At 35.5% G+C, this 72089-nt stretch overlaps 2 protein-coding genes across 2 annotated transcripts; both read right to left on the reverse strand.

Moving 5' to 3' along the window:
- Window positions 1-47049: 47049 nt before the first annotated feature.
- Window positions 47050-49621, reverse strand: LOC140884773 (transcription factor MYB1-like). Its single transcript, XM_073291620.1, has 3 exons — window positions 49410-49621; window positions 49055-49184; window positions 47050-47626 (listed from the first exon to the last, which is right to left on the reverse strand). The coding sequence occupies exons 1-3, from the start codon at window positions 49531-49533 to the stop codon at window positions 47083-47085; spliced, it is 798 nt and encodes a 265-aa protein (XP_073147721.1). The 5' UTR covers window positions 49534-49621; the 3' UTR covers window positions 47050-47082.
- A 6009-nt stretch (window positions 49622-55630) lies between these two features.
- On the reverse strand, window positions 55631-57032 carry LOC140877146 (uncharacterized). Its single transcript, XM_073280673.1, has 2 exons — window positions 56871-57032; window positions 55631-56710 (listed from the first exon to the last, which is right to left on the reverse strand). The coding sequence occupies exons 1-2, from the start codon at window positions 57030-57032 to the stop codon at window positions 55631-55633; spliced, it is 1242 nt and encodes a 413-aa protein (XP_073136774.1).
- Window positions 57033-72089: the final 15057 nt, after the last annotated feature.

Below are 72089 nucleotides of genomic sequence, written 5' to 3' on the forward strand. Positions count from 1 at the left end.
GATTGAAAATAGGGTACTGAAACTATGCCATTTTGGACTATCTTTCTATTTTGGACTTTGGAGGTTGAAAATATTAATTTTGATGCCGTGGGGTTTTTTTCCGTGTGAAATATATCCTCGCATCTATTTTCAGATTGCGAAATGGTGGAGTTGTTACTCATTTTACTGAATTAATCAAGAGTTTGATCAACCGAGGATGAGAGAGATGCAATGCACCGATCGAGCCCATGTACGAATGCAAATGGTGCATTGATGGTGCACGTATGCATCGATCATCGCGAGGAGAAACAAGTCTTTAATTATGCAACTCGGAAATGGGATCAATGACGTGGCGGTTTATGATGTGGCACTATTTACAGTCTGCGTACACATGGCATGTAAGAACCCAAAATTTTAAGCGTAATTCGGTTTAGTTAGACTAACATCAGTTCGGTTTTGCAAGTTCAGTTTGGTAAGCAAGCTCAGTTCAGTTTGGCAATTCAGTTCCAGTTGACCAATTCAGTTCAGCTAGATCAATTCAGTTCCGCGATACTGATAAGTAGCTAGACTGAAATTTCAAAAGACCACCTGATTCAAAGTTGTAACTGACGCATTAACTCGAGACTGTGGCAATTAAGGACAATAAATGAGAGCTTGATAATAAGTGCATTTTGTGTGCATTATTTTGTGTTATTTTTATGTTTATTTTCTATGCATTCATATTGTTTTATAATTTTTATTCATTATTTATTGTATGTGTGTGCATTTCACTCTCTTGGTTGATTTTTGTAGAAATATTGAAGAAATCATGATTTTGAAGCAAGAGAAAAGACACAAGCATGAATTACGGAGCAGCTATGGTTAAAAATTTATTTTTAATGATAGAAGATCTAAATCCGATCTCCACCGTTTAAAATCAATTTCAAGATGTTTTAAAGCTGCTGTCCAAATTTCAGCTCGATCCGACAGCTAGAACCCAAGATATGATTTTTTCAAGAAAACTGTGCGTTGGCACATATGTATGCACGGACCCATGCACGGAGGTGGCACGGGATACGAACATGTCGCGAGGAAAAAAATAATTTGAGGCAAAGGGCACCCGGAGGTGGACACGGACCCTTATCCAGGGTCCGTGCATGTCGCAGAATCAAAAAAATAAGATTTTCGGAAATTAAAATTCTTAACTTTCGGGGCTTTGTTTCCCTTTTTCTTTTGATTATTAAACTTTTGTTTGAACTATATTTTCGTTTATTGATTAGTTTTTCTTCAACCAAGACGGCGAGATTGGGACGACCAGATTTTTGTTAAACTGTGGATTTTGATTTGGGATTTTTAGATCTTTCTTCAAATTATTGATTATTGGATTTAAATTATGTTTTGTGAATAACCTGATAAACTATTTACTTGATTGTTAATTGATTCCAAGTCGATAGAGGAGGAATTCATTTCGATCACTTCAATAATTGACATATGGTTAAACCGACTAGAAATAGTATTCGGTTTCAGTATGCGGTTTTAGATGAGAACTGAATTATCACAAATATTGAATGCATTCATGTTTGATTAGAATATGAAAATTAATCCGTCATAACTTGAATAGGTTTAACATGTTCTAGAAATATACTGTTGTTGTGAAAAATACTCTCAAACGTACGAGTGTCAAGTTTTAATATAGTGATAAAATCAGATATCGATCCCACAGGGAGTAAATTGACAATAATCAGTGCTTGTAATTAAAATAGTCCAAACTTTATCTAGAAAATCAAAATTTGAGAGATTTGCAGAAAAATAAAATAACAATGAAGTTTTTATAAGCACGCACACAACTTTCAGAAAACTCAATCAGAGAAAATTGGTCTAGAGGTATAGATTTTACCTGGTTTCAACAACGATCAATCCTAATCAATTTAGTTTCATGAATTACATTCAATTAATAGCCAAGAACACTTAAGTTTATTATTTCCCTCTCCCGACCAACAAATAATGTTTATCAACTACAATTAAATTCCAATATCCCTATTAAAAATTTATCGCGGTGATCTATCACAAAACAATGTTTTTTTTAAAAACTCTGTTAAAATTATACACTCTCCCGAGCTATATAAATAATTAACAGTATATTTTCCAATGGTCCTATTCAAAATATCCTCTCCCGAGTGCCAGATTTCAAATAAATATAACAAATCAATTATTGATCAGATAATTGAAAAGACAATCAATTCTAGAAAAAACAATTAATCTAGAAGAAACTCAATTCAATAAAATCAAAAATTCATGAAAGCGTCTACACCAGGTTCCATCCGACCTCTAGACTATAAAAATTAGTTCATAATAAAATTCTAAATAAAACAAAACATGTTCAGAAAATTCAACATATTCAGAATTAAATAAATAAAAGATAAAAGAAACAAATTCGTCGTTGCGATGCCGTGTCCGGACTATCGAACTCCGTCTTCGTTCTTCAAGTTAAACTCCAGATTCTTCCCAGAAATCTCACGATCACTTCTCAAATATTTCTCTGATATGCGTGTAAAAATCTGTGGCGGCTCTCCTTCTTGTCTGATAAGAGAATTCCTTTTATATCGTGCACAAAAGCCCATCAAAAAGCCCAAGTAAATTATTGCCCGAAATAATAAAAAAACGCTGAAATCTGCGACGCGCGGGCGCTTCACGTAGCCAGGCGGGCGCGTATGACTTTCTGCCTTCAGTCTTCAAATCTTTCGAAAAGATGCACGATAGCTCTTCAATCCCTCACTTTAGCGCTAAGTTAAGCGCTATCCTTAGACCCATTAAAGGAAGCCCATCACTGTTCCTTTTCTTTTCTCTGAACGTTCTTTTCTCTCTTTTCTCTTTATTTTCTTTTCCTTTAATTTTCTCTTCTTTTCTCTTATAAATTCTTATTTTTTTTTCTTCCCAAATAAATTCAATAATTCTCTGTAAGCACAAAAAAAACAAAACACCACATAAATCTGCTCGAAACAAATATTTAACAATTAAAATCATATATAAATTAAGTGTATAAAATACACTTATCAAATACCCCCAAACTTAGACTTTTGCTAGTCCCGAGCAAAACAAATAAGAACCACTAAATTCTAAAAAACTCATTCTATCAAACTCATAAGAATAGCCAAGAAATATTATGGAGCAATGGCCTCAGCAATAATTTCAAAGATTTTTCAAATCCAATCCCATCCAACCTACTAACACTTGAAAGTTTTAATCATAACCAAAATAACCGCATAAACTCACAATCTCCGCAACTCACGTTTCAAAACACCCTTATCCAAGTTCAATTCACACATTCATAGATCATGAGGACTTTTCAATGAAGCAAGGATCAAATTTAGGATATTAATCAAAAGCACTCACAAATAGTTAAATGCAACGAATAATAGTGTGTGCGTGTTTCGATCAAAATTCATAATCATTAAAAGTATCAATCAACAATTCATAGGCTAAATTCTTGCAACTCTTCTCCACTAGTATATTGGGCAACTGAGACTCGGTCAATAGGACTTAATTATCTTATAATGTAAGGCCTGGCTTATGGCTACAAATGAAGGACAAGAATTCAAAATAAGGAGTAATTCATATTTATGCTCTAATTTCAACTTCTTTCATTCACTTTCACCCTTTCTTTTTTTTTTTTCTTCATTTCATTGATTTTTTTCAACTTCTTTCATAATTTTTTTCTTTTCAGAACTTTTACAAATCTTTTTTCTACTACCTCTTTTCATATTTTCAATTCATACACCACACCATTCCATTTTTCACAATTAAAAACTAGGAGCATATAACATTTTAGCATTCAAATTACTCCCTTAAAGGTAGGAAATAGTGTTTAGGCTATTCAGGTAGTCAATGTAGGACCTTGAAATAATGACGAATGAGGGTTTATCACACGTTTACATGCATGCCATTCGATTTTCAATAAAGCTCAAATAAGGTACTAGGGATAACATATTAATAGGGTAGCTTGAAAGGCTCAAATGAATTCAAAAAAATTGCCTAAATCATACCTAATCACAGTTATGCCCGTATTTCGCCTCGAAAAGTGTTCGAACTAGTTCTAGACAAGTCTCGATCCACAATTAAATCATACAAACTTCAATCAGTGCAAATCATCAACTGTAAACGATGATTTTCACAACAAAATTCAGATTTTCTATACCTCAATGTACTCATATATGTGTAGGCTCAAATAGGCAACTAAGGATAAATTAATTCAATGAAAATCAGGCCCAAAAATTTCAAACAATGCCTCAATCATATCTATGTTTGTATGTTTCAAAATTCAGATTCAAGTATTAATCAGAGTATATAAGAGATTGTTCATTCAACTGGTTCCATTTTTTCAAAAATATTTGTTAGATAGGTAGACAATCATGGACTTCAGTTATAGCACAAAAATATTTTTTCATCAGCCAAACATCCATTTCTTTCTCGACTTCTTTTAAACTCAAAACTTCAACCAAAAAATAAACTCAAAAAAAATTTATCTATAAAGCACACATCAATCAACTAAACAACTTTCAACCTTATCAACAAAATCAAAAACTAATTCACCCACCCAAACTTAATGTAATCATTGCCCCCAATGATTAAAAATCAATAAAAAGAACAAGGGACTCATACCTTCGATACCGAGCATCAGGACTTGGTGTTATCAACTTCATCTCCATGTAAAATAATTTTGCAGCCGCAATGCCAAGGGTAAAATAGTTGAGAAGCACCACATGAACATCCAAATTATCCTGAGAAATAATACATGCACACCATAACACACAAAAGAAAAATCAAAGCAAGCAAGATCGCAAGCCAAATCATAGCAAGCCACTGGAAGTGCACTAGCGCATGTAAGGAACAACTAGTGATGATTGTGTGTGCATGTAGTAGCGCGTTAGCGCTAGGGCATGGGCATGGGCTATTGGGCATAAGCGCGGTTGGGTGGCGCGTTAGCTCTTGAAGTTGCGCTAATGGTGAGCGAGTTGGTGCATGGTTTTCCTAGCGCGATGGCGCTTTAGGTAGCGCTGGTTGTAAGTGCGATAGCGCTTAGTGAAGCGCGGTTGGTATGACTTCAGTGCGTAGAGTGTGCGCAGGCGCGCATGAGCCTCTGATATCAACTCCCAATCTTGAGCGGGCGCCCTCAAATCTTGGGCGAGCGCGCATAAGCCGCTGCCAGACTACCAAAATCCTGAAAAAAATTCAAAAATTTTAAAATATTAGTCCTCCAAAATTTCCACCAATGCATTTAAAAAACAAAAATTAACTGATTAACAAAATAAAATAAAAAAAATAAAAATAAAAAATAAAAAAATAAAAAAATAAAAAAAACAAAAATTTTGGGTTGCCTCCCAAAAAGCGCTTGGTTTATAGTCGTCAGCCCGACTTTCACCGGTGTTAAGTTTTCTCTTTCTCCTTTACGCGCCAAATAAATTCCATGAATTGCCTTTTAAATTTCGCTCTATTTTTCGTGAACTTATTCTTTGGTAATTTTGACGCTTTCTCCTTCAATGAATCAACCGCTAAATCAGCTCTTTGACAGTTCTGAAACTTCACGATCGGTTCAATTAAGCATAATTTCTCGATGGATGGATTAGATGTCTTCATGAATAAGTTGAAAATCACTCTCTCGTCTTCCACACCCATCGACAACGCACCTTTCTTCACCTCTATCTTGGCATCGGCAGTGGCCAAGAAAGGTGTCCCCAATATCAGGGGCATATTTGCATCCTCCTCCATATCTAACACAACAAAATCCGCAGGAAAAATAAATTTATCTACTTTTACCAGAACATCTTCAATGATTCCAAGCGGATATGTGATAGATCTATCAGCCAACTGCAACGCGATCATTGTGGGCTTCACCTCACCAAGTCCTAAGCTCCTGAACACAGACAAAGGCATTAGATTAATGCTAGCTCCTAAATCGCAAAGTGCATTATTAAAATAAGAAGAACCAATTGTGCAAGGAATAGTAAAACTCCCTGGATCCTTAAGCTTTTGTGGCATCTTCTTTTGTAGCACAACACTGCACTCTTCCATTAAATTCACCACATCGTTCTCTATCAGCCTCCTCTTTTTGGACATCATCTCCTTGATGAACTTCACATAATTCGGCATTTGCTCCAAAGTATCAGCAAAGGGGATGTTGATATGAATCTTCTTGAAAATCTCCAAGAATTTGGAGAACTGCTCATCCAACGCCTTCTTCTTGAACCTTTGTGGGTAGGGGAGTGGAGGCTTGTACATCGGTTTCGAGTCAGGTTCAGGCTCCTTCTCTTTCTCCTCGACTTTTTCCTCAAATTTATTCTCCGCAACAGTAGGGATTTGGACTCCAACTTCTTTGTCACTCCTCAACTCGATGGCCTTACACTGTTCTATGGGATTCACCTCAGTATTGCTTGGGAATTGGCCGCGGTTGTTGTCTTTTAGTGCGTTCGCCAACTGCCCAATGCTAGTCTCCATGGATTGCAATACAACACCCATATTGGCCATGTGCGTCTCCAAGCTGGCAAGGCGAGACTCAGTTCTCGCCATCCTCTTACCTGATTCCTGTACAAAAGTACTAACAACGTCCTCCAAAGACTGCTTACCCTCATCCTTGTTTCCATTGAACCCGGAGGATTCAACACATTTTTATTGTTAGCATACGAAAAATTTTCATGATTACGCAAGCTAGGATGATAAGTATTTGGGACAGGGTTACCTCGATATCCTTCATAACCTCTCTGATTTATGTATTGGGCTTGTTCATGATAGTGAGATTCATCCACTGCACCCGAAACACCTGCTGGTTCTGTAACACTCACTTTATTCAATGCAGCTACCTGTGTAGTCAGTGCAGATAATTGAGCAGTGATGGATGTGAGAGGATCCACTGCATACACTCCAGCTGGCTTCTTTACTCCCATACGCTTAGATGGCCATTGAAAACTATTGACCGTCATCTGCTCCAGCATATCATAGGCCTGTACATGGTCCTTAGCAAAAATGGTACCTCCAGCCACAGAATCCACATTCATCCTCGTAGGCGCATTCAGTCCGTTGTAAAACCACTCGATCTGTTTTCAATCCGCAAAATTGTGGTTAGGACAACGTCTAAGTAATTCTTTGTACCTTTCCCAGGCCTCGTATAGTTGTTCAGTGTCCATCTGTCGGAAAGTGCTGATCTCTATCTTCAACTGGGTGGACTTGGCAGGTGGAAAATATTTAGCACGAAATTTTTCTGCCATCCCCTCCCAAGTAGTGATGCTTCCAAACGGCAGAGATTGCAACCAACTCCTTGCTTGATCTCTGAGAGAAAAAGAAAACAAGCGTAAACGAATAATATCCTCAGATACACCATTAATTTTTACCGTATCGGTTATCTCCAAGAAAGTGCGTAGGTGTAGGTGAGGATCAGCAGTGGTGCTCCCATTAAATTGGTTCTGTTGAACCATATTGATCAAGGCCGGCTTCAGCTCAAAATTGTTTGCGTTGATAGTTCCACGAGCTATTCCAGAGTAGTGAGCCTGGATAACTGGCCTGAAGTGATCTCTAATTGGCACCAGGGGAGCTTGTTGTGCTTCTTGTTCAGCCATTCTTTCAATTTCTTCTCTTTTAGCTCTTCTTAAAGCACGTGCAGTTCGTTCGATCTCCGGATCAAAAAGTAGAGAATTTGCACTTTGTGGGGACCTCGGGTTGCTAATCTCAACTTAGGGAAATTAACGATTAATAACAATTAATCATATATTTAAAGAATACTCAAACCAAAAAAAAAAAAAAAATTTAAAAAACTTGGACCTCGCTCGATCGGTGAAATCCTACCGATCGAGAGAGATAAAAATTTCATTTCCTCGGGTCTGAGCATACTTTGGCCTCGCTCGATCGGTCAACATCTGCCGATCGAGCGGCCAAGAAAAATCATATTTTTTGTTTGTAAAAATATAGGCCTCGCTCGATCGGTCAATTCTTGCCGATCGAGCGGCCTCCAACTCCAGAAAACTCTGCCTACAAACTTTGTTGTCAAAACCAAGCACTATCACTTCTTGTCATCAAAATCAATACAAGGCATGGTTTAAAAGCTCCAAAACTTGCATCTACATATATACAAGATCTCAAACAACAAGTCAAGCAGATATATACAACATACGATTCTTTCGAAGATTAATAGAAAGCATAACTAACTCAAGTTTCATACAACACTTCAAAACCAACAAGTTCTAAAGTTCTTGACACTTATAGTTCACAAGACTTCATCTACAACCCGAGTCCTCACGTGCTAGACTCTCTCCCAGCTGTCAATGACGTCAATGACTAGCTCCTGTCCCATCTATTGTAATACACACATACAAAACAAGACAACAGCCGGATAAACTCCGGTGAGAAACGATTCTCAGTATAACCAACATATAGAAAGCGTTAAATACATCATATCGACTCTATTTAAACTCGACTCAACAAATAGAGTAAATTAACGCTTCAAATATGAATTGATTCACATAACTTCAAGGCCATCAAGATTCATAACTGATCTTGACATGGATATCCATCTAACGAGTTCGTAACCAACTCGCAAATATGGTTAACAGCAACCTTGGCATAGAATCAATTCAATATAGCATCATATCCACTCAAATTTAAAGATCCACTACCTAAGATGGATCGACAACATCACAATCAAATCAAAAACATAAACAAGTATGTGGTTTTTGCGGGCCAACACAAGAATAATCGTTCTTGAGTTTCAAAATCCCTACTTCGCGATGTCGTCATTATACTTTTGTTTTTCTCGATTCTGAACTTTTCAAATATGAAAGATACAATCATAACACATATATCAAACTTCATTTCAATCTATCATCTCAAAATCAAGTCGAAAACATCATAAGATCATCGATCAAACGCATTTCAAACCTCAATCCAACTTCTTCGGTACCAAGTTGACGTCTCGATTCATTGGCCTTCAAAAATCGACTAAAATTGAAGAATAAAAATGCTATAACATTCATAACATCTAGATAACAACTTCAACTCAGATATAGGCTATCAAAACGGTCCAAAAACTCGAATCGATGGCGTAGCGATTGAAAATCGGTAACCGACGTAATATCGACTTCGAACTTACAACTCAACTTCATATATAAGCATATACCTTATAAAACCCAATAACACAACATCATATCAGCAGCTATACTCATCGATAAACATGCTAGAAATCATAACCAAAATATTCAATCATCCAACTTCGATCCGGTAGCGCATATACAATCGATAGGATGTTAAGAATATAACAAAAACATGAAATCTGATCTCTGCTCAATAACTGATTCCGAAACCCATATAAAACAATACAAAACTTACAGGAGATCTAAGCCCTCGTCGTAAGGATTCCAGAACAATTTACGGAATCGAAATCGGATAACCGGAGCAAAAGTTATAAGGATTTGAAAATCACAATTGCAAAGGAAAAGAAGAAGCTCGGCTCCTCTATTCTTATTTTCTGAATGAATTAACGAGAATACACGTGCACATGCTGATGAAGCAATATAATCTGATAAATTTCAACTATTATTGCAATTTAGCCCCTCAAGTCTTCAATATTTGTAATTTAGTCCTCAGCCCTTATTTTAATTCAATTTCAATCCTAAATAATTTAAGAATATAAGAATTTAAATCAAAACTCTAAATATTTCCAAATTAAATATACTCGGATTAAAATTAAATTAAATTCGGATTAAGTTCTAATTAATCCCGGGCCTTACATTTCTCCCCCACTAAGACATGAGTTCGCCCTCGAATTCATAAACAGTATAGATATGCAACTGCATGCTCATAAGAATAAAGAATAACTGAAAACTGAATAAAAACTCACATCAGTGGAATAGATAAGGAAATCGTTGCTTCATATCTTCTTCGACTTCCCACGTTGCTTCTTCAACTTCGTGCCTACTCCATTGAATCTTTACCAATGGAATGATCTTCGTTCGGAGTTGCTTTGTCTTCCTATTGAGAATCTGAGTAGGTTGCTCGAAATAACTAAGAGTATCATCCAACTCAGCTTCATCAGAACGAATCACATAAGACGCATCAGATATATACTTCCTCAACATCGATACATGAAAGACATCATGTATTCTAGATAAAGACATAGGAAGAGCGAGTCGATAAGTAAGATTGTCTATCTTCTCGAGAATCTCATACGGCCCAATATACCTCGGAGATAATTTTCCTCGTTTGCCAAATCGAACTGTGCCCCTGAATGGTGAAATCTTCAGAAACACTCTATCTCCCTGATCAAATGATAATGGCCATCATCGTATATCTGCATATCTGGACTGTCTGTGTTGTGCTGTTCTCATTCTCTGCTATATCAGTTTCACCTTCTCAGTCATCTGTCTGATCATATCTGGCCCTAACTCAGGTACCTCAGAAACATCATCCCAATACAAAGGCGATCGGCACTTCTTTCCATATAATGCTTCAAATGGTGTCATCTCTATACTCGTCTGATAAATGTTGTTATAAAAAAATTTCACGAGTGGTATAGAATTTTGCCATGTAACGCCAAAATCAAGTACTACTGCTCTGAGCATATCCTCAAGCGTCTGAATAGTTCGTTCAGATTGACCGTCAGTTTGATGATGATAAGCGGTACTCAAATGTAAACGCGTACCTAGAGCTTCCTGTAGGCTATGCCAAAAGTGCGAAGTAAACCTCGAATCTCGGTCAGATACAATCGATTTTGGCATACCGTGTAGTCTTACCACTTCTCGAATATAGAGATACGCCATTTGATCATGACGATAAGTCATTCGGTAAGGAATAAAGCACACAGATTTCGTCAATCTGTCGATGATCACCCAAACAGCATCGCATCCTCGAGATGATCGTGGCAACTTCGTTACAAAGTCCATGAAAATGTGGTCCAATTTTCATTCAGGAATCGATAAACTCTGTAATAAGCCACCCGGTTTCTTTCTTTCAGCCTTCACCTGTTGGCAATTCAAACATTTAGATACAAATTCAGTCACATCAGATTTCATTTGTTTCCACCAGTACTGACTCTTCAAGTCGTTGTACATCTTTCTGCCTCCAGGGTGAACACTATAACGACTGCCATGGGCTTCTTTCAAAATATTCTGTCTCAAGTTTGCAATATTGGGAACAACTATTCGGTCATTCACATACAAGATATCATCGTCACTAACCTTGTACTCAAACTGATGTCCTGATCGGATCATTTCAATCGATTTCTGCACATTTTGATCGACTTTTTGTGCTTCTTTGATACGAATCAATAATTTTGGCTCAGCACTGATTGCATGCACTTTCATCGGTCTTTTATCTGTCTCAAATAAATACCCAGAACTACAACAATCTTCAATCAAATTAGATACACCTACCGTAGACAAGGATAAAGCACTTACCTTTCTACTCAGGGCATCCACTGCTGCATTAGATTTTTGCGGATAGTATTTGATTTCACAATCAAAATCCTTCAACAAATCAAGCCATCGTCGTTGTCTCATATTCAATTCAGATTGTGAGAACAGATACTTCAGACTTTTGTGATCAGAAAAGATTTCAAACTTCTCGCCATATAAGTAATGTCTCCAAATCTTCAATGCAAAGACGATTGCAGCCAATTCAAGATCATGAATCGGATACCTAACTTCATGTGGTTTCAGTTGTCGAGAAGCATAAGCGAAAACATGTCCTTTCTACATCCCAAACCCTGGTGAGAAGCATCACAATAAACAAAAAAATCACCAGTACCTGTAGGGATTTTTAAAATCGGCGTTGTAGTCAATCTCTTCTTTAGTTCGATAAAACTTCTTTCACACGCCTAAGACCAAATAAATGGTGCATTATTCTGTGTAAGCTGTGTAATAGGCTTCGCTATCGATGAAAAATCTCGAATGAATCAACGGTAATAACCAGCTAAGCCCATAAAACTTCGAATTTCTGGCACAGATGTCGGTCTCTGCCAACTGATTACAGCTTCAACCTTACTCGGATCCACTGAAATGCCATCTCCTGAAATTATATGACCAAGAAAAACAACTCGCTGCAACCAAAACTCACATTTGGACAACTTGGCATACAATTTCTCTTCTCTTAGTATTCTCAATACAGTTCGGAGATGATCAGCATGTTTACATAGATTCTTAGAGTATATCAAAATATCATCGATAAAGATAATCACAAAGTCATCTAAATATCTTTGAAATACTCCATTCATCAATCCCATAAAAACTACTGGTGCATTCGTTAAACCAAAAGGCATGACTATGAATTCATAATGGCCATACCTGGTTCTAAATACTGTCTTAGGAATGTATTCGTCTCTAACCCTCAGTTGATGATATCTGGATCGTAGATCAATCTTCGAATATACCGACGAAGCCTGCAATTGATCAAATAAATCATCGATACGAGGTAAAGGATAGCGATTCTTTACCGTTGCTTTGTTCAATTGCCGGTAGTCAATACATAATTTCATCGATCCGTCTTTCTTTCTAACAAATAATACCGGAGCACCCCATGGGGATACACTCGGTCTGATATATCCTTTGGCCAACAAATCTTCAAGTTGGTCTTTCAGTTCTTTCAGTTCAATTGGTGCCATACGGTAAGGTGCTTTCGATATCGGCTGTGTACCTGGCATCAATTCAATACCGAAATCTACCTCTCTATACGATGGCAATCCTGGAATCTCATCAGGGAATACATCTGCAAACTCACTCACCACCGGTATATCAGTCAATTTTGTACTAGACCTCAGTATGTCAACTGCATAGATAAAAAATCCCTCTGCTCCCTTCTGTAACAAATCAGTCATAGCAATAACAGATATCAAAGGAATTCTGGCTCGTGATCCCTTACCATAGAATTTCCATTCATCAGTCATATCAGGTTTGAACTTCATAATCTTTTGAAAACAATCAACTGTTGCTCTGTACTTGGTTAGCATATCAATACCGATTATACAGTCAAAATCAGATAAACCAAGAACGATACAGTCAAGCTCAACTTCATTATCTTCGTACTGTAATACACAGTTTCTAACAGACTTCACTGATACTATACATTTTCCCAACGGTGAAGATATAGACACTACAGTAGCTAATAACTCAACAGGCAATGAATACAACGTAACAAATTGTTCAGATATAAAGGTATGCGACGCACCAGTATCAAATAAGACATAGGCAGGATAACCATAAAGAGAACAGTTACATGCAATCACATCATCCGGTGCTGCTTGTGCTTGCTCTTCTGTCAATGCAAACACTCGTGCTTGTTTCCTCGGAGGTTGATTCACCATCTGACCTCCTCCTCTACTCGGTGCTGCAGGCTGTGGTTGAAAAGAGTGAACAGAAGATGTAGATTGACCCACCGGTCTCGACGATCCAGTACCCTGTGCACCCTCATATCCTCGTTGTGGACACACTCTTGCAAAGTGTCCCATCTTGTTGCAAATGTGGCAGCTTCCAAATACACCTCGGCATTGTTCATTGGTATGGTGTCCACCACACTTGGTGCAATACACATCAGACTTCTGTCCAGCTCTAGACTGTCGGGAACTACCTGAACTAGAAGAGCTACTACCACCAGATCTCTTGAATTGTTTACTCTTGCCTTTGAAGAAACTTTTATTTCCACTGCTACTACCATTAGCTTCAAATCGAGGTGGTGGTGGAATTTGTGGCTGCTTATGGGGCTGTCTCACTGGCTGTGGCACAAACTGTGCTCCTCGTTGTTTCAATATCCCTGCTTCTGCACCCTTTGCTCGATTCAGAGCATCGGCAAAGGTATTCGGTCTTCCCGAATTCACAAGTATAAACACATCAGGATTCAAGCCATTGATGAATTGATCGGCTTGAGCTTCATCACTAACAGCAATATGTGGAGCAAAATTCAACAGGCTAGTGAATTTTGCAACATATTCCTCGATATTTAACTGTCCCTGTTGCAAACTTGCAAACTCTGCTCCTTTGTCCTTGCGATAAGACATAGGAAAGAAACGCTGATAGAAAGCAGTTCGAAATACAGACCAAGTAATTACAGTACCTTGGTTTTCCAACGCTCTCTTCGTCGCTATCCACCAACTCTTGGCAAGGCCATGCAGTTGATGAATTACCAGTCTCACACGACGATCATCTGTATAATCAATAGACTCGAATAACTGCTCAATATCTTCCAGCCAGTTTTCACACTCCACAGCATTCTCAGTTCCTTGAAACTTCGGTGGTTTGAATGACTGGAATCATTTCAGAAGTTTCTCCATCGGATTAGCATCACTAAACTCATCAGTAGAAGTACTACCCTGTCCATGTTCAGTGGCTGTCACTGGGACCTGTGCAGCATTTGTCTGTTCTGGTTCATTCATAGCCAATGTCTGTCTAACTCTCGGTGCTGGTCGGGGAGGCATATCTGATAATCAAACAGATTAGTGTACAGTTCAATCTCAATTAGAACAAGTCTATTGCAGTCCACAATGCCTTCTCAAAAGATCGAGTTCTGATTCATACTCCTTCAATACATGCTATTACTTCAATCAAATAACCAGATAGCATGTAATTCAAACACTGGATGGCATATTCTTCGCAAATTTATCACAACATCATGTGACAATTTAACATCTGTAATCAATAAATCATATACCATACAATTATGAAAGCAATAAATAAAATAGAATAGAAGACTCGATCTACCCCGCTCATCTATTCTCAGTCCGAGAAACTTAAGCTCTGACACCACCTGTTGTGAGGACCTCGGGTTGCTAATCTTAACTTAGGGCAATTAACGATTAATAACAATTAATCATATATTTAAAGAATACTCAAACCAAAAAAAAAAAAAATTTTTAAAAACTTGGACCTCGCTTGATCGGTGAAATCCTACCGATCGAGCGAGATAAAAATCTCATTTCCTCGAGTCTGAGCATACTTTGGCCTCGCTCGATCGGTCAACATCTGCCGATCGAGCAGCCAAGAAAAATCATATTTTCTGTTTGTAAAAATATAGGCCTCACTCGATCGGTCAATTCTTGCCGATCGAGCGGCCTCCAATTCCAGAAAACTCTGCCTACAAACTTTGCTGTCAAAACCAAGCACTATCACTTCTTGTCATCAAAATCAATACAAGGCATGGTTTAAAAGCTCCAAAACTTGCATCTACATATATACAAGATCTCAAACAACAAGTCAAGCAGATATATACAACATACGATTCGTTCGAAGATTAATAGAAAGCATAACTAACTCAAGTTCCATAAACACTTCAAAACCAACAAGTTCTAAAGTTCTTGACACTTCTAGTTCACAAGACTTCATCTACAACCCGAGTCCTCACGTGCTAGACTCTCTCCCAGCTGTCAATGACGTCGATGACTAGCTCCTGCCCCATCTGTTGTCATGCACACATACAAAACAAGACAACAACCGGATAAACTCCGGTGAGAAACGATTCTCAGTATAACCAGCATATAGAAAGCGTTAAATACATCATATCGAATCTATTTAAACTCGACTCAACAAATAGAGTAAATTAACGCTTCAAATACGAATTGATTCACATAACTTCGAGGCCATCAAGATTTATAACTGATCTTGACATGGATATCCATCTAACGAGTTCGTAACCGACTCGCAAATAAGGTTAACAGCAACCTTGGCATAGAATCAATTCAATATAGCATCATATCCACTCAAATTTAAAGATCCACTACCTAAGATGGATCGACAACATTACAATCAAATCAAAAACATAAACAAGTATGTGGTTTTTGCGGGCCAACACAAGAATAATCGTTCTTAAGTTTCAAAGTCCCTACTTCGCGATGTCGTCATTATCCTTCTTTTTTCTCGATTCTGAACTCTTCAAATCTGAAAGATACAATCATAACACATATATCAAACTTCATTTCAATCTATCATCTCAAAATCAAGTCAAAAACATCATAAGATCATCGATCAAACGCATTTCAAACCTCAATCCAACTTCTTCGGTACCAAGTTGACGTCTCGATTCGTTGGCCTTCCAAACTCGACTGAAATTGAAGAATAAAAATGCTATAACATTCATAACATCTAGATAACAACTTCAAATCAGATATAGGCTATCAAAACGGTCCAAAAACTCGAATCGATGGCGTAGCGATTGAAAATCGGTAACCGACGTAATATCGACTTCGAACTTACAACTCAACTTCATATATCAGCATATACCTTATAAAACCCAGTAACACAATATCATATCAGCAGCTATACTCATCGATAAACATGCTAGAATTTCAAAACATTCAATCATCCAACTTCGATCCGGTAGCACATATACAATCGATAGGATGTTAAGAATATAACAAAAACATGAAATCTGATCTCTGCTCAATAACTTCCGAAACCCATATAAAACAATACAAAACTTACACGAGATCGAAGCCCTTGTCGTAAGGATTCCAGAACAATTTACGGAATCGAAATCGGATAACCAGAGCAAAAGTTATAAGGATTTGAAAATCACAATTGCAAAGGAAAAGAAGAAGCTCGGCTCCTATGTTCTTATTTTCTGAATGAATTAACGAGAATACACGTGCACATGCTGATGAAGCAATATAATCTGATAAATTTCAACTATTATTGAAATTTAGCCCCTTAAGTCTTTAATATTTGCAATTTAGTCCTCAGCCCTTATTTTAATTCAATTTCAATCCTAAATAATTTAAGAATATTAGAATTTAAATCAAAACTCTAAATATTCCAAAATTAAATATACTCGAATTAAAATTAAATTAAATTCGGATTAAGTTCTAATTAATCCCGGGCCATACACACTTTGAGATCGTCGCATAGACTGCAATTAAAAATAAGAAAAAAATAATTAATAACTTAAAAATAAAATAAAAAAAAACTCTAAATTAAAATCTAGACTAATTGGTAACAAGACTAAAAAATAATCAAAATTTACTCCCCGGCAATGGTGCCAAAAACTTGTTGTGAAAAATACTCGCAAGCGTACGAGTGTCAAATTTTAATATAGTGATAAAATCAGATATCGATCCCACAGGGTGTAAATTGAAAATAATCAGTGCTTGTAATTAAAATATTCCAAACTTTATCTAGAAAATCAAACTTTGAGAGATTTGCAGAAAAATAAAATAACAATGAAGTTTTTATAAGCACGCACACAACTTTCAGAAAACTCAATCAGAGAAAATTGATCTAGAGGTATAGATTTCACCTGGTTTCAACAACGATCAATCCTAATCAATTTAGTTTCATGAATTCCATTCTATTAATAGCCAAGAACACTTAAGTTTATTATTTCCCTCTCCCGAGCAACAAATAATGTTTATCAACTACAATTAAATTCCAATATCCTATTAAGAATTTATCGCAGTGATCTATCACAAAACAATGTTCTTTTTAAAAGCTCTGTTAAAATTATACACTCTCCCGAGCTATATAAATAATTAACAGTGTATTTTCCAATGGTCCTATTCAAAATCTCCTCTCCCGAGTGCCAGATTTCAAATAAATATAACAAATCAATTATTGATCAGATAATTGAAAAGACAATCAATTCTAGAAAAAATAATTAATCTAGAAGAAACTCAATTCAATAAAATCAAAAATTCATGAAAGCGTCTACACCAGGTTCCATCCGACCTCTAGACTATAAAAATTAGTTCATAATAAAATTCTGAATAAAACAAAACATGTTCAGAAAATTCAACATATTCAGAATTAAATAAATAAAAGATAAAAGAAACAAATTCGTCGTTGCGATGCCGTATCCGGACTATCGAACTCTGTCTTCTTTCTTCAAGTTAAACTCCAGATTCTTCCCAGAAATCTCACGATCACTTCTCAAATATTTCTCTGATATGCGTGTAAAAATCTGTGGTGGCTCTTCTTCTTGTTTGATAAGAGAATTCCTTTTATATCGTGCACAAAAGCCCATCAAAAAGCCCAAGTAAATTATTGCCCGAAATAATAAAATAGCTGAAATCTGCGACGCGCGGGCGCTTCACGTAGCCAGGCGGGCGCGTATGACTTTCTGCCTTTAGTCTTCAAATCTTCCGAAAAGATGCGCGATAGCTCTTCAATCTCTCACTTTAGCGCTAAGTTAAGTGCTATCCTTAGGCCCATTAAAGGAAGCCCATCACTGTTTCTTTTCTTTTCTCTGAACGTTCTTTTCTCTCTTTTCTCTTTATTTTCTTTTTCTTTAATTTTCTCTTCTTTTCTCTTCTAAATTCTTATTTTTCTTTTCTTCCCAAATAAATTCAATAATTCTCTGTAAGCACAAAAACAACAAAACACCACATAAATCTGCTCGAAACAAATATTTAACAATTAAAATCATATATAAATTAAGTGTATAAAAACTGTTAAACATGATAGGATAATTCGCCGTGATTTAAGATTAAATCTGGATCCTGGATTTGCCACTTGTTTGCATGATTTGTTTGGTACCTTCGTGTGTCTTGGTTGTCTCTATTTAATTGAATTATTCTTTTTTTTTTTATTTTAATTCTTATTTTATTTTAGTAATTAAACTTTTATTTAATTCTTAGCACTAGTTTTATTAATTTGTCTAGATTAAGTAAAATAATTAATTCTTGAGAATTGACTACAATCTCTGTGGGATCGATACTTGGACTCATTGTCCATTTACTATAACTTGACCTGGTACGCTTGCCAGTAATTATTTGTAATACTGAAATAAGCGGTCACTTGACAATCAGATTTTTCTCTAGAATTCTGATACAATGTTACACAAATTTTAAGCATAAACATATAAAATTATAGTGAGTGAAGAGCAGTTGGAGGTTTTAGCATTTGAAACAATGATTCCGTAGAGCAACTGCTATTCAAAATATCTCTTTCTATTGGTGAAAATTTATTTCAACTAGAAAGGGCATATGTCATAGCTACAAGCTCGTCTTCATTGGGTGAGGTAAAGGTTATCTGTTGAAAACCTTACAATTAGCAGAATGTCACACTTAGGTAGTGTTTGAGATAGCTTCTCACTTCTTATCTTTTCTTAACAATTTATCAAAATTTTGTTAAGAAAAAGCTGAGAAGTGCTTCTTAGAAGCTCTCTGAAACACTGCCTTACACAGTGAAACCTAAAAGGGTGGTGGAGGGAAAAACAATGAATTGGAAAATTAAGTCCATCCTTAATGCTCAAAAAATGGGAAACTAAAAATATAAAGATGAGAGGGGTGCTAAGAATAAAACGGTAAAGGATGTTGAATTGAAACCGCAATTAGATTTTTACCAATAAAACAGATACCAATTCTCGATAACAAACAAGAATTTTAGCACTCACATATTTCACAATGGGAGCAACTCTTTTGGACTTTGTGATTGATACCGGTTCAAACCATACGGAAGAGCATGTTTCTCACTAAGAAAAATTACTCAACCAATGTGCACTACAAACAATAACTTTAACAGTAAATTCTGCAATAAGAGAGTTGATTCATATGATGAGTTCAGTATCTGCAGAATAATCTCAACAGGCTCTAATATTTTAATTCCTTAGGTAAAACAAGAAAACAAATCATAACCTCTAACTGTACTCAAATACACTGGCAAAACCATTGGTTGTGCGACTAAATACATGGGATGATATGTCAGGTGCTATATGAGGAAATAAAGAGCATCCATGCTTGCAAGTTTCCCACAGGGTCAATAACTAGTCTAGTTCTTTATATAAGGTATAACAGAACAAGTTCATCAAAATTGTAATTTTGAACAAACACCAATCAGAGCTTTTGATTCAAATAATGTACTTTCCTCATCCAATAATCGACATTATAAAACGGTATTTGGCTAAACTTATTAAAAACAGCTTATAAGTTCCTAGAAATTATAAGCTGTTTTAAGAGCTTATAAGCTGCTAGGTCTTATATTAAAAATAAATTGTTAAAGTGTTTTGGATAAACTTATTTTAAACAACTTAAAAATATTGATATGTTTGGTATTTTAATATCTTTTTATTAACAAAATTACCAAAAATGGTATAATATTATTAATTTAATGAAATAGTTATATATATATATATAAACAAACGAAGTAGTTTTACACTAATTTAAATAAACGTTAAACTTATATATATATATATAATTAAATACATTTTATATTAAAATTTAGAAAAATGGAAAAAATAAATTAAAAATTTAATGTATCATTAATATTTCAAATAAAAATTGTAGTTAAATACTACTCAATAAAACGCCAGACACTTTTTAAGAAAATCTTAAGAAAAAAAAGATAAAAAAATTTAGAACAAAAATCTTGTTAGGAAAGGAAGTCATGGTGTAGAGAGAGAGATTGGTTAGCTAGGTTTGTAAAATCTGTGGAGGATAAGAAAGTAATTAACTTAATGAAAAAAATTAATGAAAACTTAAAGGGATAATTTGGAGAAGATAATTATTAAAATAAGATTTTTTTGAAAAAAGTTCCTTCTCCGTTACTTTTTTAAAAGACAAAAACTCCTATTAGACGATCTCAAGAGTCATTTTTTTTTTAAACGGGTCTCTTATATGGGTTATTCATTAAAAAGTATTACATTTTATGCCACAAATATTACTTATTATTATAAATACGGGTATAGTTGATCTGTCTCACAGGAGTGTTATTATTTTTAAAAACAGCTTATAAGCTGTCAAACAGCTTATTTTGACAGCTTATAAGTTGTTTTTAAAATTCTTTACCAAACAAATTTGTGTATAAGCTGTTTTGGAGCTTATAAGCTCAGCCAACACCCACTAAATTAATAATATTATGAACTTTTTACCAGGCTCACATGAAAAACCTTTATGGAGCCAAGAACTTAGAGATGTCACCCGGCCTCGTGAACGGGGCGGTTTCTAACCCGGTCAAGCGGGTTGCGGGGCGGGTCTAAGTCAAGGTTCAGGACGGGTCTTGGGTTTGGGTGGACCCGCCCCGTATATATATGTATATTATATATATATATATATATATATATATATATATATAAAGATTAATTATCAAGGATGTTGATGAAAAAATTATTAGATTGAGATTTTGATAAAATATAAAACAACATGTCATACAATTAAAAAATTTTCATATTAAAAACTCCGAAAAGAACTTATTTGACAAAAACTCAAAAATAACTATCTTATCACACATGAAATTTATATTATCATAAATTATTCATACCAATACAAAATCAGTGGACGAAGGAAACTATAATTTAATTCGAAACTGATTATTTATTGAAACTCATTTGTCTTTACGTTTAGCAATTATGTCCTCTAAAAAACATAAAACAAAAAATGTATGTTTTTTTTGAAATCATAAAAAATATATGTTGTAACTGATAATCTGGTATTATCAATATATTATTAATTTTTAACTTTTGTCTCGATTTATTTCCCAACCGAATTCAAATGTCACGAATGTTGCAACTTAATTAATTCTAATTTCTATTTGCATTTATTTTTGTGTTATTAAATTTAATAAAAAAAATGAAAAATTTTCTTCTAACTAATTGCACGGTCAACTCAACTAATACAAAAAATTAGAACAAATTCAATGACAGAAGGTGCCTAAACTAATGGCCAGTGGATATTAGAAATTTTGGGCAAAATCTGTCGGGCAATTGCCCGGTTTTGCCCATATAATGCATCCTCCCCTGTATATATATAATATGATATACGTAAATTGTATATGTACATACATAATACGTGCATACACATATGATATATTATTAAATATAGGGAAAATTGCTTTGTTAGTCCTGTATGTTTGCCACTTTGCGATTTTGATACTTTATATTTTCAGATTTCAGTTTTAGTCCGCTATCTTTATTTTTAGTCATTTTTCTAATGTGGCACCAATGCAGTGCTGATGTGGAGCTGACGTGTATCGTGCCACATAAGCATTTTCGAATGAAAAGTACTGAAATTGCCAAAAATTGAAACATGCAGGACTAAAACTGCAATAAGAAAACATAAAGAATCGAAATCGCAAAGTGACAAACATAAATGACCAAAATTGCAGTTTTTTCTTAAATATATATCGTATATATATACACACAAAATATATTATGTATAAATATATGTTTCATATAATATATATTTATATTTATAAGTATTATTAATAATATATTAAAATGTTTAATTAAATATAAAACAGGTTAACAGATCTAACCCGGGTTGGACCCACTGGATTTTGATGCGAGACGAGTTTGAAATTGAGGCGGGTGGGTCCGGATATTGGGTTCGACCAAACTCACCCCGAACCCATCCTGTTGTCATCCCTAGTTAGCCAAGGTAAGCACCAAATATAAGTGTTACTTTGTCTATTTATGATGAACATATTTCAAAAATTGGCGAGGAAGAAATAAGTCAATAACTATCCCCAAAAACATATTTTGAAATCTGTTTTCATATATGAAAACCAGACCCATCCGAACAATAATATATTTGATCCTTCATCACAACTTTTAAACTAAAAAGTGTTGTTAGCAGATCTTAGGAATCTCTTAAATGATTCTCCATGATTTACTTCATGATTCCTTGCCTTGTATTTACCTGTATATATTAGGAGATTATTGTGCATATCATTAGCTTAACTTACTCAATCCTCCGTTGAATTGTATATATATTCCAGCACATATGATGAATAAAATATAACCTTTCATTCTCAAAACACTTACATGGTATCAGAAGACCACTAGGTCCACGCCACCTTCTATCTTCTTTTATTTCCATGGCCTCCATCGTTACTACCCCTGCTGTAAAATCTCCCACCACAATCGCCTCCCCTCTCTTATCTTTCAACATTGCTGCTCAAGCCCCTCTTAAACTTACATCTACCAACTACTCTGTTTGGCGCCTCCAGTTTCAATCGCTCCTTATTGGATACAATTTAATCGGTTTTGTTGATGGCTCGAAGCTCTTCCCGCCTTCCACCATCACCACCAACGACGTCCAGACTCCCAATCCTGACTACAACCTATGGATTAGGCAAGATCAACTCTTGCTCAATGCAATCATCGGTGCTCTGTCGCCTACCATCATTCCTTTCATCGCCACATCCCGTACGTCTGCCGAGGCCTGGGCTAATCTTGCCAAAACATATGCCGCTCCAACTCGGGGTCGCATTATGAAACTCAAAGCCCATCTCTCTATTCCATTTAAGGGCATGAAGACTATCACATAATTTCTTCAAGGCATCAAAGCCAACGTTGATGCGCTTGCTCTCATGAATGTGTCGGTGGATGCGAAGATCTCACTCTCAAAATCCTTAATGAACTTGATGAGAACTACAAAGAACTTTCACTTGCTATTCAAGCCCGTGATACCTATATCACATTTGATGAGCTTCATGAAAAATTGCTCAATTTTGAAGCCCAACTTCTCCTCACGGCCAAACCAGTTCCCTCTTGTCCATCTACAGTGTTCTCCGCCTCCCGCTTCAACAAGGCTGCAGCCCCAAGTCACCATCGTCCTACTGTTCAACCTCATTCTCGTGGCATCCGCCCCTTTGGTTCATGGACCCCTCGTCCAGCACCTCCACCATCGTCCTCAGCTCCCAAACCATACTTGGGTCGTTGCCAACTGTATGGTACACCTGGTCACTCTGCCAAACGATGCCCGGATTTTCAGTATGTTCCTTTCTCTCCCCAGTCACCCATCGGTGCCTCAAGTCCGGCCTATGCTGGTCCTCAAGCTCTCACGGCCTCATACCTCACGGCCATACCCACCCCACCTTAATGGCTCTTGGACTCGGGTGCCTCACACCATGTTACTAACGATCTTGCCAATCTTTCACTCCATTCCCCCTATGATGGCTCTGACTCCATCGTAGTGGGCAATGGATCTGGTTTGTCCATCTCCCATATTGGTTCTGTTGTCTTACCAACATTATCTATGCCCCTTTCCCTCACTCATGTTTTATGTGTCTCTTCTATGACAAAAAATTTATTATCTGTATCCCAACTATGTCGCACTAACAATATCTCTATCACCTTTCTTCCTACGGGTTTTCAGGTGAAGGATCTCAGCACGGGGAATTTACTTTTCACGGGACGAAGTAACCATGGAGTCTAAGTTTGGCCACTTTCTACTTCTCCTCCTCCCTCGCTGTCTGCCTTTCATGCTTCTTCTGTGTCTGATGCATTGTGGCATGCTCATCTTGGTCATCCCTCCTCTCAGATTGTGCGTCATTAAGTGTCCTCTAAAATTCTCCCCACCCCTATCAGTTCTAGTTTCAATTTTCCTTGTAACTCCTGCAATATTAATAAAAGTCATAAACTTCCGTTTTTGCGTTCATCTCTTACTTCCTCTAACCCTTTAGAACTCATTCTCTCGGATGTTTGGACATCCCTCGTGCTCTCTATGGATGGCTAAAAATATTACGTTATTTTTGTGGACCACTACACTAAATAAATCTTGTTATATCCTCTTTGCCGCAAATCTGACGTTCTTCAAGTCTTTACATGTAGTATCCCGATTCCATTTTATAAGATTAAGTGATTTTAAACATGTTAGAAAATGACATATAATTTTAAAAGTGTCAAAGAATGTTTAAGGAGTCTTTATTTGGTAAAAATAAGTGGAAAATCAGATCCGGAACGTCCAAAAATGGTGGGGTAGGTCCCGGGGGTCTTGGGGGCCCAAAACCAATTCGGAAACATGAGAAACAATTCGGAGCTTCCGGGCAGATCGGAGCTTCCGATCTCAACCAGAAACAGGTGTCAAGGAGATTTAAACACGTGGCCAGATGCAGGAGATCGGAGCTTCCGATCCTGCGATCGGAGCTTCCGATCTCGGCCGTCCAAAACGTGGCAAACATGCACTGATCGGAGCTTTCGATCCTACGATCGGAGCTTCCGATCGTGGCATATAAATAGGCCATCCGAGAGCCTCATTTTTCACACCAAATCATATTCTTTCTCTCTCGATTTTAGAGAATTCTAGGATCTTTTTGGGGTGTTTCCGGCCTTCCTAGGCTTGTTCCGGAGGTTGGCGAGGCGCTACAGGGTTACGGTGGAGTGGTGCCCAAGTTCTGGGGCAATCGTCATCAGTGGGCTGGCGACGGACGCAGGTATAGCTCTGGCTCCTTATAGTAAAAAGGGAGTATGCTATAGCATAGTTAAGGCTTTTAGAATAAAGTGGTAATGCAAGAGTACTTTGCATTGTAGTGCGGACTGTAGGCTTGGACATAGTGCTGGTCTAGCTTGCTTAGTGTATGAGGTACGGAAGAATTATTCGAGATATCCAGATTGAGTATGCATGTATTATGTGTTTGCATGGATTATGTGATTTCATGTTTTATATGCCTTTATATACAGCATGTCATGACTGTATGTTGCATACATGAGCATATTGAGCTTTTACCTTAGAGGTATCCTGTAGTAGGGCGCTTACCCTACGAGTTTGTGGATGGTTGGATACGTAAGTCTTGTGTCAGGTCACCTTTATGGTTGGACACATGTACTAGTATCAGGTCACCATTATCCACTGGGTATATGAGCCACCTCCTGATGCGACGAAGCAGCGAGCTATAAACCCTGGGCCCGGTCTATGAGCTTGTTTCTTGACCTGAGAGTCTTGGTACCCAGTTCACTTGCATACATGCACACATAACACCGTATACTCATACTCTCGTACTGAGCTTATCATGCTCACGTCCCGTACTTTGTTGTATCTGGACACCCTATTCCATGGGGCAGGTCTGCGGCTGGACGATGCGGGTGGTTCCAGGAGAGCTTAGGCGATGGAGGACCAGCAGGGTTATTGTCTAAGCTTTTGTTTCAGTTGTATTTGGGTTAATACACTGGTTTTATTCGATATGGTTGTAAACAATATTTTTATTATTGTTTAAGTTTCCGCTGTTATTTCTGATATTTTATTTGATTAAGTTAAATGCATGCTTAAGCTTCTGATTAGTAGGTGATCACGGTGCGGATCACTACATTACATATTACAAATCTCTCGTTGAATCCTACTTTAATCACAAAATTATCACCCTCTACACCGACAATGGTGGTGAATTTATCTCACTCAAATCTCTTCTATCTCACCATGGTATTTCCCACCTCACTACCCCACCCCACACGCCTGAACATAATGGTTACTCGAAGCGACGTCATCGTCACATTGTGGAAACTGGCCTCACACTCCTTCACCAAGCCTCTCTTCCCTCCACCTTCTGGCCATTTGCTTTTGCCACCGCCACATACTTAATCAATCGCATGCCCAAAAACAATCTCTCTATGCTCTCCTCCTTCGAAAAACTTTTTCATCGGCCTCCCAACCTCTTTAAATTACGTGTCTTTGGTTGTCTGTGTTACCCTTGGTTGCGTCCCTATGCGCCCCACAAACTAGCGCCAAAGTCCTCTCCCTGTGTCTTTCTGGGCTACTCTCTCTCTCAAATTGCTTACCGACCCCTCCTTATCCTTGTCTGTGCCGTCCGTGTCCCAGCTCTCTCCAGATGTGGCTTCGACGCTCTCCGTGGTTCTTCCATCCTCGGCCATGCAGATCACCCCGCTAGCAGATACTTCACCACCTCCCGCTTATATTACCCCACCACCCGTCCCCCCTGCCCCCACACATTCCATGACTACTCGCTCCAGAAACAATATTACCAAACCAAACCCCAAATACTCCCTTCACACCTCCCATACTTCTCTTGATCAGGAACCTACTTGTGTCACCTCTGCTCTCCGTGATTCTTGCTGGAGGTCTGCCATGTCAGATGAATTTGATGCTCTCTTGAGCAATGGGACTTGGGATCTTGTTCCTCCTCATCACACTCAAAATCTTGTTGGGTGCAAATTGGTGTTTCGTATTAAGCGTACTCCTGAAGGTCTGGTTGATAGGTTCAAAGCTCGACTTGTTGCCAAAGGTTTTCATCAACGTCCTGGCATTGACTATCATGACACATTTAGTCCGGTGGTTAAGCCCACTACCATTCGTGTCATTATTAGTCTTGCGGTTCAACATGGCTGGTGTCTCCGACAACTTGATGTCAATAATGCCTTTCTCCAAGGCTTTCTTGAGGATGAGGTTTTTATGGCTCAGCCGCCTGGCTTTATTAATGGCAATTTTATAATTTATGTTTGCAAGCTCAATAAGGCTATCTATGGTCTCAAACAAGCACCTCGTGCGTGGTATCACGAACTGAGCCGCTATCTTCTCACACTTGGATTCTTGAATTCTCGTTCCGATGCCTCACTTTTCATTCTTAAATCTCCAGAATCTACTGTTTATTTTCTGGTATATGTTGATGACTTGATTATTACAGGCGACAATGGGGCTCTCGTTGATGAGATTATTTGTAAGTTGGCGCCTCGCTTCTCTGTCAAAGACTTAGGTTCTCTCTCTTATTTTCTTGGGGTTGAAGTTCTCTCCCGCTCGTCTGGTCTTGTTCTTTCCCAAAGGCGGTATGCCATTGATCTTCTGGCCCGTTTCAACATGCAGAATGCTAAGCCGGTGCATACACCACTTGCCACTGGTTCCACGCTCTCTTCTCATGATGGGGCACCTCCATCTGATGCCACCATATATCGCCAAGTGGTTGGCAGCCTTCAATATTTACTTCTCACTCGTCCTGATATTGCATTTGCTGTCAACAGGTTGTCTCAATTCATGCACTCCCCCTCTAAAAACCATTGGGGTGCTGTGAAACATTATTTCGAGAGATGGGATCGCAGTGGATCAGTCGAAGGTTGAGGCAGTGCAGAAATGGGGTATTCCGAAGAATGCTTCGGAGATTCGCAGTTTCTTGGGTTTGGCAGGATACTATAGGAGGTTCATCAAGGGTTTTTCCTCTATTGCAGTACCCTTGACTTCCTTAACCAAGAAGAAGGCGAAGTTTGTTTGGAGTCCATATTGTAAGAGGAGTTTCGATCAGCTGAAGGAAGCACTCACTACCGCACCGGTTTTGGCGATGGCAGTACCACACGAGGAGTTAGTGGTGTATACCGACGCGTCTAAGCTAGGTTTAGGCGCAGTACTTATGCAGGGTGGTAAGGTTATTGCTTATGCGTCGAGGCAGTTCAAGATTCACGAGCAGAACTACCCGACACATGACTTGGAGTTAGCAGCAGTGGTCTTCTCTTTGAAAATCTGGAGGCACTATCTGTATGGCGAGAAGTGCAAGATTTTCACTGATCATAAGAGCCTCAAGTACTTCTTCACTCAGAAGGAGTTAAACATGAGGCAACGGAGATGGTTGGAGTTGGTTAAGGATTATGACTGTGACATTAGCTACCATCCAGGTAAAGCTAATGTAGTGGCCGATGCTTTGAGTCGGAAGTCGTCAGTGGTATCGTGTTTGACAGTGCAGTTACCACTGCAGAGCGAGATTCAGAGGTTTGATTTGGAGTTTTACTCGAGTGGTCATGCACCGAGCTTGTCAGTGTTGACGGTGCAGCCGATTCTACGAGATCGGATCAGAGATGGACAGTCTACGGATGAGGAGTTGCAGCGTTTGAGGCAGAGAGATGAGGCCAAGGGTGGTCTTCTATATACAGTTGTGGATGGCATTGTTCAGTATCGTGGTAGGATGTGGGTACCAAACGTCGATCAGTTGAGAGCTGAGATTCTAGCAGAGGCTCACACATCTCCGTACTCCATTCACCCCGGAAGTACGAAGATGTACCGAGATTTGCAGCTATTGTATTGGTGGCCCGGGATGAAGAGAGACATCGGGAGAGTTGTGTTAGAGTGCTTGACTTGTCAGCAGGTCAAGGCTGAGCATCAGCGTCCAGCAGGACTTCTTACACCTCTTCCTATTCCGGAATGGAAATGGGAGAACATTACAATGGACTTTGTAGTTGGTTTACCGAGGAGTGTCAGAGGTTGCATGGCTATTTGGGTGATCGTGGATAGACTCACCAAGTCAGCACATTTCTTGCCAGTGAGGACTACCTACTCTTTGACACAGTATGCAGAGCTTTACATCAAGGAGATTGTTAGACTGCATGGCATACCAGTGTCTATCGTATCCGATAGAGATCCGAGATTCACATCCGTGTTTTGGAAGAGTCTGCATACAGCATTGGGGACCAGATTACTGTTCAGCACAGCTTTTCATCCCCAGACAGATGGTCAGTCTGAGAGGGTTATACAGGTTCTTGAGGATTTACTGAGAGCCTGTGTCATCGATTTTCAGGGCTCATGGGAGACGAGATTGCCGTTAGTGGAGTTTACCTATAACAATAGCTTTCAGGCGTCTATAGGTATGGCTCCTTATGCAGCTTTGTATGGGAGGAGATGCAGATCTCCTCTTCATTGGGATGAGGTTGGAGAGAGAATCCTATTGGGTCCTGAGATAGTGCAGCAGACTGCTGATATTGTGACCCAGATTCGGGATCGCATGAGGACTGCTCAGAGTCGTCAGAAAAGTTATGCAGATACTCGACGACGAGATTTGGAGTTTGCTGTAGGTGATCACGTATTCCTGAAGGTGTCACCTATGAAGGGAGTAGTGCGATTTGGCCGGAGAGGCAAGCTTAACCCTAGATATATAGGGCCATTCGAGATCTTGGAGAGAGTTGGCACGTTGGCCTACCGTTTAGCTCTACCACCAGGGCTAGCGGCAGTGCACAATGTATTCCATGTATCCATGCTTCGGAGATACATCTCGAACTCGTCACATGTGTTGGATTTTGAGCCTCTTCAGTTGACACCGGAGTTAGCATTTGAGGAGAGGCCTATACGGATCTTGGCTAGGGAGGAGCGCAGTTTGAGGACGCGGGTCATACCGATGGTCAGAGTCCTGTGGCTGAATCACTCGGAAGAGGAAGCTACTTGGGAGACCGAGGCAGACATGAGGACTCGCTACCCGGAGTTGTTCGGGTAAGTACTTTAATTTCGAGGACGAAATTCAAATTAAAGGGGGGGGGGAGAATTGTAACACCCAGTATTTTTAGTACGTAAATTCGCATGCATAATTAGAGATTTTATTTATGTAGAATTTTAGATAATGGGTTAAATAATTATGTGAAATTATGTGTGCATGTTTTAAGTTATTTTTAAGCATTTAACCCATAATTAGTGATTTTTCATGATTTATGGAAATTAATTGTTTTGATCGCGTAGACGGGACCGTGGACGGACGAGATACAAAAATATTTAGCCAAAAATATTTTATGAGTTTTATGAGCCTTAAAATAATATTTTAAGGTATTTTGTCAAGAAAAATTTAGTATTTAGTTATATATTTATTTAAGGATTTATTTTTAGCCAAAATAAGTCATTTTAATGACTTTTATTAAATTTTAAAAATCCCTAAAATTAATATTTCGGGATTTGGGTTGTGTTATCAGAATTATTAAGTTATTATGGAGTTTTAAATATTTAATTAGGTATGATTTTATTTCTAAATTAGTTAATATCCTATTTTAATTCTATTTATCAAATTTAAAACAAACCTACCCTATCTCTCAACCCTAATCAGCCGACTCCCACCTTCTTCCAAACCCTCTTCACACCTCCATCTCAGAAAAAATAGTCCTCCATAGCCGATCAACTCGTTCTTTGAAGATTTATCGAGTTTTTGGTCCGTTCGTCGTCCCGGAGCCCTTATACGCATCAACCTACTTCAAACAATTATAAAGGCATGTTTGATTCCTTTTCTTCTACACTATATAAGCTATTAAATCTCTTTTCATCAGAATCACCACGATTTTTACGTTAGAAAATTTGGAAATTCGAAGCATGCATGTTTAGTCATGTTTTTATTCATGTTTTGCTTGTTTTTCATGCTAAAGCTCACGTTTTTGCCATGGGAGACGGGCTGGCTGCTGGTCCGAGGTTCAGAGGGGTGTGTTAGGGTTCTTAGACTTGGGTTGGCTCGGTGTTTAAGGTTGGAAAGGGATGGAACCGAAGCCAATCCTTCTGATGCGCAGCAGATTGCGCAGATTGAGCGGGGTTGGGAGATTGGCTCGTTCTCGGTCCACAGAGCGTGTTTTAAGGTGATTCCAGTTGGGTTAGAACCTCAAGACATTGGAAAAGGTATTCCAGGTAGTTCTCCGGCCATTGGTGGCCGGAGATTGCCGGCCGATCGGCCGGAAGTCCGTGCTTGCATTCTGCGCGCGAGCAGAAACAAGGCCTGTAGTTTCTGGTTCGTTCTCCTACTACAAGAATTGGTTTGAGGTCAAATTTGTTGGGTTAGAACCGTCTTGATGTTGTCTAAGTTTGGGAGGTGGTTTCAAGGCCATAGGTGGTCGGAGTAGGCAGCACGAACGGTTTTGGTGAAGCCGCTCAGCTGGGCGCAGGTTTAGAGAAGAAGGAAGATAGAATTCACGGTTAGGGTTACAGATATGGGTTTTCTGGCGGGCCGGGCCGGGTCGGGTCGGGTCTGTCGGGTCATGGGTCAAGTTAGTTGGGTCCGAGTTTGGGTTAAGTGAGTCGGGCTCGGGTATTTTTATTTTTAAGTTTTAAGTTTAATTAAGTGTTAAATGGGCCTAATTAAATCCAAAAATTTAATTGGGTTCCATTTAATTATTTGGGTTAAATTTAATTATTATTGGGCTTAAATAAATTTAATTAAGTTAGTCCAATAATTTTTATGGGCTTGGGGGCCCATGGAAGTTATTGAGCCAGTCTTTGGGCTTTCGGGCCCATTGGGCCAGATTAAGTTGTTATTGGGCCAATTATGTGCTAATGGGCTTTAATTGATTTATTGGGCTTAGAAATGTGTTAATGAGCTTAAGAATGTTAATGGGTCAGTCTCAGTGTTAATGGGCCAGAATTTAAGAAAATGGGTTTGAGTGTTAGGGCTAGCAGTACAGCACAAACCATGAGAAATTGCATGTGTCCTAAATATATATTTAATTATTTTATGCATGAATGTTATTTTAGTATTTATATGTTAGTATAAAAAATTAAATTAAATATATAGGAAGGACACACATTTTATTTAAGTACATGCATTCATGAAATAATTTTATGGCATGATTTAATGTTTAAGGTTGAGCTAGAAAATAATTTTATATTGAAAGTTGAAGTAGTGTGACAATTTAAGGGGGACCAGTCCCCACATGTTAAGGGCAGTTTACTGTCAATTTAAGGGTATTTTACTACCAGTAAGAGGTGATTCGTCACCGCCGCGTACATTGGTTCTAAGAGACTGATCAGTCGAACTTTTAAGTTTAAGGTTACACTACGGATATGACCATGCGATGTTAGAAAAAAATGTTATGCTCAACAATGTTTATGTATGTAATATATGATTATATTTAAGTTCAAGTTCAAGTAAGATTTTAAGTTATAATTCATAATTTTTTTTAAGCATGCTCATTCATGTATATGTTATTTATTAGTATTCCAGTGATTTAAATTATTTTAAACCCTTGTTATGTTAGCATGTTGGGCCTCTAGGCTCACTACACTTATATGGTGCAGGTGAGTACGTAGAGGAAGATGTAGTTCCTACCGGTGGTGAGGACGTATGAGCGGACATACAGTGATCTCCCGTGACCGCCGGCTGAGTCTTGAGAACATTTTAAAGAATTTTTAAACTCTTTTTCTTATTTATTTCTTTTATGTCTTTCCAGTGGTGAATTTTAGAATTATTTTTATTAAATAATTTTTATTACATGCAAACTTTTAAGTGGGTGGTTTGACAGTATTCTATTTAAGTTTGAATCAGTTATTTAAGTAAGAATGTTGCATTTTATTTATGTTATTTTTAAATCTATTTATTTTGTGCATATATGTATGGGCATGTATGTACATCTATTTTACTAATTATAATTTTAAAAAAAAAAAATAATTCCGCATTTATTAGTAGTAGATGTTTCAGATTTATTTCCCCGGGATCCCAAGAACTAAGATTTATTGGTATCAGATTTGATAGCCTATTCCTTGAAACATGCATTGCATTTATGCATTAACCTATATATTTCTATGGTTTAGAATATGCAGTTATAAATGCTTGAATGTTGTGATATGCCATTCTAGATATGAATGTATTGATATGCTTGAATTGATATTGCTTTAGATGAATAGCTATTCTTTAAGGATTTAAGAATGGAGTATATTTCTATGATTACATGTTGTTACATGTTTTGATGATTTAGAATTCTTATAGCTTATAGATTCAATATGCTTATATGGTGTATATGCATGTCTTTCATACTTGGATTTATTCTCACCGGAGTTATCCGGCTGTTGCTTTGTTTGTATGTGTGCATTGCATCAGGTTTGGGGCATGAGCGAGTAAGTTGTGGCTTGGATAGCTCGAGATTGAGAAAGATTAGCATGTGGTGACTTCAGGCTAAGACTAGATTGCTGTCAAATGCATGTTAGAAGGTGTTGGTTTAGTTTGAGCTTTGAAAACTTAGAATTGAGTTTATTGTATTTCACCTTAGAAACATGTATGCGATTATTGTTATGTCTAGATATGCATATGTTTATGCTTGGGACATGTTGAGATTATGTATGCAATTTTTCAGATTTGAAATAGCCCTAGCAACTTTGATCTTTGTAGAATGAGTATAACCTTTTATTGCAAATTCCGATTAGGGTGCGGTTGGTGGCATTGGAAATCTAAGACAAAGATCTACAACTGTTATGTTTATCATTTTTCCAGATTCTGTCCGAAACCCATGCGCGGACGCGTCTGAAGAGGGGTGCGGGCGCTCATGGGGTTCTGAAAAAAAAAATATTTTGGTTCTTTTTGCGACGTGATTTTGCGTCGCCAAATGTATAGTTTTGCGTCGCCAAATATTCTGGTTAATTTTATTCAGATTGAATTATTATTGTCTAATTGATGCTTATTCATTAATTGCCCCTTAAGATGAGATTAGCACCCGAGGTCCCCACAGCTTGTCCTTTTGCATTTAATGTTGTTATGTCAAGGGTCCGTTAGTCACTGCTTGTGGCTTGTGGGATTAGTGTATTTCTTGAGACTTTTACTCGGTTGACATCAGTACTTGCTACTTATGACTCTGGTCGATTGATATCTTTTCATAAAGCCAGTTGGCGTTCCTGCGATCGGTTGACATTCATAGATCGGTAGATATCCTCATATCAGTGGATGTGCTCAGATCAGTAGATGTTTTCATATCAGTAGATGTGCTCAAATCGGTAGATGTCTTCTTATCAGTGGATGGGTTCTGTTAGTACATCTAGATGGTGGCATCCTTATAACAATTATATATTGTTTTGTTATCACTAAAAATTAGGATTCAACAAATTTCTTAGAGTTTCTTCTCTTATAAGCACTATATTGACTTAAGCATCGGAGTGAACATGCCAAAAAACTCTTCTGGTGCCCATTCACGAGCTGTTTATTGTGCAAGAGACCGGCTCAGTTACGAAGCCACGGTGGAGGGGAAGATCTAACTGGGATGCCATGTCTACCCAACTTTTTCCAGTATTAACATATCATAATATGCATTGTAGGACAGAATGCTTGTCGTTTTACCAAAAACTATAAATTATAACTTCATTATCTTAAAAGCTAAGAGATATTAATTAAACGGATTATATTATGCTATACATGGAGTATTTTCTCTTTATGATATGGTGAAATATTAGCCATCGGATTATCAAACATATATGTCAATTTTTATAAAAATGTGAGGGGCCCACATGATTTAGTGATATTGAAATAAAGAGAGGGACAATCCCGATATAACATAGACTAACTCGATTTAAACGATGCGAGATTTGGTAAACCATAAAAATTGGGATAATTTGGTTTGAAAAATTTATCGTGTTTCATTATTTTAATTTTTATTTAATATCATTTTTCAAACATAAAAACTCGCGTAAGACGCTCACGATCAATTTTGTGAGAAAAATCTCCTATTTTGGTCACTCATGAAAAAAATATTATTTTTTATGTGAAAAATATTATTTTTATTGTAAATATGTGCATGATTGACCCGTAATGAATAAAGATATGTAAAATTGTCTCACAATAGACTTAGGTAGTGTTTGCAACCTCTAAAAATAAGTGATTATAGATTTTTTCTTCACAAATTTGTTAAAAAAAATTCATAATCACTTATTTTTAAAGCTTGCAAACACTGTCTTAATCTTTTTCAAAATTCTATTAAAATGCCCTCTTGGCACTTCACTCTACTTAGTACTATCGACGATTTAATGACTTTTAGTGTTCATCTCTATGTTGGTCAAGTGTTGAGAGATGTTTAATTTAAGTTCATTTAAATTTATAAATAAAATGACTTCTAGGTTTTCGAAAATTTAGGTTAAATTGAAAATAAAAAATTTAAAAGATCGATAACAGACGAAATGGGACAAGGACCCAAAAATCCAACCTGGAATGACAAAGAGAACAACTTCAGACAAATTATCATTACAATTATTGTGGGTCATGACTTTTGTTAAATTTACATTTATCATAAAAAAAAAAAAAGAACAACAAAAAGATACCGTTTCTTTAAAAGCCTATTTCGACACAAAGATATTATTTTGTTTTTGTTTTTTCAAAATTTGAAACAGCAACGTTACTTTCTAATATTTTATGTGTATGATCTCCTGTAATATTCTTTTTTTAAGGAATATTTATACAAATATTTCCTTTTTTTTAAAATCATATAAATATTACCAACATCAAGTATTAATCAATAGCCAATACATTATTATTTCTTTTACAAGAAAAGTACTGATAAACAACGGAGGTACATCAACAAAATCTAATAAAACTCTTTTAAAAAAAATCCAATAATTAGAGTATTTAAATCTACTCGTTGCCCAAACAGCCGTGAAGAACAGTAAAAGTCTCAGCAATTTGTGGATCAAATTATTTTATAATTTCGATAACGTGTAGTTCATCTAATATTATCTTATTCATATAATACATATAGCGTTATTTTATGTAATTTTTATTTTTGAGTTTGGTAGGGGATATTACCAATTGGTTCTCGAACTTGAGGCATTGTCTCATAATTGGGATCTTGTTGACAAATGAGTTATAGGTCATCGATTGTTATTGTATATAATTAATTATTAGAATTAGTAAATATAATATTAAAATAATAATTTAAAATTATTGATATAATGTAATGTAAAAAATTATTATACAAAAAAGATTTATGCTACTAAATTGTAACTCGCTCGAGTTCTTTTTGGGTGAGCTCCTTAAAGCTTGATATATAGTTCCGACAGTTGTAATATAGTTCGACAGTTGTAGTGAGTGAATGTCCGGCGACTCTGGTCTAAGAGTTCAAATATTGATCCTATTTATAGGATGAACCGATGAACCAATGTTAATTTAAATTTGAAAGACTCTTATAGGACCGTACAAGTGTTGTTGCTAAAATAATTATCGATATCAGGGATATGTCGGTGCTGACATCAATGGATCAGTTCACATTTGCACATCAAATCAATTGATTTGCAAAAAGATCTGATCCATTCAATTACCTTTCGGATAGCCACCCGAAGGGGAGTATGAACCGGTCCCGATACCAAATTTCTCTGATAATTATCCCGAAATAATACTAACATTGAGATTTGAGTGTGGGAGCTTCTAATATTTAACTTCTCTAACTTATTTGCTTTTTACCCAAAAAAAATTATCCGAAAAACTGATATACTCTGATAATAGTCTAATAGATCAGGCTTGGGGAATGAGCTTTGCTGAAATCAAAATTTTAAAGTATCTTGCCGATTTTTATACTTAATTATCATTTCATCATAGTCCACCGAATATTTGAGGTATAGATTACTGATTTGAGTACTCAGACATTTTATGTATTCTGACTTATTCAGTAGTCTTGTAAATCGGATAAGTTATATTTTTTCCTTTTGTTTTTTAAGTACAAGTACAATATTTCATCAATATTACAACTATACGATACAACAATGTAATGAAACTGCTCGCACAACCGACGGGGCTTGAGCATGAATTCGAGACTTGCTTATCTCGAACGATGAAATTACTTAAATCTACCTAAATAAATTAGGAAACCTACCCGCCATCAGCGGAAATCGAACCTAAGACCAATTTTTTTTATATAACCGAAAATTAATTTTCCAACATATTGCTTTTTGAAGAGTTCATAATATTATTATCAGTATTATATTATATTGAACTGCAGGAAGTGTTCTTTATTGAAATTGCCCGATCGATGACAATAGTACATGTCGCAAAATTGATAACTCATGTTTCCATAAAGGGCTAATTAGGATTCAGTACCTAAATTCAAAGTTAACTTTGGATTCAGTCCCCATATCTATATTTTTTTATATGCACTCCCTTGTGCATAAATTCTTTTGTTTTAACTCCCTTCTTGCATAAATTGACAAAACTACCCACTATCTTCAATATTTTTTCATCATTTGCCAATAATTGTATATATTCTTTTACTCTATTATTTATGGTGTGGTTTTTATATTTTTTGCTAAAATTTGAAATTAGAAAATATTTATTTCATTATCAAGTAATAAATATACGATCATTATTTTGTTTAAATAACTTATTTTAAGAGTCTATGGAATCAAAATAATAATAATTTATCAAGAAAATATTTTTTCATTCATCAATTACTTTGTGAATTGTACAATGTTCATTAATTATTTTTATTTTTTAAATTGGTGCGTAGAGATGAAATTATTGATACATTATTTTTCATTGACAATCTATGTTGTGATTATTAAAAAAATAAATAAAAAGAAGAAGCACTTTTACGTCACCATGGAATTCTTGGCAAAAATGTGCAAATTATAATATAAAATGTTAAACTTCAAAAACTATATGTCATGAATTGTGTGAAATTTAGGGAAATTAAGTACAAAATTAGGGGCATTGAGGTGATGTCTCACATATATATTTAATTAGTAAAGAAGTATGAAAACAAATTATTAATAGTATACGTGTTTATCAAGTTTGCCTCGAAAAGTTTGATCGATGACACAAAATATGATAATTTAGATACCAAAAACTATTGTTTTGCTATAATGGTCAAAATTGATAAAATGTTATAGATTTTAAGTTGATCAGTACAAAAAAATAAAATCATCGATAATTATTGAAACGTTTTCTGTATTATTACATTCTAACTCGTAAATATATATATATATATATATATATATATATAATGAGTAAGACTTGAGAAATAAGATTATGAACATGATTTTAATTAGGTGTGTTTATATTTTGGATAAAATCGAAAATTCAAACCGAAAAAATCAAAGACCATACCGAACCAAAAATCGTATTTTTTAATTCGGATATAAATATTAAAACCGCAGTTTATTTGGTTCGGTTTTGGATTATATATGTCAAAACCGAACCGACCGAAAAAACCAAAAATATTGAATTAAATTAATAATTTTAATTATATTCTTTTATTTATATTATATATGTTATGAGATGATTTTTAGTGAATGAATAATTATTTTAAATAATTTTTAGTTGATTATAGTTTATTTAATTCATTGTTGTTGTTTATGTAATTTATAGTTGATTAGTTGATTGTTGTTTATGTAATTGTTTATTTTTAAAATTTTTACTAAGAAATCATGTAAAAATATATATAATATTTTAAAATGTATTTATATTATTAATTTTAATAATTGTATCAAAATCGGAATAATCGAATCAAAATTTGTTTTGTTTTTTGAAAAATATTATAAGAGTGTGGTTGAATGTTTGTCCTTGTATTGTTTGTTATTTTTGTTTCTTCAATATATGACTATAACTTTAATTTGTGTGTTGGGATATTTAAATTATATGTTGGATGAAATTTATGTTTTATTTATTGTGTTATGTGTTATTAATGATCAAACCGACCAAATCGAACCGTATAAACCGATCCATTATAGTACAAAAACTGAACCGAACCGAATTAGAATGGTTTGACTTCATATTACGTTTTTTATAGACCGAAAACCGGAAAACCAAACCAAAATTAGAAAAATTAAAACCGAATCCGAATCGAATATTTTTTCGAGCCGGCTCGAAATGTTCGCGAGCCGGCTCGGCTCGTTTACAGCCCTAATAAACACCCCTAATTTCAGTCCACTAAACATAACCATATCAAATATATATTAAAAATAAATATATGATAATTCAAACATAATATCTTACAAATTAAGTATACTGATTTAGTCTACAATAAATATGCTTTTATTTTGAACTTTTTTTTATCTAATTAATGCATAAGACTTATAAAAATAACTACTTCTAATTATTTGTATCTTTAAAAAACAAAAATATTATCACATTAATTACTGGCACAAAATTGATTATTTTAGGTACAACATAATATAAATTCGGTATAAATAATACTTAATTAGGTACAAAACACATAAAATCGAGCATATAATATTTGGAGAACAATGTGCTCTTCTTTTGAGCTCTTTTCTCTAATTAATGCACAAGACTTATAAAAATTAAATTCTTATCATTATTTATATCTTCAAAAAAAAATATTATCACCTTAATTACTGGCACTAAATTGCTTATTTCAGGTACAAAATAATATGAGTTGGGTATAAATAGTAGTTAATAAGGTACAAAACACATGGAATCAAGCATATAATCTTCGGAGAACAACGTGCTATTATTTTGAAATTTTTTTCTAATAAATGCATAAAAATTAGAAAAAATAACTTTTTCAAGTCTTGTGCATTAATTAGAGGTAGTATTTATTACTTGATAATGAAAATAGGTATTTATAATTTCAAATTTTAGCAAAAATGATAAAGACTGCATAAATAATAGAATAAAAGAACACATACAAATATTGAAAAATGGTGAATAACTATTGAAGATAGGGGTAGTTTTGTCTATTTACGCAAAAAGGAGTTAAAACAAAGTAGCATATGCAGTAAGGGAGTGCAGATTAAAAAATAGAGATATGGGAACTGATTCCAAAGTAAACTTTGAATTTAGGTACTGATTCCTAATTAACCGTTCCATAAATGCGCTTGATTATGAAAGCTGCCAGGAAAATAATATCTCATATATCTGACACAAAAATGGAAAGTTCATAAAGACAAACATGATTGGTCAATATATATATATATTTTTCTTCTCTCTCACGTTTTTTTAATATTTTTTTTATATCATTCCCTTTCTCCTTTCCTGAACAAGAAATCATTATGTTTCAGGAAATTTTACATGCATTTTAGTAACTTTTAAACACGTACCCATCACTTATGATAAGGGGAAAAAAAAGCATCCGATCCATCACATGATGATTGATGAATAGTAAATGCAGTTCATATGGACACAGGCGAGTTGATAAGACTTAAAATAATGTGGAAAAAGATTTTCCAGTGTTGTGGATTTGATTCTCGTGTAAAGCATATTTCCTGTTGAAATATTGTGGGGATATGCTCTAGGAGTTGGTCATGTTACTTCTTCCTTCAAGCCCCTGCGGCTCGTGCACATCCCTCGATTTAACCTTCGCATGAGCCAATGAGACTCATGTGAAATATGGTCCCCTTTGGAGTCAACTTTTTTTTTTTAAAAGAATAGTGAATGCAATTTCAAAATGATAATTAAACTATATTTTTCTATTTTATAAAGTAAGAGAGATCATAGAAACCGTTCCTTTGGGTTTTGTTTCTGACCTTTTTTTAATTATCTTATCGTAACTAAGACAAATTTTTTTATACAAAATTCGTAAACATGGATTTTTATAAAAACGTGCAAAATGTGTATATAGGTGTGTATATATATATATATACATATAGGAATTTTCAGCTGCCCAACCATGTTTCTCTACTTGGTCTGCGACCACTAAAACCTAGTGGGTTTTAGTGATGCAAAAAAAAAAAAACAAAAACCACTAAAATCCACAACCGGGCTTTAGTGATCGTGGACCAAGTGGAAAAACATGGTTGGGCAGCTAAGCATTTATATATATATATATATATATATATATATATATATATATATATATATATATATATATATATATTTGTAACGTCCCGATTTTATTTTAATTGACTTTATTTGAGATAATCAGTGATTTCAGAATTCGACAGCCGATTTTTTATTGATCGGGGTCTATTTTGCAATTTTTGAATTTTTCAGGGACTAAAACGCAATTATTGGATTTTATATATTATCTACTCTAGTTGACTAGTCTTCTTCACACCATCTTTTTTCCTTTGCACGCCTCCCTCCATTATTAACGCCCCAAGCTTCTTCGAGCTTTCAGATTTCAGTTTTCGGTCGATCCGTCCGTTGGAATTTATTTTTGAAGGTGGATTAGCGATCACAACAGCGAGGACTTACAATATTACTATTTAGTTTTAAAACTACTTTTTAACTAATTATTTAATTTCAACGAATTTAGTAAAATCTTATTATTTAATTAAATATTTGCACCCTGTACTAACTAACTTTCTTTGGTGAACTTAAAATGAATTTACACTAATGCTCAATATTTTGTCTTTTTTTTACCTAAAACAATTCACACCTATCTTTAATTTCGTCTTCTTAACGATAATGTGAAGCTTATTTTTCTATTTTACTATATCATTTCTTTTTTAATATTCAGTACTATATATCTTTATCTACATTTTTAAATTTGATCATAAATATCTATATTTTTAAATTTTTAGGTTAGATAATTTGTCACTCCTAATATCATCATTTCTGTTTGAATCTCCATGCTATCTCTATTTATAATGTTAAATTCAATCAAATCTTATTTATATTTTTAAACTTTCAGATTAGATAACTATCACTCCTAAATTTTTGAATATTCTAGTTTACCAAATGATGATATCATTTGAAGTTTATTCAACTTTATATAACTAATGTGTAAATAAGTAGATTAATTATATACCTACAAGGTGAATTCAATTCCTTCTACCAACACTTTCTCAAACGAGTTGTCGCAACGAGATTTCTCAGTATGATTTACTTGACTAGCCTACTTTATAGGCTATTGTGTTAGTTCGATGATTTACTCAGGATATATGGAACGATAGCGATTGTGGATATAATAAGAGCATATTATTGTGTTTAAATATTTTTATGTATAGTTATGTGCCAAATTCTCCCCATGCCTCGAGTCATGGTTCATGCACACTTTCAACCTACTGTACATTTTTAGGTCAACTCGTATTTAATTGAATAAATATATGGGAAAACTGTAAATTTGGTCATATATGTTTGTGACTTTGCAATTGTGGCCCTCTATGTTTTCATATTTCAGTTGTAGTCCTACATGTTCCGATTTTTTGTGCTGATGTGGTATTGTACACGTCGGCACCAATTCAGTGCTGATGTGGAGCTGACGTGTACAGTACCACGTAAGAATTTTCGAATAAAAAGGTCCAAAATTTCCAAAAATCGGAACATGTAGGACTAAAACTGAAATATGAAAACATAAAGGACCAAAATCGCAAAGTGACAAACATACAGGACCAAATTTACAGTTTTTTCAATTTCCTACAACTAGACTTTCAAATTTTAATTATATATAAGTTTAGATTATGTAATTATGTGTTTAAATTAATATTAATATTGTGTGTTTTGAATTTTTGTTTATTTGTTTTGTTAAAAAATAAAAAAACGGGTTTGTTCGGATTGATCAAGTTATTCGGGTTAGCCGCGTTTAGGTTGGCCATTTTCGGGTTGATTCGAATTTGGGATGAGAAATTTTTTGGTTGTATCTTGCATCAACCTGACCCGAACCCACCCAAATTGACATCCCTAATTTTATTCATAATTAAATGAAGGAAAAATTGTCATTTTTGTCCTGCAAATTTGTCTTTTAGGTAATTTTTATTTTTTATGTCTTCAAACTTGGGCTTAATCATGCATCTTTTGATTCTCAGCAAGTTTAGATTTTTTTTTTGAAATTACTTATATGACACTGCATATATGAGTATTAGAGCCGGCCTTGGGGCAGGGCTACCAGGGCTCCTGCTCAGGGCCCAAAAATTTTGAAAAAAATTAGGAACACAAATTTATAAGAATATATATATATATATATCTCAAATAAAATAATTCTAAAAATAAGTTAATTATACCCAAAATGTATATCTTTACAATCTTTTTTGTCGATCAAAATCTCACTTTATACTCTATACCTATAAAATAGAAAAAAATATCGCTCCGTGAACGGGTGAAGAGAAAAACTATTGGCCCCTGCCGTCTTGCAACACTTAGGTTTATATTTTACAATCTCATGAGAAACTCTTTCTTCTTATTGGCTCAGGTTTGTTAATTTTTTATTATTGTTATTTAGTGCGTTTTGTATTAATCATTTTTCAAATATATTTTGTTATTTAATTAATTTCTTAGACATAAATTTGAGTGATTATTTTTTCATGGTTTGATTAAATAATTTTGTGTATTTTATGAACTTTCAAAAAATGAGTATATATGCTATCATGGATGATGTAAAAGTTTTTTTTTTATTTGGAAAAAGTGGTGCTCGTAGAAGACAAATTATTGATGAAAAGATAAAATTGGGGCAAAATTTATAGTTTCGCCCCAGACCTTTGAAAAACAAGGACCGGCTCTAATGAATATCATGTCGATGTCAAGTCAATTTCATATTGCAAAAGTTAAAGATAGCGTATTTGATTGAAATTTGACAATACTGAACATTAAAATCATAAAACAAAACATACAAAATACATTTGAATACACCATCTTTAGTTAGTTTTTAGATGTTACAACCAGATTGTGACTTGACAATATATACGTAAGCTAGTTAATTATATATATATATATAGAGTTTTGCTATCCTGCCCACCCACCGTGCCCACTTAATGTGCCCACCATGAGGTGGCGCTCAACTATTGGACGCACAATTCATCACATCCAATAATTGAGTGTCACCTCATGGTGGGCACAATAGGTGGGCACGATGAGTGGGCAGGATAGCAAAATTGTATATATATATATATATATATATATATCATTAACTAGCTTACGTTAGTATTTTTCTTTTTAAGGACGTTAGTATTTTTCTGCACTCCAAAAAGAATTATTTTATACAATATAAGGGGAATCATAAAAGTATATTCCAAAAGTGTTCCGTCGCGTATGTTGGAAAGTTGGCTTTCGGGTACGCTGATGGCCATGGAGCATCAATAATTGAATCCCAAAAAACAAGAGGGGAGACATCACATTAATGCACAGGTAGGGTCGGATGGTTGTGGAGCGGCAGGATTGATATCGAATGAAAATTTCGATTGATTAGACGTTAGCATAAAGATCGATGTTACTAACCCAATTTCAAAAATTAGCTCAAGAAAGAGGATTGTTAACTTCATGTATCAACTTTCAGGATTTTTATCCAATTGATGTGGTACAACTAACACATCCACGCGAATTTTTATCCAACCAATGTGGGACAATACACTCACATGAATGAAACGACTGGAGCGTGAAGATATTAACGAGTGGACTGTCCAACTATAGAAATATGGCAGCCCAATTATGGATGGTCCAAAATATAACGATGAAACTTGACTCTGATATCATGTTAAGAAGGTGGACTTAAACCTAACTCAACCCAAAAGCTAGATTCAGGTGGGGAGGATTGCCCAAGTTCATATATGCAACTCTCATGAACTCTATCCAACGGATGTGAGACTGAAGCATGAAGATATTAACGGATGACTCAACTATGGGCAGGTCAATCATTTGCATTCCAACACATAACGGTGGGTTTGAGCTCTGATACAATATTAAAGTTTATGAACTTAAATCTAAATCAACCCCAAAAGATAGCTCAAGAGGGAGGGTTAATGTCCTAGCCTATATATGAAATTCTCAAGATCTATCCAACCGATGTGTAATATTCTAAATGAAAGAGAATATTGCGTTGGCATGTCTATCTTTTAAATTTGTGTAAGAGTCAGTGTTGTGTATGATGTTGTCACACCTACGACAACATCAACGGAATTATAAAAACACAAACAAATAAAAGACAGAGATAATTATGCATAAGTATAAATACTTATGCGAACCAAATTATAATCATTAGAAAAAGTAATATCAGTTTACGAAACTAATACTAGTGATTTTCTATGAAAAAATGATTTTTCTCAACAAGTTAAGAAAACAAATTGTATCTTAAAACTCAGAATAGAAAAATCAAAATATGCAAATCCCGTGTGCCTAAATTTGGAGCAAAAAGCACATCTTCAAACAACAATTTGCTGCACAACTAAAATAGCAGCGATCAACTGCAAGAAATTCTTCAAAAAAAATAAACATTTGATTGATCTAACAATATGTAGCGATCTCTCTGATTCTGAAGTCGTGTATATTCTGCGTGCAACAATCCTATATATAGAGACATTTTCAAGTCTTGATACGATTTCTTAATTAGTTTTCTACACAATAAAAAAAACGAAGTCCATTAGAAAATAAACACTTTTAAATTAAAGAAATCATATTTTCTAATTAAATATAATAACAAATCTAGCTAAGAAAGACAAAACACATAAATAATATCTTATCAAAAAAGAAAATAATATCAAGAAATTTGTATCTTAATTACAAGACAAATCACTTATTCATTTCATTTCGTGTCCTCATGCGGTCATGCTACACCGAAGAGTTCAATTTTTTTGATTGGTTATGTGGAACCTATATATTATTATGGATCCCGCATATTCAAAATAATTTTGGACCTCTGGATTTAATATAATATTAGGGTAATAACTTTATATTTTCATGAAACGAAAATTCCATAACCAAACAAGGTAACTTGATGGATTAATGATTATTATGTAATGGTTCCAAGTATGTTTTGGTGTGAAAATTAATTACAACGAGTTTTTAGACAGAATTTTTATTTTATATATATATATATATATATATATATATATGTATGTATATATATGTATGTATGTTTTTGTTTTTTTTTTGTTTTTATATGTATTTCTTCGAAATGCAGATCATTACGACACACTTTTGAATTTTTTTTGTCTCATGAATTAAACATTATACTTTCTGGGATGTGCGAACATGTCAATGGTTATTTGAAAACGGCATCGGACTTTGTATTTATTTTTATCGTTCAAGATCATAGTTTTGTGTCACGCCATTTGTGGTGTTGTGACAAAATTTTCTCCGAATATAAGAGAGATTTATGTTGAGTGGCATGATAACGTGAAAACCCTTTCAACTCACGTAATAAAAAAAACTAAAACTTACATAATTTTTTTTTTACAACCTGGCTCCAAAATATTATTTTCTTTTATCTTTTAAAAAAAGTTCATTTTCTTTAAAAGATCATATAAATCAAGGTCAGATCACTTTATAAAATGGAATTCAAGAGGCGTTTTGACCCCCAAAATTAATATTGATCAAATATAATATTAGATTAAATAGAGTATTCATTAACTTGAACTTAAAAAAATATTCATTTCTTCACGTGACATGTATTTCCTATGATATATTTTTGCAAATATTACGTTCATTATACATAATATGTTTTCTTTTTTGAGAGTACAAGTATAATTTATAGATCCAATTGAAACTGTCCGCATAACCGACGAGACTTGAGTATTTGAGAGTACAATTACAATTTATAATATTTGTCTCATGTATTTGCATTACATTACTTAAGTAACATGTGTACCTCACGAATGACTTGTATATATTAAGAGCCCGTTTGGATTCTGTAGTGATTTTTTAAAATAAGTGCTTTTTTAAACTATAAATTTTGGCTTCTGAAAAAGCCTTTTTTTTACTTAAAAAAAGTGTTTTTTAAGCACTTATTTGGTCATCCAAACACCTTATCAGCTGAAAAAGCACTTTTTTTTTTTTTAAAAAAAAAGTTTTTTGGCCTGACTTTTCATACCAAACGGGGCCTAAATGGAAATTAAACGATTAAACTAACTGCCCAAAAAAGATTAATCTTCCTCTAAAAGCTCCATTATATTCAATACTAAAAGCTAAATTTATCGAAGTTTGGTAACTTTTTATTGATTTTCTCCTAGTAATTAAAATTTATTCTTGAAACTTTACTAAAAATATTTTTGTTTAATTCCCTTTTTATTTTTGAAAACAGTTTTTTTCTTCTATGCTTGGAAACAATGCATATATTATATAAAAGTTGAGGGTTTTTGAGATGTTAAACAATAAAATAAAAGTTGTGAAATTACATTTTTGAATGTTTACGACAAACAAATGATCAAATTAAATGTCATAATTCATTTCCAGACCCTAACAGTTCCCAAATATGGTCGTCGAGGGCGAAATCATCAGTCGATACATTTGGTGGCATAGAATGATGATTCCCATAATCCGTTAATCCCTCTTCCTCCCTCTTATCATCAACACAGTGGATATGATCTTTCTCGAGTTCATCCTCCGCCGCCATATCAAGCAAATTCCTCCACCAACGAATACATTGATCATCAGGTTCTTGTGAAGCCTGCGATGCAATATTAACCGAAGAAGATATTGGCTGTAATCTATTATGGCTATAATTATTAATACTATTGAGATTTCTTGATTCCTGGTCGTGGTTTATTGACATTAATCCAGTCACCGGACCATCCTTGATCGCCAGATTAGAAAAGTTACGGGGTCGGGGCCGGATGATGTTTGTCTTTGTGATTTTTTTCTGGATTGGTACAGCTTGTCCCTTTTGATCTCCTCCTGATTTCTTCTCCATCCGGGTGTTCCAAAAGTTCTTTACATCATTTGCTGTTCTTCCGGGGATTCTTCCAGCAATCAACGACCATCTGAACATCCAAATGAATCCAGAAAATCGATCCACGATCATTTTTTTTTTATAATAATAATGCAATTCATGAATGATTGATTCATATTAAACTCTGAAAATCTTATTTCACGGAATTAGACCTAAGCCTCACTTAAAGTAGAACATTTGCAGCACATCATTCCCTCAAATTAGTCTCATATATATTCCAAATTCAAATCACCAAAAATAATGGCACATTGGACCACCTTGTAACTCGAACACTTCTCCCTTTACTCTTTCCACATATAAAAAGGTGGGAAAATTGTTTTTTTGGTCCTATATGTTTGGCACTTTGCGATTTCAGTCCTTTATCTTTTCAGATTTCAGTTTTAGTCCATATTTTATTTTTTTGGTAATTTTAGTCTTTTTCCGACGTGACACTGACGTGGCACCAATTCAGTGCTGATGTGGAGCTGACGTGTACAGTGCCACGTAAGCATTTTCGAATAAAAAGAAACGAAATTTTCAAAAATCGGAACATGCAAGACTAAAACTGAAATATGAAAACATAGAGGACCAAAATCGCAAAGTGACAAACATAAAGGACCAAATTTACAGTTTTCCCAAAAAAGGTAGAAGAAAATTTTTTTAGTCACTACTACGCTTTCAATTCTGTACTATTCTTATAAACTAAGTTGTACGCTCCACTCAAAAAAAAATTTAAATAAATAATTGTACGCTTCCACAGTATTTTATTATAATTATTATTATTTTGTAAAGACAATTATTTTTTAAAAAAAGATTGACCCCGAAGGGAACCCTATCCCACATAAGTCAAAAACCTATTAACTCATGCAAGGATTAAATCGATGGATGTGCACGAGCGACAGAGACCTGAGGGAGGGAGGGAGCAACATGCATGACCAACCCCCAGAACATACCCCACAATATTTCAACAGAGAATATGCTCCACACGAGGATCGAACCCGCAACGCTAGGGAATTTTTTCCTACGTCACCTCAGGCCTAACCAACTCGCCTATGCACCTGTGGGCAAAGACAGTTATTTTTTGATTATGAATTAGACTTGTTGACTACAATATCTAATTGTTAAACGACATCAATATGCGAACTTTGGAATGAAATATTATTATGCATGCATGATCTCTTGAACTATAACTTTATTTTTTTGAAAAAGCTGAAATAAAACTTTCGGTCTCCAATATATATGTATGAAATACCGGTTTTTTTTCTGTGTTCTTTGTTCGGTTCTCTGCCATTAATTGTTCTTGGGAGTCTTGGTGTGATTGTGTGTTTCTGGCAGTCTGATTCTTCAACATGCATGATATATGATTCCAATTGATGATAATTCATGACTAAATTAATTAAAGATGATATATATATATATATATATATATATATATATATATATATATATATATATAATATGAGTGCGATGGAGAACTTGCCTGTTGCCTAATAGCTTATGAAGCCTTATCAAGAGATCAATCTCATCTTTTGTAAAGTTGCCTCTTGTGATATTTGGCCTAAGATAGTTCAACCATCTCAGCCTGCAACTCTTCCTGCATCTATTCAACCCTGCATCTCAGAAATTTTATTTACGAAAACTAATTAGTTTTACGAAGAAACGTCTCATGATTCGAGACCCATCAAATTACTTGCATATATAATCGAAAGATCTCCAACATGATCTTCACATGCAAAACACTGGATAATGAATATTAAAAGTCGATTTTTGAGAAAATATATAGTACTTTGGAATTAATTAACATCATATGGTTAATTAGTGAATTATGTACGTACCTGTTCTAAGTGGGACTAGATGCCACTTTCCTTCTCCAAACTGGTGGACACAGTTCTTCAGAAGAACGTCTTCTTCTTTAGACCAAGCGCCTTTTCTAACTCCTAAAGCCTTGATCCTTTCCATTTCAATATAATATAATATTATTCTTTCAATCGATGATTTTTTTAATGTTTTCTTCTTTTGTGTCGAGACACAAAAACACAAAACTTATTCAAACATGTTTAACCAGGCGAATGAATTGGCGAGTGATTACATGATATATATATATAATTATGCATGTAGCAACGTGAAAAAAAACATGAATTATGCCACGTGTACATGTATGATGAGAATTACACATTGATTTACACGTTAGCTTCAAAATTAAAAAAAATTTATTCATGTATTTTATTTGATTTTTAAAAAATATATATATATTTGAGAAAGTTTTATAATTTTAAATTAATGTAATGTATAAATCAATGTCCAATAGGTATAATATTTTTCATAAAGCATATATATGCTCGGCGTGAATAATTTGCGAGCACTGGTCCACGACTTCGGTTTTTGGCCAATAAAACAAATTCCCTCCCTCTAAAAGTTGATAGATGACAGGTCATACGTACGTATGTCTTACCCAAATTCGGTAAGCAAATTGGTACATTGATTAAGTCTAAATTAAAATTTAGTAATCTATAATGCCAAAATTAGTTTTATTTTTTGTTTTTTAATTATGTTTAGAATTTAACCAAAATCTCACATTGAAAGATTAATAAAAAAATCATGTGTTCATATATGGAATGCTATCTTTATTAGTATATATGAAACCTTTTGGGTGAAGACCAAAAGCAAATCCATGACTTTTCTCGTATCAATGAAGTATCATTTCATATATATTAATTCTTAAACTTTTAGTATGAGACTTTGGTTGAATACCCAAAAAATTATTCTTTTTCACGGGAATGCTAATATATGAAGTCCAAAATTGCTGAAATGTATGATGTTTATATAAGTAATATTATGATGAAAAAGAGTTAAAAGAGCAAAATAAGTCTAGTTATTGCATAAAGATATATATAAATGTGTGTGTATATATATATATATATATATATATATATATATATATTTATAATAACATGAACATAATTCAATTTAAACCAACTAACGGAAGGATAATTAGTATTTTTTTATTTTCAATAATTAGTTGAGATAGACATTGTTTACAAATAAAAATTAGAAAACAATAAGATTCGTGCGCAGTACAAAATCTTAAACTCGTATATATATTTGTACAACAATTTTTACACCACAAAAAATTCAATACAAAATTTTAATTTACCAAATCTCACTATACATTGAATGCAAAATCTCACGATATCATATTAAAATCTCACGAGATAATAACAAAATATCACGAAATAATTGTTGTAAATATCATTGTACGATATATTGGTTATACCTCTAGCATTATTCTATATATATATATTTATATATAATTCATAAGAAATCTGTCTTTACGTCGTAGAAATTTAAAACAGTAAACAAATATGTTTAATTGAACTCTTGAATAAATGGAATACTTAAAAAAAAATTCATAAAGCAGTAGCTAATTAAATAACATATTAGCAGCTTGATATCTCTTCTTTCACAAGTCTCATACATGGTTGGTTCTACTCATCATCCTCGAGCTCTTCTTTTCATTTATCTAGGGATGGAAGTAGGAGATGAGTATTTCGGAGAAATATTCAGCAAGCGGGGGACAATCAAACATAACATACACACGTACACGTTTCGAAGCAGAACTTGACAGAAACTAAAACATATCTTTCTTTCAAATCTTTCAGATATCAACAGAAACATATTAGCTCAAAAAATCCTCTAATTTCCTCATGGCTACTGATATTAATTCTCAGTGTGAGACCCCTAATTTTCCAAGATGTCATAAGAATGCAAAAGGCTTCCAATTTACAATAAGAATGTAAAGAAATAATGACAATCATAAAAATGCCATAAATTCTAGATTTGATAGTAACAAACACAGAATTAAAATTTGAGTTTATGGTCATTATGCTCAAATTTATGGTGATAGGTAAGTTGCGTATCCTTCACCTATATGTATTCTGCCACGCCCCGTGTCCGAGACGTGCCACCGACGTTGTTTCAAATTTATAAAAATTATAAAACAACAAGCCTCGTAGGTACAGTATATGCCAAACCAGTCTTTTATTCATAAAGAAAGCCAAAATAACTTGTCTTACATCTCAACATAACTTAGCCAAAATGCAGAAAGTAAACACAAAAAAATTCGCGGAAGCGTCCATTACACAAAATAATTCAAAGTACTGAAATCCAACAAATCCAGAATAATCGAACGGAATCAAAAATCGCTGTATTCTTTTTACCAACCCCAAAACATGTCCTGCTCTTTATCATATAAATCATCTTCGACATTTGGGGAGGAAAAGTAAGGGGAATGAGTGTTTTAGGAAACACTCAGCAAGTGGGGGCCGATCAATCATGTACATATATATTCATAAAATGATTTAAACAGATCAGATCATCTCATAACGTAGCATGTAATCGTTCATAACATAATTATCATTCAAAAACACTGCAAATCCTCTCATTACTTGTGGCTAACTGATCAGTCCCCTATATGTAATCCCTCTAAGGGGTGAGGTCATAGAACAGTTATTGTTACCCACCGCATCAAGTCCATAACATACATTGTTCGGAAATTCCATTTCTACTTATAATGTGAATCTTAGCAGTGTCTCAAAACAGTTTTAGTTTCATACATGTAAATTAGAATTCATATCAAGGGTTTAAACATATTATGACGATCGAAACTTTAAAGTGTACGTAATAGTTTAAAACAAGCCCACTTACTGAGTTGTTCTTGAATCAAAACTAACAGTCGAAGCTTGGGCACAAACTTGGGAAGCAAAACTCAAAAATTCAGCCTACTGAATTTTTGAAATAGAGATAGCCTTGACCCTCAAATCTTTGACCCTAACCTTCGAATTACGGGGAAACATTGGCAAAATAATGAGCCTATCAGATAACTAAATTCTTAAGGAAATAGGCAAGGGAAGTAGGCAAACTTACTGACTCAAAGTGACTCAGACGAGCAACAATACCAGCAGCACGACGCCTAGAGTTCTTCAAAAATTCAGCAGCCTTGAGTTCAAAAACTTGAGAGATTGTGTGAGAGTTTTCTGGAGAGTGCCTTGCTGATGAAATGGATGTGAGAAATAGGCTGAAGGGGTGGATTCATAGTGCTCAATAAGGGGCTGAACTTCAGTCTTGATTTCATGCAATAGGAAGGAAAGAATCTGCAATCCAAAAGCCTTGATTTGTATGCTGTCAAAATTGATTTGTATCCCATGAATCAGCCTTCATCTTGGTATAGTAATAAGAGAAAGTTTGCAGCTTCCCAGTAGAGAAATATTTCCATATTGGTGTAGGCTTGGAAGCCAAGTTTTGGGTCTTCACATTCTTCCCTCCTTATAAGAAGTTTTGTCCTCGAAACTTGAGTTAACTTGATCTTCAAAGAGATAGGGATACTTATTATGTATCTTCTCTTTCAATTCCCATGTAGCTTCTCTTTCAGTGTGATTTTACCATTGCACTTTGACATAAGGAATGTTCCTTCGCCTAAGGACTTGATCCATGGTATCCACTATTCGTATAGGGACTTCCTCATACTTTAGTTTCTCAGTCAGATTCCCATCAATCAAGAGTGGTTCAACTTCAAGGAAATGATTCGAATATGAGATATACTTTCTAAGTAGCGAGAAATGGAACACATCATGAATTCTTGACATACTTGGTAGCAGTGCTTGTCTATAAGCAAGTGTACCCACCTTCTCCAATATTTCGAAAGGTCCGACGTATCGAGGGTTCAGTTTTCCAGCTTTGCTGAATCGGACGACTCCTTTCATTGGTGATACTTTTACATAAGCCTTCTCACCAATCTTGAATTCCATAGGTCTCCTTTCATGTCAACCCAACTCTTCTGTCGATCTTGTGCTGCCTTGAGTCTTTCCTTGATAACTGCAACTTTCTCCACTGTTTTTTGGAGAAAATCTGGTCCCGTAATAGACTTCTCTCCCACTTCATCCCAATATAGTGGTGATCGACATCTTCTCCCATATAGTTCCTCCTATGGTGTCATTGCAATACTGCTGTGATAGTTGTTATTGTAGGCAAACACAATTAAGGGTAAGTGTTCGCTCCAATTACTGCTGAAGTCTAGAACACATGCCCTCAACATATCCTCAAGAGTTTGAATTGTTCTCTCGGTTTGTCCGTCAGTTTGAGGATGGTAGGCCGTACTGAAGGTGACTTTGGTTCCCATAGCCTCCTGGAATCTTTTCCAAAAACGAGAAACAAACCTCGGGTCTCTGTCTGATAAGATACTTGCTGGAACCCCATGAAGTCTGACTATATTGTCCATGTATAGCATAGCCAACTTATCCAAGTTGTAATTCATACGGACTGGTAGGAAGTGAGCAGACTTTGTGAGTCTATCGACAATTACCCAAATTCCGTCATGGCTTTTCCATGATTTTGGCAGCCCTACTACAAAGTCCATGGAAATGTGCTCTCATTTCCATTCGGGAATTTCTAAGGGTTGAAGTAATCCTCCAGGTCTTTGGTGTTCTTCTTTGACCTTTTGGCATACTTGACATCTAGAGACGAATTCGGCCACATCTCTTTTCATTCCGTTCCACCAAAAGTTCTTCTTCAAATCTCTATACATCTTTGTACTACCAGGGTGGATCAAAAATTTTGATTTATGTTCTTCAGACATCACTTCTTGACGTATATTATCAATGTCTGGTATATACAATCGTCCTTTCATCCACAAGACTCATTTCTCATCTGACTGAAGATCATTTGACTTCCCTTCCTTGACTTGTTCTTTGAGTTTTGTCAATAAGGGATCTCGATCTTGGTTTAATTTGACTGTCTCTCGAAGACTTGGTTTGATTGAGACTGAAGCCAAGATCATTTTACTCATATCCTTTCGACTTAAAGCGTCAGCCACTTTATTTGTCTTACCCGGATGGTAGCTAATGGCCAAGTCGTAATCCTTAAACAGTTCTATCCATCTTTTCTGCCTCATGTTTAACTATTTCTGAGTGAAAAAATACTTGAGGCTTTGATGGTCAGTGAAAATCTCGCACTTAGAACCATAGAGGTAGTGTCTCCAAATTTTTAGTGCGAACACTACGGCAGCCAATTCGAGGTCATGAGTTGGGTAGTTCTGCTCATATGGTTTTAATTGCCTAGAAGCATAAGCAATTGCTCTTCCATATTGCATGAGAACACACCCTAAACCTCCTTTTGATGTGTCACTATATATGGCGAAGTCTTTGCCTTCTTTCGGTAGTATCAACACTGGGGTAGACGCAAGTCTCTTTTTCAAAGTCTCAAAGCTTTTCTCACAATCATCATTCCAGTTAAACTTAGAATTCTTTTGTGTGAGTTTGATGAGAGGTATAGCTATAGAAGAGAATCCCTCAACGAACTTTCGATAATAACCTGCTAAACCTAAAAAACTCCAAACCTCGATCATTGTCTTTCGTCTGGGCCAATCAGAGATTGCTTCCACTTTCTTGGGATCCACAGACACGCCGGTCTCTGAGATGATATGGCCCAAGAACGTGACACTTTTGAGCCAGAATTCACATTTCTTGAATTTTTCTTACAGCTCTCTTTCTCTAAGTGTCTGTATGGTGAGACGGAGATGTTCCTTGTGGTCTTCCTCACTTGGTGAATACACAAGAATGTCGTCGATAAACACCACCACAAATTTATCGAGAAAGGTTTTGAACACTCTATTAATGAGGTCCATAAATGCCGCTGGAGCATTTGTCAATCCGAAGGGCATTACTGTGAACTCATAGTGTCCATACCTTGTTCTGAATGCTGTCTTTGAGACGTCTTCAGCTTTGACCTTCAGTTGGTGGTACCCTGAACGAAGGTCGAGTTTGGAGAAAACTGTAGCTCCTTTGAGTTGATCGAAAAGATCATCGATTCTTGGAAGGGGGTATTTGTTCTTGATTGTGATCTTGTTCAACTCTTTGTAGTCAATACACAATCTCATAATTCCGTCTTTCTTCTTTACAAACAAGACAGGAGCTCCCCACGGAGAAGCACTTGGTCTGATTTGTTTCTTATCCAAAAATTCTTGGAGTTGATCCTTTAACTCCTTAAGTTCAGCTGGTGCCATTCAATATGGTGCTTTAGAGATTGTTACATCATCTGGTACCAAATTGGTTTCGAATTCTACTTCCCTATCTAGAACAGTTCCAGGTAATTCCCCAGGAAAGACGTTTGGGAATTCTTGCACCACCGAAATATCTTCCAGTTTAAGTTCACCTTTTTCTTTTACTTCACTAATCATAGCTAGGTAAATTTCCTCACCGTTCTTCATGAACTTCCATGCTTGGGAAGTAGATAAGAGGGATTTGGGTCCCTTGTCTTTTCCTTGAAAGACGACATCATTTTTGTTCGGCACCCGAAGCTTCATGTTCTTCTCTTTACAATCGACCAATGCATGGTTCTTGGCTAACCAATCCATACCCAAAATTTCATCGAATTCAACCATATTGAGTTGAATCAAGCTGGCTTCAAAAGTATACCTATTGATACATATATTGCAGTTTCGGTGAACCTTATGAGTCTCAATAGTTTTGCTAGTAGGAGTTGCTACTATATAAGGTTCGACAAGCATTTCAGGTTCAATCCTTAACTTCTTAGAGAATCTCTTGGATATAAAAGAATGTGTGGCACCGCAATCAAACAATACATAAGAAGGAAATTGATTGATCATAATGGTACCTTCCATGACATCTCTTGCGTCATCAGCTTCCTCTTGAGTAATGGCAAACACCCGAGAATTGGGTTTGTTCTCTTTCGGCTTGCCTGGGGTGGCGCCAACGCTTGATCCCATTCCTACCTTCTTAGGCTTGGGGAAATCTGCAATGCGGTGTCCCATCTTTCCACAATTAAAACATGCACCGGAGGTTCTACGACATTCACCGGGGTGGCGAAAGTTGCAAATGGGGCATAACTTAATTGATGCGTCAGTCGGAATGAAACCCTTGGTTGGGTCACTAGATTGATTTGGCCTCTTGAATTTCTGTCCACTTTGGTTGGTTGAGACCGAGAGGGGTCTTTTATTTTTGTTCTCGTCCTCACGCCTTTTGATATCAGTCTCGGCTCTAATGGCTGCTCCCATTAGATCAACAAAAGTCGTGGCTTGATAAACTACCAAAGCTGACTGGATCTGACTGTTAAGTCCCTTATTCTATCGGTGCATTTTCAGAGTGTCATTAGCCATGACGGTCGGTACATAGGTTCCAAGGGAGTTGAACTTGGATGTGTACTCCATTACCGACATCTCTGGGGTTTGGACAAAGTTCTCAAACTCGTTAAACTTTTGCAATTTGATTTCTGCCGGGAAATACTGCTTCAAGAAAGCATCCCGGAATCACTGCCACGTAATCGGCCCTACTGATTGCTGGTGAAATTGCCTCCCACCACTTTCTTGCTTTATCTTCCAAGAATGGTGTCACTACATCGACCTTAACTCCTTCCGGAATTTCAAGTAACCGGAGCTGAGTTTCCATGTTTTTGAGACAGTTCTAAACTATTTCCGGATCAGATCTTCCATCAAAGGTCGGCGCCTTGTTCTTCATAAGGGACTCATAGTGATACTTAGTCCCATGTTGAGCCGGAGGCGGCGGCGGTGGCGGCTGAGTCCCGCCCAAACCTTGGAGGGTGGTAGCCACTATCGTAGCTATAGCCATCATATCTGCTGGGCTGAGATTGACTCTCGGTGGTAGAGGTGGAGGTGGATTCCCATTGTTGTTGTTGTTGTTGTTGTTGTTGTTGTTGTTGTTGTTGTCATTACGGTTGCGATTGTAAAGGGGGTTGCGACCTCGTCTTGCTCCTATTTCCATTTACTACAAACGCACGAGAGTTTTCTAAGAATGGATTGATAGATGCGAAAAGATAACAGTGAGAGATAATTGTTAAATAATGGAAGTCAAATTCGACGAGTAAGAGAAACATTGTTTTATTGATAATAGAATCTCGAATATAAAAAGTTCAGACAGACAGCTGACTCGACAAGTAAAGAAAACAGACACTGAGCAGATGACATTAAGTTCCCAAAATGACACAATGAAAGTAAATAGCAGAATGTGAAACGAATAAGGTCCAAAATACTTGGCTACTCCTGTCTAGTCTACGACTTCTCCTACTCCTTGCCCCTCATCAATTCCAATCTCAACAGGGTCTTCTTCTTCAGGTTATTCTTCTTGCTGCAACTCTTGAATCTCTTGAATTAAGGAAACATTATACTCGTACAAAGCAATATTGTTGTCTTCTAGTTGTTTTATGCGAGCATTAGTCTGCTGACGGTACTGTGCAAATTCATTCACAACTTGTTTTTTTTGTTCCTCCAACTTTTCAGCTTGCTTTGTGAGGTTGAAGCTGACCTCGGAAAGCTGTGAGATGGTAAGCTGAGCAGCTCTACCTTCTACTTATTCTCCTCATCTTACATGTCTGCCCGAGTGAGATAAGAAATATAGCGCTTGATATCTTCACGCAAATCCAGCTCCTTGATTCGGCTGGTGCTGATATCTTCGAGTAGCTCTGAATAGTGCTCCTCAACTTTCTCCTTCTCTTGAGCTTGAAGTTTCATTTTGTTCTCCAGATACTCCCTTCCTTTCTGCATCGCAATTTTCATCAACTTCTCTTCTTCCAGCTTCATCCTAAGGTGTCGGATCACCGCTTTCTGGCGTTCCGAAGCTAGTCGCGACATGCGAAGAGGAATATCAGCTTGAGATCGGGGAGCCATTTCCTAGAACCAATCGAAGGGATAAATTTCAGAATACAATTAACAACTGCAACTCAGATCAATATAACAATTATATTATCAATTCAGTGCAGTAATACATCGAACGGTATTTTCGAGAAATTTTTTCCAAAAACGAAAATTTTAGAGATTTTTATATGGGCAGAAAGTTCAAGTCGAGGGTGTCGTGGGACATTTTGCGGAATCGGATTTTGAATTTTCTAAGTGAAGTTATAAGCGTCCGAAAACTTTCCTAAAACGGCAAAAACGCGATTTCGGAGGCCTAAACGATTGAGTTCGGCCGAAATAAGAGTTTCCTCATGATTATTACTTGTGAGAACGTTTCGGAGGGGACTACATTGGCATTTTGGCCCACTATGAGAAAATGTAAAAATTGTTCCAAGGAATTCCCAACCGGATTATGAACCTGGCTTCTCTGATACCACTTCAATGTCACGCCCCGTGTTCGAGACGTGCCACAGGAGTTGTTTCAAATTTATACAAATTATAAAGCAACAAGCCTCGTAGGTACAGTATATGCCAAACCAGTCTTTTATTCATAAAGAAAAGCCCCAATAACTTGTCTTACATCCCAACTTAGCCAAAATGCATAAAGTAAACACAAAAAAACTCGCTGAAGCGTCCATTACACAAATAACTCAAAGTACTGAAATCCAACAAATCCAGAATAATCGAACGAAATCAGAAATCGTTGTATTATTTTTACCAATCCCAAATCATGTCCTGCTCTTTATCATCTAAATCTTCTTCGACATATGGGGGGAAAAATAAGGGGGATGAGTGTTTTAAAAAACACTCAGCAAGTGGGGGCCGATCGATCATGTACATATATATTCATAAAATGATTTAAACAGATTCAGATCATCTCATAATGTAGCATGTAATCGTTCATAACATAATTATCATTCAAAAACACTGCAAATACTCTCATTACTTGTGGCTAACTGATCAGTCCCCTATATGTAATCCCTCTAAGGGGTGAGGTCATAGAACGATTATTGTTACCCACCGCATCAGGTCCATGACATACATTGTTTGAAAATTCCCTTTCCACTCATAATGTGAATCAGAATTCATAGCAAGAGTTTAAACATATTATGACGATCGAAACTTTAAAGCATATGTAATAGTTTAAAAAAAGCCCACTTACTGAGTTGTTCTTGAATAAAAACTAACAGTCAAACCTTGGGCAGAAACTTGGGAAGCAAAACTCAAAATTCAGCCTACTAAATTTTCGAAATATAGATAGCCTTGACCCTCAAATCTTTGACCCTAACCTTCTAATTATGGATAAACATTTGCAGAATAATGAGCCTATCGGATAACTAAATTCTTAAGGAAATAGGCAAGGGAAGTAGGCAAACGTACTGACTCAAAGTGACTCAAACGAGCAACAATACCAGCAGCACGACGCCTAGAGAGCTTCAAAAATTCAGCAGACTTGAGTTCGAAAACTTGAGAGATTGTGTGAGAGTATTTTGGAGAGTGCCTTGCTGATGAAATAGATGTGAGAAATAGGCTGAAGGGGCAGATTCATGTAGTAGCCCGGTTCCATTTTACAAGATTAAGTGATTTTAAACATGTTAGAAGATGACATATAATTTTAAAAGTGTCAAAACATGTTTTAGGAGTCCTTATTTTGTAAAAATAAGTGGAAAATCAGATCCAGAACGTCCGAAAATGGTAGGATAGGTCCCGGGGGTCCAAAAATGAGTTCAGAAGGACCAAAATAGTTCGGAGCACCCGGAACAGTTCGGGCCCTCCGAACCCGAGTTCAGACCGTCCGAACTCAGCAGAGACAGATGTCTTAAAGGCTCGGACAAGTGGCAGATCGGACAGTCCGAACCCAGTTCGGATCGTCCGAACTTCGCCTATAAATAGGCCATCCGAGAGCCTCATTTTTCACACCAATTCAGTATTCTCTCTCGGCCTTTAGTGATTTATAGGGGTTTTGGGGTGTTTCCAGCCTTCCTAGGCTTGGTCCGGAGGTTGGCCAGGTGCTCCGGGGTTGCCGCGGAGCGGTGCCCAAATTCTGGGGGTAGTCATCATCAGCGGGCTGACGACGGACCCAGGTATAGCTCTGGATCCTTATAGTAAATAGGGAGTATGCTATAGCGTAGTTAAGGCTTTTAGAATAAGATTATAATGCACGAGTACTTTGCATTGTATTGCGGATTATAGGCTTGGACATAGTGCTGGTCTAGCTTGCCTAGTTTATGAGGTACGAAAGTATTATTCGAGATATCCAGATTGAGTATGCATGTATTATGTGTTTGCATGGATTATGTGATTACATGTTTTATATGCCTTTATATACAACATGTCATGACTGTATGTTGCATACATGAGCATATTGAGCCTGTATCCTTGCGATATCCGGTATTGGGATATTTATCCTGTCAGTAGATGGTTGGACACAGAGACACGTGTTAGGTCACCAAAATCAGTTGGACACAGATCTTGTGTTAGGTCAATGATATTTGGTTGGACATGTGTACTTGTGTTAGGTCACCATCTGGGCTTCTGAGTATGTTGGTCACCTCCTGTAGCGACGGCTCAACGTGGCACATACCAGGACCCAAGTTTGTTCTTGATCAGATATTCTTGACCTCGTGTCTTGGTACACAGTTCACTTGCATACATGCACATATAATACTGTATACTCATACTCTCGTACTGAGCATATCATGCTCACGTCCCGTACTTTGTTGTATTTGGACACCCTATTCCATGGGGCAGGTCTGCGGCTGGATGAGGCGGTTGGTTCAAGAAGAGCTTAGGCGATGGAGGATCAGCAGGATTATTGTCTAGGCTTTTGTTTCAGTTGTATTTTGGGTTAATACATTGGATTTATTCGATATGGTTGTATCATTATTTGGGGAGTTTATTAATGCTTTTTCCGCTGTTAATTCTGATGATTTATTATTTAAGTTAAATGCATGCTTAAGCTTCTGATTAATAGGTGATCACGGCGCGGGTCGCTACATTTATGGTATCAGAGCATGCATAGTAATCTTGGGATCTAGATTGTTGGAATTGGGTTTAACATTTTGATCATCGTATAGATGGGACGAAAGTAGCCATTGTAGCGTGGGTGGATGCTGGGGTGATCAGGATGATCTAGAGCATCGTCGGGTTGTCATCACCATTGCCATGATGATCGTAGGCATTTTAGTATGTTAGATATTTGCATAACCAGGGGTTAGAGTTGTGCTGGTGATCAGTTCTAGGCTTTCTCCTGTAATGATTTAGAAAGTAAGTGGTTTGACATAGTGTCTGAGATGACTCAGTGTTAGGGTCATTGGTTATTGATGATGGATTTTCATCATAGATTCAGTGATAGATTATATCAGGTGCTGAGGACTGTGCAGGGTTGTTCAAGACAAGATAGGAAGCGCGACCTACGCCGGTGTTTTCTGGGAAGTTTATTTCAGATAGGCTATTGGGGGAGGCTACCTGAGTCTTGATATTTTGCACAGTTATAGCAAGGGGTATAATTATCAAAAGGAATGTTTTTTTATGAATTTGATATTGGTACTGGATTAGTGCCAAGAGATTTGAACACTATCGTCTGACTTTATCAGAGATACAGATTTTAGTTTTCGTTAACAGAATAGTCTTGGAAAGAATTCCTTGACAAGTGTACATTCTGGATTGATAGTTTTCGCTGGTGGTACTGGGGGAGAACCATGAAATTCGATCAGTATTGTCTGGCCTTATCAGAGTTGCAGATAGAGATCAGGGACATGATCAGCATGATGATTTGGGTTTCTTATTAAATGATTGTAAGATTGATTTGGGTGGTTTCCATTATTGCTCTGGAAGTCTTTTGTACTTCAGACAGGTTATTGGAAAGTTACACCAGTCTGGAGACCATGATGTTTCTAGTGATTATTTGGATTCAGTGAGGTCTTGTAAAATGATATGAGAGAATAAAGAACTTGTTGTTCTTATTCAAGTCCATATCGGTACTTAAGATGTATTTCGAGGACGAAATTATCTTAAGTGGGGGAGAATGTAGTAGCCCGGTTCCATTTTACAAGATTAAGTGATTTTAAACATGTTAGAAGATGACATATAATTTTAAAAGTGTCAAAACATGTTTAAGAAGTCGTTATTTGGTAAAAATAAGTAGAAAATCAGATCCGGAATGTCCGAAAATGGTAGGGTAGGTCCCGGGGGTCCAAAAATGAGTTCAGAAGGACCAAAACAATTCGGAGCATCTGGAACAGTTCGGGCCCTCCGAACCCGAGATCGGACCGTCCGAACTCAGTAGAGACAGATGTCTTAAAGGCTCGGACAAGTGGCAGTTCGGACCGTCCAAACCCAGTTCGGATCGTCCGAACTTTGCCTATAAATAGGTCATCCAAGAGCCTCATTTTTCACACCAATTCAGTATTCTCTCTCTGCCTTAAGTGCTTTCTAGGGGTTTTGGGGTGTTTCCAGCCTTCCTAGGCTTGGTCCGGAGGTTGGCCAGGTGCTCCGGTGTTGCGGCGGAGCGGTGCCCAAATTCTAGGGACAGTCGTCATCAGCGGGCTGACGACGGACGCAGGTATAGCTCTGGCTCCTTATAGTAAATAGGGAGTATGCTATAGCGTAGTTAAGACTTTTAGAATAAGATTATAATGCACAAGTACTTTGCATTGTAGTGCGGATTATAGGCTTGGACATAGTGCTGGTCTTGCTTGCCTAGTTTATGAGGTACAGAAGTATTATTCGAGATATCCAAATTGAGTATGCATGTATTATGTGTTTGCATGGATTATGTGATTGCATGTTTTATATGCCTTTACATAGAGCATGTCATGACTGTATGTTGCATACATGAGCATATTGAGCATGTATCCTTGCGATATCCGGTATTGGGATATTTATCCTGTCAGTAGATGGTTGGACACAGAGACATGTGTTAGGTCACCAAAATCAGTTGGACACGGATCTTGTGTTAGGTCACTGATATTTGGTTGGACACATGTACTTGTGTTAGGTCACCATCAGTGCTTCTGAGTATGTTGGTCACCTCCTGTAGCAACGGCTCAGCGTGGCACATACCAGGACCCAAGTTTGTTCTTGATCAGATATTCTTGACCTCGTGTCTTGGTACACAGTTCACTTGCATACATGCACATATAATACCATATACTCATACTCTCGTACTGAGCTTATCATGCTCACGTCCCGTACTTTGTTGTATCTGGACACCCTATTCCATGAGGCAGGTCTGCGGCTGGATGAGGCGGGTGGTTCCAGGAGAGCTTAGGCGATGGAGGATCAGCAGGATTATTGTCTAGGCTTTTGTTTCAGTTGTATTTTGGGTTAATACATTGGATTTATTCGATATGGTTGTATCATTATTTGGGGAGTTTATTAATGCTTTTTTCGCTGTTAATTCTGATGATTTATTATTTAAGTTAAATGCATGCTTAAGCTTCTGATTAGTAGGTGATCACGGCACGGGTCGCTACAATTCATGTGCTCAATAAGAGGCTGAATTTTAGCCCTGATTTCATGAAATAGGAAGGAAAAAATCTGCAATCCAAAAGCCTTGATTTGTATGCTGTCAAAATTGATTTGTATCCCACGAATCAGCCTTCATCTTGGTATAGTAATAAGAGAAAGTTTGCAGCTTCCAAGTAGAGAAATATTTCATATTGGTGTAGGCTTGGAAGCCAAGTTTCGGGTCTTCACATATTCCTTAGATTGTCATAAGAAAAACACACCATCAAATTTATAGTGAAATTCTACTGTAGAAATAAACAATCTAGGCAAAGAAAAGAGGTGGCTATATGAGGCTATCTTATGATGAATATCTTCAAACTAGTCTAGAAATGTAAGTCCTGCGCCAAAATAGCCCCCTTTTTTTGCACCAAATTTGGCGCAGGGTTTTAAATAAATAATGTATAAATAAAAATTTAATATTTATTTTATTGTTTTATTAATAATTAAATAATAAAATAAAAAAATTAATTATTATTCTTCATTTAATTTTTTCAATAAAAATTAATTATTAATTTTATTTAATATTTATTTATTTATATTAATATTAAATAATTAAGGGATGATTTATAAATAATATAATTATGTAATATAATTTCAAATAATTAAAATAAAAGGAATATTTTGAGTATATTCTTTTTGGTGTAAGATTAGAAGTAAATGAGTAGGAGATGGATGTTGGATTTAGTGCAAAAATTACAATATTTTACAATAAAACTTGCACCAAAATAGTGTTTGCGGTTTGAGATGGCTTGAATTTCCTATAGTTATATAAAATTAGTTTATTTTCAATTAAAATGTACTATTATGTTTGTATTGATTTCAAAACTGGAAAGATGTGAAGGAGAACATGTCAGGATCGGTAGGGGTGTCGTAAACTGCTTTCGCGATAGGATCGGTTTGGGTGTGAATGCTAATTTTCCAAATTAACTGAATGGTTCTGTAGCAATTGACTCCTGAATCTTTCAAATTAAGTTCAGTTGAGGTTGGTCAACTGAACAGTATCCTTCATGCATGTCGATGTTAATTGGCAACAAATATTATGTGCGGGTATGAGCAGTGAATGAGTAAGAGTACTCGACTAAAATTAAGATAAGAAAGAAAATGCACAAGTGTTTGTTTCTGGATGTTCGGAGCTAAATCTCCTACGTCATCCCTTCTTCCACCTCGGAAATTGATAAGTGCATTTTGTGTGCATTATTTTATGTCTATTTTGCATGCATATGTTTGGTCTCATATTGTTTTATGTTCTATTTTTGTGTGATTTATTGCTTATTTGTGAATTTCACTCTCCGAGTTAATTTTGTAGGAAAATGGGTTTTTGAAAAATGAATTACGGAGCAACCTTGATCTAAAATTCAAATTTAATTTTTGGGAGCTCTAAATCAAATCTTCACCGTCCAAATTTAATTTCCAGATGTTTAAAAGTTGTTGTCAAAATTGGAGCTCAATCCAACGGTTAGAACTCACGTTATGATTTTTGCAAGATAACTGCGCGCTGAAAACTGGAGGCAGAACTTTTCAAGCCATGGTGTGATTTTTCCTGCGCCGTGGCGTGAACCGAGGATTTTGAAGAAGTGAAAACAGAACTTTTCACGCTATGGCGTGACTTTTCTGCGCCATGGCGCGACGCGGACTGAAAAAATATTAATTTTCTAATATTAAAAGTTGCGATTTTTTGGGGCTTTATTGGATGGGCTTTCAACCACATATAAGAGGGGACATATCAGACGTGAGAAAGGGGTACCGAAGTTCCACACATCAGAAACGCAAGGGAGGAGGTGGCCATCCAAGGAGAAGAACGTGAAGAGGGAGGAAACTTGAAGAACTCAATAACCGCAACAATAGTTTTCTCTTCTTTCTCTTATTTTTGTTGGGATTTAGGGGATCCTACTCCCAAAACTTTGTTTTGATTTCTTCTTGAAGATTGAATTTGGTTTTTATGCATTCTTGATTATATTATTGTGTTTATTGCAATTTTGGATATTGATCAACTTCAAATTGATTTTATGTGTTATAATTGATACCGAAAGGAGATTTTATGACATGATAGGGTAATATAATCCATAGATCTACAACTTGCATAGACATATGAGGTTGGATACATGTTGATAGTCATAGTCCAATAGATCGAAAGCTAGAGGATTTCACAAATCGTTAATGCAATTGCAATTGTTAAATAACACAAGGACACTTGGTTATTGCAATTTTTTAATTAGATTAATTTAGCTCGACAGAGTATATTGATAGATTAGGAAATTCCGTCAAAAGCATGACTAGAGAACTGAATTTCAATCATTAGAGAAGGAAAATGGGTAGGTGAACCGAGATCCTAACAATCGTTTATTTATTTTTTAAATTAAATTTTATTATTTTGCTTTTATTTCATCTTTTATGTTAGTTAATTAATTTATTCTCATCTCATCTTTATTAACTAAAGAATAATATACGAGTAATTTTGTCACAAATCAATCTCTGTGGGACGATACTCGTACTTTGTACACTATATTATTACTTGACTCGTGCACTTGCGATTTATTCGAGCTTAATTGATATATATATATATATATATATAGTTAGGTTGATTTTCTGTGGTAGTATTTGCTCGATCAAGTTTTTTGCGCCGTTGCCGGGGATTGAAATTGACAAATTTTACTTTTTGTTATTTTCTTTGGTTAATTCTTTTGTTTATTCTACTTTATTCCTGCGTGAGCTACCTTTTTCTATTTTATTTTTTGAAGAAATTCATCTGGTGTAATACTTTGAGATGTCTCATCGAAAAGTATTCACAAGTTTTATCCAGCAAAACCGAGAGCCAACAGAGATTTTCTCTTCCCAGGTTTACCAGCTGTTATTGGGTGTTGTTGAGGTGACGAGTTTAAACCACATTTATCTGGCCAAGCTTGAGGGCACATGGAACAAAAACCCATTTGTGGTGTCATTTGACACTTACTATGGGCGTCAGCCGCTCTTTGATGAGTGCTTCTGAGGGTCGAGCCAAGAATTGAAAATCAGGCGCTACTTGGGAGGCAACCCAAGAATTCTAATTCTTTTTGTTTTTTTTTTATTTAATTTCAGTTTTTTTTATCTAGTGTTGTTTCGTGTTGAGTTGATCATGTTTAATCCCTCAAAATTTTTGATTTGCAAGGTGAATATTTTGGAATATTGATGGCCTAAGAAATGTGGTGCAGCAGCGGCAGATGGATATACACCACGATGATTGACCGGGGAGTGTTATTTTGTTTTCATTGTGTTTATTTTTGTTTTGCATTTGTTCGTTTCTCATTCTGTTCATTGTTCTAGAGCATTGAGGGCAATGCTTTGGATAAGTATGGGGGGGTGTTATTTAGTTTTGTTTCGTTCGTCATTATGTTTTTCATTCATATGGTTTAGATTATTGCATATAGTTCGTATTCATGCATATCATTATATTTTGTGTTTGTGTTTTGTGAATAAGTAAAATGATGACTGTTAGCCGATGATGATAGAGTTGAAAAAAATTGTTTTTGAAAAAATGTTTCTTTTGATTGAACATGAGAAACTGTTGGTTGAATCGTGAATCATATTAAGCACACATGTTAGATTGGTGTAGTGTAGCGAAGTAATTTACGAAGTTCGTGTTTGTTTAACCATTGCACGACAATAGATGCTTGTTGATCATGATAGTGTCTTTGGATTCTTGATGATTGTTAGACATTGCATGTGTGATCTTGGGCGTACCTATAAATTTTTTGAAAAAAAAAACTTTTGTTGAAAATTAAGTTAACTCCATCCGGGTTACAAGTGAGGGATTGAAATCCTAATCCCTTGATTTTTACTAAGTATGCGGAGTCCATGGGGTTAATACAAAATTTTTAAACAAATTTTAAAATAACAATTCCATCCGGGCTTGGAAAATGGTTGAAATCCTAATCAATTTTCAATAGCTAAGTTTGCGGGATAAATGGGATTGTAGTTCCATCCGGGCTATAGACGAGGGGATTGAAATTCGAATCCTATCTTAGTTATAGCTAAGTTTGCGGGTAATTATTGGGGCTTATAAAAAAAACCGGGTGCAAAATCTGGAGGTACGTAATTATTCTCAACAGAATGCATGTTTTGTTTGGGATTGTTAGGATGAAGGAGTGCTGGATTGTGATACTTGATTGAATTGTCATAGGTCGCTAAACATTCTTAGGATGGATTCTTTTGAAGTTGCACAAAACTAGAATAACATGGCACACACACACACGTTTACGTTAAACTGATAGTGTATTGTGAACAATCAAAAGTTTGTGGTTTTAAATTTTTGAATGTGGGAACTTTTCGGAGGCTGTGCACGTTCATGATTCATTCTTACTTTTGTAGTTGTTTGCATATTGTTTTGCATGTCTTGCTCGAGAGCGAGCAAGATTTAAGTATGGGGGTGTTGATAAGTGCATTTTGTATGCATTATTTTATGTCTATTTTGCATGCATATGTTTGGTCTCATATTGTTTTATGTATTGTTTTTGTGTGATTTATTGCTTATTTGTAAATTTCACTCTCCGGGTTAATTTTGTAGGAAAATGGGTTTTTGAAAAATGAATTACGGAGCAGCCTTGATCAAAAATTCAAATTTAATTTTTGGGAGCTCCAAATCAAATCTTCACCGTTCAAATTAAATTTCCAGATGTAAAAAAAGATGTTGTCAAAATTTCAGCTCAATCCGATGGTTAGAACTCACGTTATGATTTTTGCAAGATAACTGCGCGCTGAAAACTGGAGGCAGAACTTTTCAAGCCATGGCGTGATTTTTCTTGCACCGTGGCGTGAACCGAGGATTTTGTAAAAGTGAAAACAGAACTTTTCACGCTATGGCATGACTTTTCTGCGCCATGGCGCGACGCGGACTGAAAAAATATTAATTTTCTAACATTAAAAGTTGCAATTTTTTGGGGCTTTATTAGATGAGCTTTCAACCACATATAAGAGGGGACATATCAGACGTGAGAAAGGGGTTCCGAAGTTCCACACATCAAAAACGCAAGGGAGGAGGCGGCCATCTAAGGAGAAGAACGTGAAGAGGGAGGAAACTTGAAGAACTCAAGAACCGCAACACTAGTTTTCTCTTCTTTCTCTTATTTTTGTTGGGATTTAGGGTATCCTACCCCCAAAACTTTGTTTTGATTTCTTTTTGAAGATTGAATTTGGTTTTTATGCATTCTTGATTATATTATTGTGTTTATTGTAATTTTGGAGATTGATCAACTTCAAATTGATTTTATGTGTTATAATTGATACCGAAAAGAGATTTTATGACATGATAGGATAATATAATCCATGGATCTACAACTTGCATAGACATATGAGGTTGGATACATGTTGATAGTCATAGTCCAATACGTCGAAAGCTAAAGGATTTCACAAATCGTTAATGCAATTGCAATTGTTAAATAACACAAGGACACTTGGTTATTGCAATTTGTTAATTAGATTAATATAGCTCGACAGAGTATATTGATAGATTAGGGAATTCCGTCAAAAGCATGACTAGAGAACTGAATTTCAATCATTAGAGAAGGAAAAGGGGTAGGTGAACCGAGATCCTAATAATCGTTTATTTATTTTTTGAATTTAATTTTATTATTTTGCTTTTATTTCATATTTTATGTTAGTTAATTAATTTATTCTCATCTCATCTTTATTAACTAAAGAATAATACACGAGTAATTTTGTCACAAATCAATCTCTGTGGGACGATACTCGTACTTTGTACACTATATTATTATTTGACTCGTGCACTTGCGATTTATTCGAGCTTAATTGATATATATATATTTAGGTTGATTTTCTGTGGTAGTATTTGCTCGATCAGAAATATTCACCCTAGAAGACTTTGACTATCACAACACTTTGCAACAGCCTACTCCAAGACTAAGACTTACACTCTACTGCCTATATTAAAACTCCTAGCTCAAGAACTCAACTCTCGACTGACTCTTGTTACAACGAGGTTTAAAGCACCTCAACTGATAAACACAAATACAATAATTTTATTACAACTCAACATTTATGCATAATGTGATCCAACTAATCTTATGCAATGATATGCTTGCTTGTGCTCTTCGTCTTCTTGATGTATTCTTTAAAGAGTTATTTGCACCAAACACCCCTGTGAAATATTGAAAATGCACACTTCTTCCCTTTGAAATTTTAATAGGCATCTTCAACCCTGACCTTTTATAAAATTAGCACACTCGCCCTTTCAGATGAGTGATTGTTGCTCACACGCCCCTCATGCGATTGGACAAATATTTTGAAATTTTTTTGCATCAAATACCCTTGTAAAATATTAAAAATACATATTTGACCCCTTTAGAATATAATTTTTAAATCTATTCAACCCATAATACATAATTTTTATTAATATCCAATTATAAATATTTAGCAAACATTTTTGTTTATTATTTTTTATTTTTTTATTTTAAATGTATTATCATAAATTAATTATTTTCTAAAAAAATATTATTAATTTATCTTGCTATCATTATTTTATTAAACTCACTTAATATTTTTAACTTTTCTATTAAACATGCATTCATAAATAAAGATTTAATAATTTCAAGTACCAAAATATTGAACTAAACGGATAAGTTCAAACATATTACTTTTCTGATTTATGAATATACATTATTAAACCAAAATTTAAATTTTTCGAGAAGATTCATTGCATAATTTGTAATAAATAATAAAAAAATAACATGGTTATATAATTCTTAATAGAAAAAATAATATTCATGAATTTCTCATTTTGGTTCAATATTTTGGTACTTTTAGATATTTATATCATTATTTATAAATTATTTTTAATCGAAAAATTGAAAACACGAAGTGATTTGATAAAATAATGATAACAAAATAAAGTAATAATATTTTTTTAAAAAAAATTATTAAGAATTATAAATTTAAAATAAAAAATAAAAAATTAATAAAATTAAAAATGTTTGAAAAATATTTTAGAATTGGATCTTAATAAATATTGTGTATTATTATTTAATGCAAATTCTGCAATGCATTTTAAAAAATTTAGATTTTGCTTCAAAAATATATAGTCCTAAATCGAAAAGTAATATGCAATAAATTATTATTTTGGTTTAATATTTTGGTAATTTTAGGTATTTAAATCTCGTTTATGAATGTATGTTTAATGGAGAAGTTAGAAACACGAAGTGAGTTTAATAAAATAATGATAGCAAGATAAAGTAATAATAATTTTTAGAAAACAATTAATTAATCATAATAAATTTAAATTTAAAATAAAAATAAAAATTTATAAAACGAAAAGTGTTTGCTAAATATTTTATAATTGAATTTAATAAAAATTGTGTATTATGGGTTGAATAGATTTAAAATTATACTCTCATGGTGTCAAATATGCATTTTTAATAATTCATAGGGGTATTTGGTGCAAAAAAAATATCAAAATGTTTGTCCAGTCGCATGAGGAGCACATGCGCAACAATCACTCATCTGAAGGGGCGAGTGTGCTAATTTTATAAAAAGGTAAGGATTGAAGATGCTTATTAAAATTTTACAGAGGAAAAGTGTGCATTTTCAATATTTCACAGTGGTATTTGATGCAAATAACTCATTCTTTAAATGTAAGCTTGAAGTTCCTCGACTGAATATATGTGGGTAAACTGAAAGTGTTCAATTTATCTCTGATAGCTTGAATATATGTGCGAGTTCTTTTCTAAGGAGCCGAATGCTTTTTTCAAGCACCTCTTGTCATGTATTTATAATTGGTGGGCAATGGCTCTTTCAATTCAAATTGAAGCCGTTAGCTTGTCTTTTCTCTTACATTCTCTGACATGTAGTACACTGTTATGCTCTTTTGTGGCGTCTGTTGTGTACGGAAAAATCTATCCACAAGAGTTAGATTGATTTGGTCTTGATCACACAGTTTCTTGGATAGTTCAGTGGATCAATTGTTCAGTCTGGGTAATTTGGTTTGGCTTTGTTGAAGCAGTTTGGCTTTCTGAATGGTTTGGCCTAAGAGAGACTGATTCATTTTAGCTCCCTTAAACTGAATGCAGAATACCAAGTAAAGTCAGTTTGAATTGACTGTTTGACGATTTTAGTTTGACTCTGGTCAAAGTCAACTTAGTTTACTTCATGCAGTTTTGCTCGATAGCTTGTTCAGTTTACTTCTTCAGTTTTGTTCATGAACAAGTGTAGTTTACTTATATAGTTTTGCCCGTGCAGTTTTGTCAATATCAAAACTACTTGTGCTCCAACAATTTCTCCTTTTTTGATATTGTTGAAACTATTGTCATGTATCTTTTAT

The sequence above is a fragment of the Henckelia pumila genome, chromosome 2, assembly GCF_033568475.1.
Source record: "Henckelia pumila isolate YLH828 chromosome 2, ASM3356847v2, whole genome shotgun sequence".
Lineage (NCBI taxonomy): Eukaryota > Viridiplantae > Streptophyta > Magnoliopsida > Lamiales > Gesneriaceae > Henckelia > Henckelia pumila.

What these genes read in the sequence shown, in the direction of transcription:
- LOC140884773 (XM_073291620.1), bottom strand. Translation starts at nt 49,533, where the DNA reads ATGGAAAGGATCAAGGCTTTAGGAGTTAGAAAAGGCGCTTGGTCTAAA. An exon ending in TCTAGTCCCACTTAGAACAG is followed by an intron (nt 49,185 to 49,409) that starts GTACGTACATAA and finishes TCTGAGATGCAG; the next exon opens with GGTTGAATAGATGCAGGAAG. An exon ending in CATAAGCTATTAGGCAACAG is followed by an intron (nt 47,627 to 49,054) that starts GCAAGTTCTCCA and finishes TTGGATGTTCAG; the next exon opens with ATGGTCGTTGATTGCTGGAA.
- LOC140877146 (XM_073280673.1), bottom strand. Translation starts at nt 57,032, where the DNA reads ATGGAAACTCAGCTCCGGTTACTTGAAATTCCGGAAGGAGTTAAGGTC. An exon ending in CGGGATGCTTTCTTGAAGCA is followed by an intron (nt 56,711 to 56,870) that starts GTATTTCCCGGC and finishes ATGCACCGATAG; the next exon opens with AATAAGGGACTTAACAGTCA.